Genomic DNA, 72,089 nt, shown 5'->3' on the forward strand with positions numbered 1-72,089 from the left:
TTGATCTAAACAGTTAACGGCAATAAAAACTTTCGCGCGCATTTCACTTTCGCGAATCTTGGTTACTCGCGAAATTTGCGAAAGTTTCATGCACGCGAATTTTTCTGTTTATACAGTAAGGATCCGAGTATGTCTCTAAAATTTTTCCATATACATTGCCGGGCATTATGGATTGACATTGTTTTCTTTTTTTTTTCTTTGGTATTTTCATTCATTCTTTGAATCCATTGATTTAAAATGTACACGCGATTGATACAGAGTGTACGAGGTCTGACATGTAACAAATGTGACACACACGGAAATTAATTGAGTTATGAAGTTTATACAGCTCCACTCAATGTCGAAGTGGACTTAGAACTAAAGTTTGAAAACTAGACTTCTTAGGAATTACAACAAGCAGAAACAAGTAACGCTACAGCTGCGAGGGATTTCATGTTTGTTTGGGGTTTTTTCTGCCTGCTTATCGTTTCATTTTTTTTTTCAATACTCCCGACGCTCCAGAAGTCCCAGGGTATTTGGAGGCACATGCTGGGTATACATCGTATGCTTCATTATACGAACGGATGCTGAGTCAATCCGTGATCACTCTTCTGAACACGATACATTGCTTCGATCCACGGTGTGCCCGAAACGAATCAATCAATGACGACATCGTGTACGCTTGGTTGATCCCTTTCGAGTCCTCCCTCATGGGATTGATACAAACTTAATGATGATGAAAGGAATGCGAAACGCATCAGCGTTGCAGACTGTACATCTTTTTAGACAGCCTTCGTGAGTATCATTTCGACGCGTTACGACGGCGGTCGCACCTTTTGGGGTACAAAATTATGTCACAAAGTACAAGGCCTTCTGTCTTTCTTTCCCTGTCTTCTTCCTCTCTCTTTCTCTCTCTCTCTCTACTCAGAAGGGACATCGGGTACATTAGTGGAACTCGCCCCTTTCGTTGACATCACGTTGAAATTCTCGTTCGCGGCGTCGTCTGCCAACCCGGCGCGCTTTGACTTGCAGTCGTCTGCTAACATTGAAAGACTCCTCGCCGAGATGCTCGTTCCCGCCAAAAACTTCGCCACGGTGTCCGTGACGAAGGTGGGGGCGTGGCTTGTCAGCAGTCCCAGCACGAATGACGTCTTGTCGCAAGCGTAGTGTTCGTGGGGGTTCTTCGCTAACAGCGCGTGCTCGACGGCCCTGCACGGCGCTGATTGGTCGGGGCTGAAATCCGTGCCGTCCTCCCGCTCTACCGTTGCCAAGGCATCTGCGAAATATTGCTCCCCGTAGTCACGTGCCACGAGGTTGTTCAACTCATACTTCATCTGTAGAAATGCCTTCTTCAATCTTCCCTCCTTGTTAAAAGCTGCTGAAAGAAAGATAAAGCACAAGAAAGAGTCACCGTGTATCACAACAATCAATGAAATAACTGTACAGGTTACTATACCGGCACACCTGAAAACATAGTACGTCCTGTGCTTATGAAGTTTATTGTCAATGTTTGACATTTTCTCAGAGAGAAATAATTTTAACCGGGCACATCATTAAAAACGAGTGAGAGCTTTCCCTTACTTCAATGTCATTTTTCCAACGACATTGTTCCAAATCATTTTTTTTTTCTTATTCGTTTTATTTCAGTTTGTCAAGTGTTTGTGAAGAAGAAAATCCTTTGATAAAGCGTTACCTCTGTGGACTCAATGGCTCTAAACTATCAGGTCATTCGTTGTATTGTCTACTCACACGCCCGGTACTCCGATGGTTCAATCACCGAAACGCGGACGGCCCACTTAACGAGCTCCAGCCGCAGCACATCGCTGTACATCAGCAGCGCCGCCTTGGTTGCACAGAACGCGGAGAAACCCGGAGCCGGAAGTCGATCTGTTGGGGGTCGTCGAAATCAAACGAGAGATTCTCGTTATCATAGATGGTTAAAACAATATTAGGCATAAAGTGTGAAGTAATGCTGCGTTGAAGTGTGGTATAAGGTGTGAAAGTCATATACGGAGCTAGACTCATTGACCCTTTAATGGACATTGATCATGAGCCGGAAGAAGGAGAATGTGAGAATAATTATTTCATTTACAAGTGAATAGGAAACCTTGCATCTGTCTATACTAACATCAAGTGCCATGCGAAAAGGACAAGCATACATACAACCTTTTAGTCCTGAAGGAAGAAAAGAGAAGAGTATTGGTGGCTATATCAAGGTGAATTTGTGGAGTTGTTCTGGTCTGCTGGGCTGTACAATATTGTGCTTTCGGTAGTATAATAAGTTCACGTTTTTTAGCCATTTCATAACTATCTGAAATGTGTTACTGAGCAAGATTATACTCTCTCCCCAATGCCTATCACTAACACGGTGCGCATGCGCTCCTGGTGTGAAGTTGAAGGATACATTGTTCTCGTCAACAAGTGTGCACCAAACGAAGAATAAAAAAGTAATGAGCCAGGTTGCTTAAAGTGGTAAACACATTGCAAACAGACCTAAATGTTTTGTCCTGCAGCTATAAATGTTCATGAGTGCCGAAACGAAATCATAATCAAAGGGTATTAATTTCTTAAACTCAAATAGTCCGTTATATCGATCAACCGAATGATTTTCAAGGAAATTTCACTGATTTATTACACCAACTATCTCATTGACCTCAAGTTCATGAGAGTTTCTTTTGCTAAATATACACATTTCACAGAAGCGTTCTGACTAGGAGATGGAGTGACCTTGTTCATATATATTGTATATTTCCCTCTATTCGGGGAGAAATATCTTTGAGGTTATTACAAACCTCTCATTTACCTGCATGGCATCGTGATTCAACCGATTCTTACAGATTTCGTAAGACGCGACAATTCTATCAGGCTGACAGGAAGAGTGATTAAAAATGCAAAATATTAATAGCTTTCATTTTCCTTGTCAGCCAAACAATGTATACAAGCAAGGCTTTTCATACCCAATTAAAGGGATGGTACAGTATTGGTGGAGATGAGAATTGGGCTTTTAACTTTTTGCAAGATACCAAGAAAACACTTATGATATAGTACAGAGCATACCATTTTAAGAGGAATTCAAAGTTTATTTGATGAAAATCGGGTTTGGAATGACTGAAACATTCAAAAACAAAGTAAAACAAAGCGATCGCAATAAAATGTGGGTCCCACACTTTAGAAGAATCGCTCATTTTTGGATATCTCAGCCATTCCAAAACCAATTTTCATCAAATAAACATTGAATTCCTCAGAGAATTACATGCTCCTTCACATTTCATAAGAGGTTTCTCATTGTCTCACCAAATGTTAGAAACCTGAAATTAGGTCTAAACCAAAACTATACAATCCCTTTAAGGCATTGAAAATGACCTTTCACCAGTATCGGAAGAAAAACGCAGGTGCAAAGTTTTTAACCATCTACACTCACCTGATATACCAGTGATGTTCACGATGCGACCACGTGACCTCCGAATGAGCGGAAGTAATGCGCGGGTCACGCGTATTTGACCTTCGACATTGACAGTCCATAATTTCCGGTAGAGGTCAGGCGACATGATTTCCGATTCTGCGTAGTAACAGACCGACACTCCGTTCACTAGACCCCATAGTTCTGCAAGCAAGCAGATGATGAATAAGATGTGATTCCTCACGTTCACATACGCACATCAACACAAACGTTTGAAGGGGATGGCTAGTACTGAGTAACTGATCAGTGGGAATCAGTGGGAATGTTGGGGGATGATTTTTCCCATCCTTGTGGGATTCATTTAAGAGTATATAATATATCTATTGTGTGAAAATCATTTGCTTCAGAATGGTCTCATAATTATTCAAGGAATGTGCCGTTTAATGTTTCCCGATCGCCCCGTCACTGTATAGGCGTGCTAATGGATTCTCAATGATCAGTTACTAGCCATCCCCTTTAACTGTATACACGCTTAAATGAACGAAGAAACAAGAAAGTGATACAGAGAGGGAGAAAAAAACTAAAGGACAGAAAACAAAAGAGACCATAGAATAAATCAATTCAATCAAAATGCGCACGCTGCCTTGTCACAGATGCACTGTGGGATTCCTCGAGAGCATTGTCGCTTCTGGTTGGTTTGCGCGTGTCTCTTAAAACAGTTCCCATGCGATTCAATGCAATCTTCTTTTGCTTTTCTTTCGTTGCTACTTTTTCTTCGGTTAGAATTCAGCTAAAACTAGAGTTTGAAACTTCAACAATTTTTCTGATTTGCGGTCACTATTCCAGAGTCATGGTTCACTACTGCAAGGCTTCAATGTGCCTGCATGGTGACATGATCGAAAGCAAAGAAATCTTCGACAAAAAAAAAAAAAAAAAAATACCCCTGGATGAAGACGGAACGTGACCTGAGTGCATTATGCAGCCCAAACCGGGTGCAAGTTTGTCCCCTGAGCTATTCCATAATGCATCTTAAGCGATGCTCGCCGCAAGGTACCGCTCCAGGTATTGGCGATACAGAGAATTAATACATAATATATTAGCATCTCGAACAACGCATTTAGGACCTACTGTATAAGCATCCAAGCTGTATCGATCGGATGATAAGCTTCCTAACTTGTCCATTGTACGTATAGCCTCTGCTATACATTCAAGTTTTCTTGTCTTTCTTAACCATACAATGTGACCCACACCGTAACTTAAAAGAAACGGAAACTGCCAATGACGTCACAATCCGCAACACGTATTGATAAAGCTCTTTTATGGATGTGATAATCACCTTTCCCATTGAGTCTTTCTCTCAATTCTTCTACGGTACTGGTGACGCGATTGTCGTCGCTCGGGTCCAGAGAAAGGGTCACCAGTCTGTCGGAGCAAGCTTGGGCGAGTTCCTTCTCGGCTTTGGCGTCTTCTGTGAGGAAAGCCGCATAGACGTGGAACCCCAGTGAATCAAGGTGGCGGGCTGCGGCGTGGGCCAAGCCATGTTCACAACCTACACAGCAGCGAGTAGAAATTTAGAAAGGAGAATAATTATGTATAATCGTATCATTCATTACATTTAAATTCATTTCAGGTTACTTTCATAAATTGAGTAAAACTAATTCTAACAAAGCATGAAAGGCATACAAAGTCCAAGACATATGCAATATAACACAAAAATATGCAATACGTACAAAAATCTTGACATTATAGACTGAAAGTGTGGAAGAAGAAGCAAGGGCATATAAGGGTAGAAGAAGCAAATTAAAGCATATTCAGCAACATGTTCCAGATGAATTCCTCATTCCACTCATATCCCACCCGGGAACGCTACGATTTTCGTAAACCTTTGACTTATTCATCTCTAAGATTGCAATCCATACGTTTTACAGGTGTCAAGGAATGGAATTCTGTTGATGGTGACCTTAAACTTAGCACTACATTTTCTAGGTTTAAAGTTCTAAACAGAGTGTATTTAGACAGAAGGTATCCATGACTGACTAGACTTCCTTTCTTCCTCTACCTTTCTTTCTCTCGTCTTTTACTCTCTGTACACTTATGTGTGCGTGTGTGTGTGCGTGTGTGTGCGTGTGTGTTTGTGTGTGTGTGTGTGTGCGTGTCTACCAACAAATTAAGCTAAGGTATGTCCTTGTTTTGATAACAGATGATTTAAGTACATATTATGTGTTATTTCAATTTGGACTACTAAGTAATCTTCTGTTGATGTCACAACAATTGTTGGTTGACTGTGATGTATTCTACCTTTTTTTGTTTGAGGGCTCCAGCCACAAGAACATAACTGACATGCATTTGTTTCTATGTAATGACCTGTAAGTTGTATATTGTTTTATATTTTGCAAAATAAATGAAAGAATGAATGAAAGAATGAAAGGGTCATTGACCTGGTAATGTCAGGGCTGCTCTCGGAAAATAAAAGGAATTGTTTTATGACTGGAAGTGACAAAGAACAAAAAGCAAACAATGCATTGGAATAAATGCACGGAGCTAAATCTACAGATCATTTTCGCAAAGAAAAAATACATATATACATGTGTACATTTATCTATTCACTCTGCAGTTCAATTCTTACTGGCACATTATTTTGACTTTTTAAAGGGTCTGAAGGGAATCTTACGGACCCATTGCAGGAGGGAAAATTATTTGACATTATTTTCATGTCTGAAATATCAAATCCGACGTAATGTTTGTAAAAACAATACGAAAAGCAACAAAGTTACTATTATACAAAACAACTGATGCGCACAGCAAAATTTTCACTGGCAACATTTCCATTTTATCTTCTAATCATCACGACTTCTCGGTCGCGTCTTATCACACTATTTTCAAATGTAAGGAACATATTTTTGCGAAAATACACATCCCACTGTAAGAATCAGTAAAAGAGAATATTTTGAAGAGGTGAAACCTTGTGTGTGTGTGTGTGTGTGTGTGTGTGTGTGTGTGTGTGTGTGTGTGTGTGTGTGTGTGTGTGTGCTATAGAAGATCACTCTGAGGGTATTAACTTGTTTCGTTTTTTGTTTTTGTTGTGTTTTGTGTGTCTTATTAGTTGTATATCATGGACATATAATATGGAATTGGCGGTAGAAACAACAGTAAAAGGGGAAAGGGGAAAACGACAAGAGCGGAAAACACTCTGTATTGTAAAGTCCAAACTTGACGTCATTATTTTGTCATCGCCGTCCTGCTTCGCGCACCTTTGCCCTTCGCTTTTCGTCTCAAAATGGAAATCTGTCCACTAAACTACGTCACAGATGGCGTCATCCCTGTCGAATCTACCGTCCGGGATGGCGATGCGATGTCTATTCTCGTAACGGCGTTAAAACCCTGTCCTACGCAAACTATACCGAGGCATCGCTAATTGGCACCGGGGGGGGGGGGGGGGCAAAAGTGCCGCTGTGTTACATATTATTATGAGGAGAATACACGAAGTGGTAGAGGAGTGTAGAAGGGTAACGGTGTATAACAGACGGTTCTTCTCAGCTACCGGGCTAGCACATGCTGGGACAAAATCGGGAGGGGGCGGTCAGGTTTGCAGACATTGAAAGAAAACGGGTCAAATAATGTAGGACAAACAAAGTGTGCCAAGAGAGTTGACTTTTAGACAGATAGATAGATAGATAGATAGATAGATAAATAAATAAATAAATAAATAAATAAATAGATAGATAGATAGATAGATAGATAGATAGATAGATAGATGGAAAGGTAGATAGATATATACAGTTGAACAAGCAGACAATGCAATTAGACCGATTATAATGATAATTATCTCCACACTATAGTGAAAATCAAGAGAACAATTAAGATAACAGGATGGTGGTGAAAGTGAATGTTACCATCGTTACTGTCCGGATTGTGATGGCAAAAAGCTCACATATGAGGACAACATTAATAACAGTTATAAATAGGAGGGGGATGATGATAATGATGATGACTATAATGAGAACGGTATACCGATTATTACGAGCGCATTGGCGGTGATGACGGCGACGATTTTTTTTTTACTTGTTTGTTTGTCCTTTGTTGTTACTGCATGTTCTTTGTATCTGTACTATTTTATTTTGTTTTGTTTTGTCTTTAACGCTGTGTTGTTCGGCAAAACTTCTATTTGGCTTTGCCGATTATGATTACGAGAACGCAGACATCATACCGAATGTTGTCGAAGTGATGGCAGCGAAGGCAAACATTGTATCATACCGAGCAAACAGGATAAATGCAGAGAAAGGGGGAAAGGCGAGGGAGCATTGACTATGGTAATGTACACGGGAGCCTTCTCCGTTTCGCTCCAGCGAATGCACGAGAAACCCTACGCCGTCGAAGAGTGGCTGATACGGCCGAAAAGCCGGTCGACAAGGGAACTGATTCCCCGTCGGCCCTCGACTGATGGTGTGACTGCAGCCTGAAAATTACAGTCTGCGACTCCCAAAGAAAACAACTTCTTGCAAAAAAAAAAAAAAAAAAAAAAATGACTGCACTACCAGGAATAAAATTGCGTGGTTATATTGTGCAACATTATCCAATTAAATTCCACGAAATGTTTTTTTTTATTTGTGTATAACAAAGACATTCAATTTGGTATTGCGTATATGTTATAACAATATCGCTCATAGATCGCTCACATGTTGAGAGCTCTACATAGCTTTCGTTCAACTTTTATAGCTTTCATTGCTAGTTGTAGGTAGGCATTAATTTTTCAATTCAATTCAATCATAGTTTATTTCCAATCAACGAAAATCAAAAACATAGTACAATGTATACATGTCATTAACTGATATTGTTCAAACGCTTGCAAAAGATTCATGTAATATACGAGACAAATTATAGAACAACATATATGTACAATAATAAAGAGGAACACTGTACAAATACTACGTGGGCGAGCGGAAAGTAAATTCGATCATGGAAAATAGTGATCCACTAAAAAGCAAAGCTTGTCGGACGTGGATCGCTAGATAAATAATGAGTGAATGATATACTATTCTATAACAATATACATGTAGTTATTTTGAGATACACAGGTCGGGAAAAAAAATATAGAATACCAATGCTATAGTGCCCGGACACTGTTCATTGAACCACATGTACCGGGAAAATAAGACAAGGACAATACATTCGTACACACATTCAATTACCCACACGCATATACACTGTTGGACGCGAGACAGTACCGAGAGGAGAGAAGACGGTAACAATACAAGTCTACGAAGAACAATAGACAGGAAAGGAAAAGGAGAGAAGAAAGAAGAGAGGTCTGCACACAGAACACGCCAAGTGCTGCGACATCAGGACAGGTGAAAGCTCAAGCATAAATTATAGCAATTTAAATTATCTAAGATTATAAGTAGAAAGTAAATGTTTTCTGAGTTTATATTTAAATGTGACAAATTTGGGGGAATCTTTTAAACTATTATCTAAATTATTCCAAAGTCTGGGTCCAGTATAAAGAAATGTATTTTGGGCATGTGCGGTTCTCATTAACGGAAGATGGAATTCGTCGGATCGTCGCGTGGGATAGTTATGAACATGACTGTTTCGATGAAATAAATCGTGGAATATTTTAGGTAAAAAGGTACTGTTGTAATTAAACATAAACTGACCAAGTTGAAACACATACAAATCATTTACTTTTAATATTTTATGGTCAGAAAACAAAGCATCTGTATGTTCTCGGGTATGTAAATTAAAAACAATTCTAAGCGCTTTCTTTTGCAATAAAAGAAGTTTATCAAGTAACATCTGGTATGTATTACCCCAAGCAAGAATCCCGTAGTTTAAATAAGGGAGTATCAAACTAGAATAAAGAGTTAATAATGCAGATGAAGGAAGATAATATTTTAATCTATTCATTACGCCAATGTTACGTGAAATAATTTTACATATGTTATCAATATGATTCCTCCATGAAAGCTTGTTATCAACGCAAACACCAAGAAATTTAAAAGAAGAAACTTCTTCTAAGGGAGTAGTATCAAATGTTATATTGCCTGGGAGGCTATCTAAAGAATTACTAAAAAGCATAACTTTTGTTTTTTGAATATTTAATGACAATTTGTTTGCGTATATCCATTGTATGACCTTTATCAATTCTTCATTGACTGTTCTTATTAAGATATTTGGGTCAGGGTGGGAAAAAAAAGATTAGAGTCATCCGCGAATAATATGAATGATAGTTTCTCCGAGGATCTATGAAAATCATTAATATAAATAATGAATAGCAATGGGCCTAATAAACTCCCTTGTGGAACACCACATGCAATTGTTTTACTTTGAGAGTCAAAGCCGTTGACATGTACAAATTGGGATCTTTCTGATAGGTAACTCGTGAACCACTCCAAGGCCTTTCCACGTATTCCATAATGAGACAGTTTGGCGAGAAGTATTCCGTGGTTAATCGTGTCAAAGGCCTTGGAGAAGTCCAAGAAGATACCTATTGTGTGTGAACGTGTGTCGAGTGCGTGTGTGACTTTGTCGATGAGGGCAAGTAGTGCGTGTGTTGTGCTGTGATTTTCCCTGAATCCAAATTGAAAGTTTGAAAATATGTCGCAGGTTTTAAGAAAACGTACTGTCCTGGTGTAGACTATTCTTTCAAGAATCTTAGAAATAGAAGATAATAAAGATATGGGTCTATAGTTATTGACATCATCCTTCTCCCCTTTCTTATAAATAGGAATTACTTTCGCAATTTTCATGCTATTTGGCACATGGCCAGTTGCAAGCGATGAGTTGATAATATGTACTAAGGGATCCACTATTTGAGGAATTATGTTTTTTATCAAATAGTTGTCAATTCCGTCGTGGCCAGGACTTTTACCTTCTTTCAAATTGGCAACAATCTTTATTATTTCTTCTTTATATGTTGGGTCAAGAAATATAGTTTTAGAGTTAGGTGTATCTAAAAAATCACTAAAAGATTTACTAGAAAGAGGAATATTTTGAGAAAGATTTTTTCCAATTGAAGAAAAGAAGTCATTAAAAATTTCAGCCATGCCAGCGGGAGTGTTGCTGGAGGCATTGCCCCACCGAACTTCAGAAATATTAGATGAATTGTTAGGTGTATTCATAGCATTCTTTAATGTTTTCCATGTGTTTTTAATGTCATTTTTATATTTGCTTATCTGATTAACATAAAAAAATTTCTTCTGCGTACGCAATAATTTGATGAGTGTGTTTTTGTATGAAACATATTTTTTCTTATTTTTTTCAGTGGGATTACATCTATATTTATAAAACAAATTATTTTTCCTATTTATAGATCGTAATATAGACTGGGTTATCCACGGGAGTCTTGGAATTTGCTTATATCTATTTTTTATGTTACGCAGGGGAATATGGTTATCGATTTCGGAGGTAAGAGTAGATATGAAATAATCATAAGACAAATTGACATCGGTAGTGTTGTATACAGAAGACCAATCGAGTTCTTTTAAACTGTTTTGGAGACTTGTAAGATTATCTGCAGTAATCTTACGACGCTTATGATAATTATTTTGTTTATTCAGTTTAATTGGAACCTGAGCAAATATAGGAAAATGGTCAGTGATGTCTGAGAGGACGATACCAGACTCAGGAAGTGGAAGAACATTACAAAAAATGTTATCTATGAGGGTAGCCGATTGGCTGGTGACACGGGTAGGCTTGGAAATTAATGGTAAAAACGAAGCAGACATTAATGTTTCTATAAATTCTTTTGAACTGTTTTGGGAGTTACATTTCATGAGATCGATATTAAAATCGCCCATCAGAAATGTATCTTTAATAGATATCATGGGATTTTGTACTAAATCCTGCAAAACTGTCAAAAAATCATTCAAATTCGACCGAGGGGGCCTGTAAATTACACCAATCATAATGTTTTTTCCATGTGGATTTATCAATTCAATAAAAAGGGATTCGAGTACATCGCTCATAACACTAATCTCCTCATGTATAATATATTTAAATTTTTTCGAGATGTACAAACCAACTCCTCCACCAACTCTCTCATTTCTATTTCTAAATACAAATTCGAATCCAGGTAAAGAAAATAAATGACTGATATTAGAGTTCAACCATGTTTCTGTTAGCCCTATGATGGAGCAAGATTTATGATCTGGGTTTTCTAAGAGTAAGCGCAACTTATCAAAATTTTTATTGATACTGCGTATGTTAAAGTGAGCTAACAAAAATGTTTCATCAACTGTATTCGTGATCCGATTTTTATACTGATTTTCGGTCAAATAAACACACGATGGACTCTGGACTGGATCATTTGAGTCAGAGTTATATTCAAATTCTTGTGCTGAGGTATTGTATTTATCGGATATGTAATCTTCATATAAACTGGAGATCATATTTGCATGATCAGATTCAAAGTGCCTTACTGTGTTATAGAATTCATCATTATTCAAGGAATTAAAAGCAAAATTTATTGTGTCAGCCATGGGTTAGAATATAAAACATTCGGGAATTAATAACTGGCCTCCCGCCTGGTCCTAACTCAGCAGCTACGTGGGGATATGCAGACCTAAAAGAAGAAAGGAAACCGAAATGCGTACAGAGAAACATGAAACACAGACAAAACAAGGAAACGAACATGAACACAGATGACACAGAATCAACATCGCTGCGGATGGTACACAAGGCCATGCATGGGCTCGTATACAATACCTAACATAAACTTATTTAACAAACAAAGACGTGTGCTACACGTACTAGGCAGCGTCCACGAGCATATTAAACTTCTCGACCACTTAATGACAAAATAAGGAACCAGTTATTGTTGTGGGTTTTTTTGGTAGTCGGATCGCCTATCCAAAATAACTAATTCTTATACCATTGGGATTTATAATCAGTACGAACAATTATATCAAAGTAATGCAAAAACACATACACACAAAAATGCAATTCCATTGTTATTGTTAAAATTTTCATCAAACTGGTATGCAAATACAAACAAAATTGCCCAAAATACGAGTACACAATGTGTAAATACATAAAATAATAGATAGCCCAATCTGTCTCACTGAGTGAGTACCCTTGATAAAAGAGCGAGGGAGGGAGGGAGAGAGAGAGAGAGAGAGAGAAAGAAAAAAGTGAGTGAGAGGGGGAATGAAAAGAGAATCTAGACAACAAATCTTGACGAACTGAACAAAACGGCTATGCAATTAACTTATAACATTCGTGGGTATACATGTGTCTACAGGTGTGTGTGTGCATAAGAAGGGAAAAGCAAAGCCGAGAATAGATGAAAAAATAAAGGCGTGTTGTCACCTGGGAAAAATGTTTGCACAATTATTACGTCATTACACTCTTGCATAAAAATAACGTTCTGACAACAGAACGCCTCCCAATCTCCAGTTATTTTAAATATGTTATAACTTTGAATTTTAAATAACTAATACATTAAGACAACCAACGGCAGTCAAGGGGCCAACATCACCTGATATGATACAATAAATTGCCATAACTATCCATGAGTATAAACAGCACCTATAAACAAGCCCAAGTAGTACAGCAACGAAGGTTGCTGGGCGACGGTGTCCCAAAACAGGTGATCCGTGTCCCTCCCCCCCCCCCCCCCCTCCAGCTACCGCAAGTTCATAATAACAACATTCCAGAATTATAACAAATTTTGTCAAACATTACTTCTTTAGAGTTAGACGGATGAATATTTTCCGGCGGTGTACAAGTAACAAACACAACATAGGACAAATTACTGAGACAGCTTCGTGTAGCACAGCTTTAAATCAATCTTATCGTATTACATTATACTAACAAACATTTTATCTTTGTTAAGTATAATTATATATAAGAATGATTATATGAGTTAACTTTCCCCGGAACTGTTACCAAAAACAAAACATAAAATGATAATTCTGATTACCGAGAAACTATTACAAATACAAACATGTATTTAAACCTGGTTGGTACTGGAAAAGGGGGGCTCGTACAACAATTACATATATATCTTAATTTGTGATCAACTTTATCCATTACACAATCAAACAAATGGGGTTTATGTAGATCGTTTTCCTATTCCCTTTCTTCCTTATCATCTGATTATTTTTTTGTCAATACTGGGTTTGATCTGAAGGTCATACATGAGAATCAGCATTCCACACAAAAAATAAAGAACTTGATGTCAACATGGACATACATTGTGGAATAGATATTATGAATAAATGCGTACTGTATGTATTACTTTGTCTTGACTAGAAAATGGAAATGAAAAGGGAAAAAGAAAAAAAACTTCATATTATGCATATTATGCTTGGAGAATTTTCACACACATACGAAAACAAAATGTATTAAACTTTGAAGTCAGCTTTAACACAGGTTTCAGTCATTTTAACAAATAAAAGGATTTTTCTTTCTTCATTCTCCTCTTCCTTGTTTATTACAAAATCGAAATAATTCAAAGAAGAAAAGGTGTGAAATGATGTCACGCAGCAAATAACCTGCTTTAAGTTTACTTTCACTATAGACCTATTTCATGATACAATTGTAAGTATAACAGGTAAGGTAAAAGCTAAATCCAATTTACCTTCATCTCCTCCTTCTCCTCATTGCTTCTTTTTTTTTTTTTTTTGGTGCAATTAAGAGTGGGTCTGTGAAGGCTTAACTTATCTAATCAATGAAGAAAGGATATACACGGAGAAGTATAAAGTCATTGCTGTGTATAGACAGCACTGATATACAATATTCACAATCAGTATAAAAGGTTAGTATATACAAATATTTTTTGTTCTTCTTTCTTTTTCATTACTAAATGGAAATGAGGAGAAAATAAAACAAATAATCAAATTTTCTATCATATCACCGTATTTTGTACTAGGGAAAACGACAACAAAAAACCTTAAAAAGCAACAGAATACCAACATTCATTTCTTCAACCTTTTACTTTCATTATACCCTTCTCCTCATCCTCCTCCTCTCTCTCCTCATTGTCTTCTTGTGAAAATAAAATAGGAAAGTGAAGGCTTTACTTGTTCAATCAGTGAGGAAATAATGTACAAGAAGAAATGGTCACTACTGTGTATAAGCAGCATTGATCTGCAATTCATTGTCATTATAAGAGGTAAGTATGAATACATTTTTTCCATGCTGCTTTCTTCTTTTTTTTTTATTCAAAGATGGAGATGAGGAGAACAATAAAAAAGAAAACCAGAGCTTCCTTTATATGTATGCATTGGAGCAAAATTAGCTGAAAACATACAAACTTGTAACAAATAGCCCTATTTATGGTCAGCCGTGGCATACACTTCGTAAAAATCGGTCTAACAGGTAAGAACTCATTATATTTTCATCGTGTTCTTACAAAATTGTCCTTTGTGCCAGAAAAGGAAAAGAAAAGAAAAAAAAACACTATTTAGGACAAAATTTAGTGAACAATGTTTGTTCTATATTACTTCAAACTGTCTAGTTTGACAATTTGTTTCAATTTTCAAAATTGTATTGGTAATATTATAGCATGTTTCATTATCAATGTCAGTATTACTTTGAAAGATATAGATAGAAGAGTGTTACCTGGAGCAGATGGCATGTCACAAGCCGAAAAACACCGTTGATCTGATATGATATGGAAATGAAGTAAGAACAGAATGAAGTGCAGCTATTCCTTATAAGCTTGCCAGGCGGTGGTATTTTTCGCTTTGCTGAACAAGACCACTTTAGTTCCAACAAGGGTTATTTTTGTGGAGAGGTTCTCGTCCTTCCTCATCTTGTACGCCTTGGCTGCAAGTACGCTTCGCTTGGCCTTCAGGGCGGGGGGTAGATCGGTGCGGACAGAAATCCTTGGACCTCGCGTTTGAGCTCCATCGTCGGGTGTTCCGCGACGAGTAGTTCTTCCTTCGTAGGTAGCAAGAACGCGATTTCGCTCATACATGTACACAAATTTTGCAATTATGGGCTGGGGTGAACTGGTAGCTGCGTTCCTCTGGGGAAGGCGATGGGCATTAACAAGTGCGATAGACGCAGACTCCTCTTGCGACAGACCAAGGGTTACAAAAGCACCACGTAGAACTGCATATACATCCTCGTTGGGGGCTTGATGAAGGCCGTAGAAAAGGAGATTTCCTTTACGCTGGTATATTTCAGACAGCGTAAGCTTCTCCTTCAGAGCGTCGATTTCCTCCTTTAACTTAGCTTCTATTTCCGGCAATTTCCCTTTCTCCAGATCAAGTACCCGGGCCGAGTTGTCAGCGACAGCTGACTCTAGGTCTAGCATTCGCTTCTTCATACTCGCCAAATCTGTGTGAATATCTTCCAGTTTAGCGCAAACCTTACTTGAGAAGGCGTTCAATGACTTCTGAAGATCAGCGAGTGTGGGTTGGGGGTCCCCGCCAGAGGTTCCCGCGTGTGATGAGGCATCATCCGGTAAATCAGGGCGTTGGGTGGAACTTGCACTGGCGCCGCGTTGCGTAGGTCCGGGCATGGTTTTCTTCCTTAATTCATAGGTGTTAGGCATGGAGAAATGATACACGACGTCGATATTCCAAGAGACAAGTTATTCAAGTCAATATCCAGAAGATCCTGCAGCTTGTCAGGTTGTTCCAAAATGAAAATTTTGTGTAAGTTTGGTAGTGGTATCGAGAGTTTAAAAATGGCGCCTCACTCCATCCGCCGCGTCACTTGTATGTTAAGTCTTAATGCAACGAAGAGTCGCACTACCACTGTACCAAATTGTGTAACTCCAGCGGACATAACTTGTCATTATTTTTCTTCGAAACCCTACAGAAGTGTCTTGAGGCAAGAATCACATCATAGTGTGATACAAAAACGGACGTGATGCAAATCAAAGTCTCTTAACTTTGAATTAGCACGTAAATATCATACAAAACAAGCATACCTATAAATATTTTTCAAGTTGATCGAAATGTAGCGACTTTCTTCGGTGCTTCTTATAATTTGTTTGTATCAATAATCCATTGAATCAGCCTACACGTCTCATGCAACCTGTACCCTGAGGACACGGAAGACACTAAGGTCATTGTTGTTTCAAAGCTCCGTGCCTTCACATCATTATGCCGATTGTATTTGCTTGGCCGACGAGCGTTCCGGCTCATGCAAGTCGTGCATTTGCAAAAAGGTGAACGTCGGCCCAGCCAAAGAGCTGTGTAAGTAGAAAGAAGTCAGGGATGACTTTCACGCCGTATGGCATGAATAATGTGGACCCGCCAGTTCGGCGCACGAAGAGAACGGTGTACGCCGCGCGTGAAATGTCAAACGGCCAACTACTGTACATCGCTCGCATAATCACGACAAGAGAATGAGAGTAATAAGCAAGGAACGCGGGAGAAGGGGCAAAGACGTGACAAATATCTAGTCTTGAAAGACAGCCGTGATCATGAATGAAAAATGTTCTTCATAATTAGATCATAGACTAGTAAGCACGCGAGTAGTCTAATTTAACTACGTACGATACGCGAACTCTAATCATGGACCATGCTCTAATGGACTTGCAGAAGTCAGTAAATTGAAGTCAAGTGTTGGGAGAGCAATACAGATCTGTCTGAGGTAACGAAATGGAAGCAACTCTTTATGAAACAACGTTAAAGATCATCTTGGAAAACAGTGGAACAAAGATTCGAAATAACCGCGTACGATTATAGCAGACAGCAAAACGTGTATGGAGTATCCCTACATATCCCTACATGGGATTACAAGAATCGTGCTCGAACATTATTTTTAGCGGCGCCGTGATGACAATGGAATTTTATTGTAATTGGGCTTCAAATGGTAAATGTTGTGAATTGAACTATGCCCGCATGGTGATGTGTTCATGTTACTGTCTCGTCGCGGCTTTGCATAATCTCATGGAGCTTATACAATTAGTCTTTTTCCAGGCACTCCTTTATTTGACGTTGGATTTGGTAATCCCTTGAACATTCAACTTATCGCCTATATTGACAAGGTCATATTGACAGTGGCATGTTCATGTGCTGACGTAATTTCAGTCTCGTCCTGGCTTTGCATATAACAGTACGATGCTGTAAATGTTAGTGTGTTTTCCAGCCCGTAAATAGTAGTTACCATGGCGATGCGCGGTAACGGCGCCACTGGCAGACATTAAAATTCGCGGGATCCAGATAACCTGACACCAGACATTATCATGTAATGACAATTGTATTTAGGTGATCCGAGTATCCTCTCGGATCACCTATTGTATCTGTACGGATTCTTTCTTCTTCTTCTTTAGGTGATCCGAGTATCCTCTCGGATCACCTTCTGTATCTGTACGGATTCTTTGTTTTTCTTCTTCTTCTTTATTTCTCCTCAAAAGTTGTGCAGAGGTTAGCTCACAAAGTGCATTGCCTCTCAATGTCAGACTTATACCATATATGTATCATGTCGCAAAGACGACAGCGCAAGTAAAATCATAGTGATCAGTCGACCGTGACGTCACTATGACGTCATTATATGAAAACACATTCTCAATCATATCTCATTAATGGAATGAAATTTTTCAATGAAATTTACGTCACATATATTTCAAGTTATGCGCATTCTACTCATGTTCTGAAAATTCATTTTTTATCTCAAAACGCGCGCGTACGCGCGCGTTGAAATATTTGTATGCTCAAATCGAGCTCAAATTTTTTTTGCACACGTTTCAGACCATTTGGAGCATTTTTTGAAAAATTGAAAAAATTGGACGGACGCGTACGCGCGCGCACATATTCGCACGCACAGCTAATATGAAATAGAAATTTTCAATTTTTTTACACGGATCGGATGTCCAAAATGTCAAGGAATATTTCTACCAAGTTTCAAGTCGATCCGACTCAATATGACGTCATACGGGCCCGTCAAATTCAAAATTCCGCGCGTGCGTCAATGAGGATACACAGTGCAACTATGCTAAAAAACCGCCAATTTTAAATCGGATTTTACTCGTCAGGATGGACGGTGACCCCCCATTTTCTTTACATATTCTGAAAGTTGATGAGTTGTAAATGTCATTTCATGGGCTGGCAAAGCTAACAAAATGATTAAAAGATATCAAATTTCTTAATAAAGAAAAAAAAGTAAATTTTCAAAATGACGTCATCAAATTTCAAGTTTACTCGAGCGTATCTCACTTATCCTTTCCCAATTTTCACCCAAATTTCAATATGTTGTAGGTTATGGAATACTCTTTCATTTATGTAATTACATAATTTTGATTCGATGACGACATTACCTCGAAAAAATGGATTGAAAGTAACCTTGTCAAATTCGACCAGTTTACGTGTAATCTCTATGGGAGTGCAATTTTTATGGAAATGAAAATTGACATGACTATCTTTATCGAGCACTAGCTCACTTATGCTTCGGTGAATTTCTCTAAGATTTTAATATGTTGTAGCTGAGACGTAGGGCTATCGTAAGTCTGCCCATTGTTTTTTCATACATTGTCGGGATCACGTGAAAAAACTTGGTTGAAATTAAAGTTTATCTTCGATGTATTGAAATATTTCTTTCTTTTTGCAACTTTATGTGCAATAAATCAAGAAAAACATACCCTATCACCACCATATTTTGCACATCTTTAGTTCATGTCACGAACATTATTTCATAAAATAACAAGTACTTGATCAGACGCCATCTTGGGTATGTAAATTAGGGTCAAAGGTCATAGATGTTTCATCCTGTATCTTGGTGAATACAGGTCGTATGTTTCCCATATTTTGCACACGTAAAGACCATGTTACAGGGATCATTTCATAAAATAACCACTTTTTGCTCAGATGCCATCTTGTCTGTGCAAATTGAGGTCAAAGGTCATATGTACTTCTTTTTCTATGTTCGCTATGACGTGTTATCTCTATGGGAGGGAATTTTTTAGATGTGAAAATTGACATGACTCTCTTTATCGAGCACTATCTTACTTATGCTGCAGTGAATTTCTCTCAGATTTTAATATGTTGTAGCTGAGACTTTGCAGTATCAGGACTCGAATCACTGACTAAAAAAAAATCGGATCACCTTAATTTGTCAGTGATGACAAATTACAATCTCTAGTCTTCTTCTTCTTCTTCTTTCTTTATTTCTCCCCAAAAGTTGTGCAGAGGTTAGCTCAGAAAGTACTATGCCTATCAAGTTCAAACTTATACCATGTATGTATCGTGTCCCAAAGACGGCAATCGAACTAAAATCAAAGTGATCAGTCGACCGTGACGTCACTATGACGTCATTATATGAAAACACATTCTCAATCATATCTCATTAATGAAATGAAGTTTTTCAATGAAATTCACCTCACATTTATTTCAAGTTATGCGCATTCTACTCATATTCTCAAAATTCACATTTTCTCTTTTTACGTGCGCGTACGCGCGCGTTGAAATATTTGTATGCTCAAATCGAGCTCAAATTTTTTTTGCACACGTTTCAGACCATTTGGAGCATTTTTTGAAAAATTGAAAAAATCGGACGGACGCGTACGCGCGCGCGCATATACGCACGCACAGCTCATATGCAATAGAAATTTTCAGTTTTTTCACACGGATCGGATGTCCACAATGTCAAGGAATATTTATATCAAGTTTCAAGTCGATCCGACTCAATATGACATCATACGGGCCCGTCAAATTCAAAATTCCGCGCGTGCGTCAATGGGGATACACTGTGCAACTATGCCAAAAAACCGCCAATTTTAAATCGGATTTTACTCGTCAGGATGGACGATGACCCCCCATTTTCTTGACATATTCTAAAAGCTGATGAGTTGTACATGTCATTTCATGGGTTGGCGATACTGAAAAAATGATTAAAAGATATCAAATTTCTTAATAAAGTAAACAAAGTAAATTTTCCAAATGACGTCATCAAATTTCAAATTCACTCGAGCGTATCTCACTTAAATTTCGCCAATTTTCACCCAGATTTCAGTATGTTGTAGCTTATGAAATGTTCTTTCATCAATGTGATAACAACATTTTGATTGGATAACGTCATCACCTCGTAAAAATGGATTGAAAGTATCCTTGTAAAATTTCACCAGTTTACGTGTTATCTCTATGGGAGTGCAGTTTTTCTGGCAGTGAAAATTGACATGACTCTCTTTTTCGAGCACTAGCTCACTTATGCTTCGGTGAATTTCTCCCAGATTTTAGTATGTTGTAGCTGAGACTTTGGGCTATCGTAATTGTGCCCTCCATTTTTTCATACAACGTTGGTATCACATCGAAAAACTTGGTTGAAAAATTGCATGTGGCTTCGATGCAGCGTCATTTTGCTTAATACACAGGGCCTATGGAGCATGAAATAGGTCATTGCATAGCGCATCCGACTCGTAATCCTAAGGTCCCTGGTTCGATGCTCACCCCTGCCAGTTTTTTTTTTTTTTGAACACTTTTTTCCTTTTTTTTCTTTAGTTAGTCTTAATCTCCTTTCCTAACTTTATCTTTTTCTGATTTTTTCATGCTTCTCCTTCAAATTTCTATAAAAATAACATAATTTTTTCTTTATTTTTCTTTCTTTCTACTACTTTCTGTGCAATAGATGAACAACAACAATGGCTATTAATTCCATATTTTGCACATGTTTTGTTCATGTCACGTACATTATTTCATAAAATAACAATTACTTGATCGGACACCATCTTGGGTATGTAAATTAGGGTCAAAGGTTATAAATGTTTTATCCTGTATCTTGGTGAATACATGTCCTATCTCTCCCATATTTTGCACACACAAAGACCATGTTACAAGAATCATTTCACAAAATAACCACTTTTTGCTCAGATGCCATCATGTCTGTGCAAAGTGGGGTCAAAGGTCATATATTCTTTCTGTATCTTCATTATGACGTGTTATCTCTATGGGAGTGCAGTTTTTCTGCGAATGAAGCTATGACAATCTTTTTCGAGCAATAGCTCACTTATGCTTCGGTGAATTTCTCCCAGATCTTAATATGTTGTAGCTGAGACTTTGGGCTATTGTATTTTACCCTTCGTTTTTTCATACGATGTCGGGATCACGTTAAAAAACGTGGTTGAATTTAAAGCTTATCTTCAATGTATTGAGATGTTTCTTTTCTTTCTGCAACTTTCTTTGCAATAACTCAAGAAAAACAGCATCTATCACCCTCAAATTTTGCACATGTTTAGTTCATGTCACGTACATTATTTCATAAAATAACAACTTCTTGATCAGACACCATCTTGGGTATGTAAATTAGGGTCAAAGGTCATAAATGTTTCATTCTGTATCTTAGTGAATACATGTCCTGTCTCTTCCATATTTTGCACACGCAAAGACCATGTTACAAGAATCATTTTACAAAATAACCACATTTTGCTTAGATGCCATCCTGGCTGTGCAAAGTGAGGTCAGTGGTCAAATATACTTCATTCTGTCTCTTTATTATGACGTGTTATACGGAATATGGTACCAAAGATGGCAGATCTGACTCGCTTTTCTAAATGAGATTCCGAATATCACACGGCGAATGTCCCTAAACACAGATGAAACCTGTATGGTCATGCCTAAATTATATATTTGTTGCTGTATCTTCGTTATCTAGTGTATACAGAATTTGGAACCAAAGATGACAGATCTGACTCCCTTTTCTAAATGAGAATCCAAACATCACACAACCAATGTCTCTAAACACAGATGAAACCTGTATGGTGTTGCCTATTGCGATCAGAACTCGAATCATTGATTAAAAAAAAATCGGATCACCTTTCTTCTTCTTCTTTATTTCTCCTCAAAAGTTGTGCAGAGGTTAGCTCAGAAAGTCCGCTGCCTGTCAATTTCAAAATTATATCATGTATGCATCATGTCCCAAAGACGGCAAATCTAATGTATCATTGTGATCAGTCGACCGTGACGTCACTATGACGTCATTATATGAAAACACATTCTCAATCATATCTCATTAATGAAATGGAATTTTTCAATGAAATTTACGTCACATATATTTAAAGTTATGCGCATTCTACTCATGTTCTCAAAATTCATATTTTCTCTTAAAACGTGCGCGTACGCGCGCGTTGAAATATTTGTATGCTCCAATCGAGCTCAAAATTTTTTTGCACACGTTTCAGACCATTTGGAGCATTTTTTGAAAAATTGAAAAAATCGGACGGACGCGTACGCGCGCGCGCATATACGCACGCACAGCTCATATGCAATTGAAATTTCCAGTTTTTTCACTTTGATCGCATGTCTGAAATGTCAAGGAATATTTATACCACGTTTCAAGTCAATCCGACTCAATATGACGTCATACGGGGCCGTCAAAGTTGAAATTCCGCGCGCGCGTCAATGGCGATATACAGTGCAACTATGCCAAAAAACTGCCAATTTTAAATCCGATTTTACTCGTCAGGATGGACGGTGACCCCCCATTTTCTTTACATATATTGAAAGCTGATGAGTTGTACATGTCATTTCATGGGTAGGCAATGCTGACAAAATGATTAAAAGATAGCAAATTTCTTAATAAAGTAAAAAAAGTAAATTTTCAAAATGACGTCATCAAATTACAAGTTTACTCGAGCGTATCTCACTTATCCTCTGCCAATTTTCTCCCATATTTCAGTATGTTGTAGCTTATGAAATGTTCTTTCATTAATATAAAAACAACATTTTGATTGGATGACGTCATCGCCTCGTAAAAATGGATTGAATGTATCCTTGTAGAATTTGACCAGTTTACGTGTTATCTCTATGGGAGAGCAGTTTTTCTGGCAGTGAAAATTGACATGACTCTCTTTTTCGAGCACTAGCTCACTTTTGCTTCGGTGAATTTTTCCCAGATTTTAGTATGTTGTAGCTGAGACTTTGGGCTATCGTAAGTGTGCCCTTCATTTTTTCATACGACGTCGGCATCACGTCGAAAAACTTGGTTGAAAATGGCACGTGGCTTCGATGCAGCGTCATTTTGCTTAATACACAAGGCCTATGGAGCATGAAATAGGTCATTGCATAGCGCATCCGACTCGTAATCCTAAGGTCCCTGGTTCGAGGCTCACCCCTGCCAATATTTTTTTTTTTCATTTTTTTAAACACTTTTTTTCTTCTTTTTCTTTAGTTAGTCTTAATCTCCCTTCCTAACTTTATCTTTTTCTGATTATTTTATGCTTCTCCTTCAAATTTCTATAAAATAACATATTTTTTTCTTTATTTTTCTTTCTTTCTACTACTTTCTGTGCAATAGATGAACAACAACAATGGCTATCAATCCCATATTTTGCACATGTTTAGTTCATGTCACGTACATTATTTCATAAAATAACAACTACTTGATCAGACACCATCTTGGGTATGTAAATTAGGGTCAAAGGTCATAAATGTTTCATCCTGTATCTTGGTGAATACATGTCCTATCTTTCCCATATTTTGCACACACAAAGACCATGTAACAAGGATAATTTCACAAAATAACCACTTTTTGCTCAGACGCCATCTTGGGTGTGCAAAGTGAGGTCAAAGGTCATATGTACTTCTTTCTGTATTTTCGTTATGACGTGTTATCTCTATGGGAGGGATTTTTTTTTAATGTGAAAATCGACATGCTTTTCTTTATCGAGCACTAGCTCTCACTTACCCTTCGGTGAATTTCTCCCAGATTTTATGTTGTACCTAAGACTTTGCATTTTGCATCTTGGTGAATACCTGTCCTATCTTTGCCATATTTTGCACACGAATATAGACGATGTCGCAAGAATCATTTCACAAAATAACCACTTTTTCCTCAGATGCCATCTTGGGAGTGTAAAGGTGGGTCAAAGGTCATATGTACTTCTTTCTGTATTTTCGTTATGACGTGTTATCTCTATGGGAGGGATTTTTTTTTAATGTGAAAATCGACATGCTTTTCTTTATCGAGCACTAGCTCTCACTTACCCTTCGGTGAATTTCTCCCAGATTTTATGTTGTACCTAAGACTTTGCATTTTGCATCTTGGTGAATACCTGTCCTATCTTTGCCATATTTTGCACACGAATATAGACGATGTCGCAAGAATCATTTCACAAAATAACCACTTTTTCCTCAGATGCCATCTTGGGAGTGTAAAGGTGGGTCAAAGGTCATATGTATTCGTTGCTGTATCTTCGTTATTCAGTGTATACAGAATTGGTACCAAAGATGGCAGATATGACTCCCTTTTCTAAATGAGAATCCAAACCTCACACGGCCAATGTCTCTAAACACAGATGAAACTTGTATTGTCATGCCTATTACGATCAGGACTCGAATCATTGATTAAAAAAAAAAATCGGATCACCTTAATTTGTCAGTGATGACAAATTACAATCTCTAGTTGATTTTTGCTTCTTTCTCATTTTCCGCTTTCCTTATAATCTCAAGCGGTCTTCTTTTTTTTTCTTTGCATTACGAACATTATGCAAAATAATGATCACATGTTTTGCTCTATTCTAGTTAAAAATCACTCACCGTTTTTACAACGCTGTTGTCTTCACTAGTCAATATAAACGATGGTCAGAGTTAATAATAAATGTTTGAAAAGGCGTAGAAGGAAGACTAATTATTCATGGTGTCGTGCTGTACTTGTAATGAAGATTCGACTGCCGAGCCTGCAGTCTGGTCGAATGTACACATGCCTGGTCAATGGAGACGCAACCTTTTCTCAATGAGATCTGAAGCATCGTAATGATATTGACGGAAGACACACAGCTGTCGGGCGTCACTAACAAGGCCAATTCTAACAACGGTCGACAATTAGAGGTGACGATAGCCTTTTTACAAGCTTTGGTCGGTGACGAGTTCCTCTTTAGGTTCGTTAATTTCTTTTTTATTCCAACATCGAGCACCAAATTCATTAGAGACTTATACAGAATGTGATGTAGTTCGCGAAAGTGAGAACTGCGGGTCACAGTAACTCACTCACACACACACACACACACACACACACACACACACACACACACACACAACACCATGATCATCACCATCATCTGCATGTACATCAAATACACATAGGTGAATGGGCGGCGCAGCCCGGACCCGGAAAAAAAATCGCAACACCCCGGACGTCGGTCAATCAAGAAAGTAATAGGCGAGCTCACCTGGCCTTGTAGGCCCTACCTCCTTGTCGGGGAAAATTTGCGCATACTCGATGGGAAACCGCAGTACTAGATACCAAACTCGGACACTCTGGGCCTTGTCGAAAGGCTAAGACGAAGGGGCTACGTGTGTTACGGTCTTAAGACCTTAACATACGTGAGCATGAACCTTCCGGACGATGATCCTTCGGATGAGCTGCTAATTCAACATGGCCATGTTCTAATCACACGCCTCAAGGAAACTACAGGATTGCCCAACACGTCGAACGAGTCACTCTCTCGGTATATCATGCCTGCAGGCATGCCTGAACAGCTACACACAGAAGCCACAAACATACACACGGAACAGCTCAATAGCACCAACAGACACGTATACTTGCACACATTCACACACTCACTCGCATATCAATTTTTACTATCATAATAATTATGGTCCATGACCTTTACGCATACTCTAAACGTCATTATTTCGATGCACGAAGGTAAGAAATAAAACATCGTACATAATGAGATGAGAACATGACGTCAAGTACATTAACATTTTGAAATTCATATTCAAACGTGGAATTCGTTTTGGTGGCTTTGTCGGAGCCGAGTGCGGGCCTTTAAAGACAAATTAAGCCCCGATCGAGCCACATAGAGTATATCATGAACGGGTGCACTGGCTCAGTGAACAATCAATCATCAATGAAATCGGTTGTTATACAGGACATGCGCATCAGCGACCATAATGTATGTGAACGGTCTTCAAGTCGATTACTGAATGTTCACTAGAAGGTCAGAAACACAGGCACACACACACACACACACACACACACACACACACACACACACACACACACATATACACGATGACAATTCCAGGAATTTGCAATTGCTAATGAAACACTGGCCGTGACCCATTTTATTTTTTTTTCGCGTTTTCGCAAAGCATTAATAAGTATAAGAGTCGCCTTTCCATGTCATATAAATTTCGAAATTCATCAGATAATTGATTTCATCACATCGGGTGGCAAGCTATATGCTCGGTTGGTCGTGTGTCTGCCATGCATTGCAATTGACACGATAGAAGGGTCCCAGGTTTGAGTCTCAGAGAGTAAGATGTGAGTGATATCGTGCATACTCCCATCACCTCATCTGTTTAGAGCCAAAAATGCAGTGTACGCATCCCCTGCATTTAGACACAATTACATACGACAAGCCAGTTCAAATTGTTCTACTCAAATTTTCCCGACGATGGGAGAAAAGCGATAGCGACATATCCACATTGTATAGTTCACGGCAGCCCTTGTTCAGCTGAGCAGAAGAGTGTAACGGTATACCACGTGTAAACTGCTTTTCACATTTCGAAGGCTATCAGCAGCTAAAATGTGCAGAGTAATGAGAAATACAATGTATTCGTTATAAAGCGTTTGACGGCAAAATGGGTAAAGCCTTATTCTAAAACATGATGGAGTGAGTCCACCATCACATATAGAGCAAAATGAAATCTTTCCGCTAATACGTTACGTGGTAAAATAAAGAAGATGTGATTACAACTATTCAATATTCACTTATTTCTTGTTTTTCGGAGGTTTAATCGCAAATATCTCAAATTGACAAGAGTGGAGTTAGCTCGTTTTGCCATTAAACCCTTCATATCATACTCAACCTGTTTTACTTTCGGCTGTCCTACACAAAGTCTCACAAGAACAAACAAAATACATCAACCACCTGCGTACCACATAATTACCTTTCCATAAAGGCATCTATGTCAAATTTGTGCACATTTTGACTTATTGGCACAGATGGGGTTAAAACAATGACCAGGATTCCATTACGTCAATATCACTATAGTCTTGTTTAACGTGTTATAACTGGCAGTGCGACCTATTACCATTAATACCCTTTTCCACCTGAAGGCGAATAGCTATACGCCGTCCTTAATTAAAGGGACGATGTAGTTTTAGTTCAGATGGGGATTTAGGTCTTAACCTTTTGAAAAATGATACATTAGAAACCATTTATGAAATGTTAATGAACATACAATTCTAAGATGAATTAAATGTTTATTGGATGAAACTCTGTTTTGAAATGGCTGAGATGTCAAAAACAAACAGGCCTTAATAAAAGGTGGGACCCACCTCACATAAGGACTACTTTGTTTTGCTTTGTTTTTGGATATCTATGCTATTTCAAAGCCGATTTTTATCAAGTATATAATTATATATATATATATATATATATATATATATATATATAGATAGATAGATAGAGAGAGAGAGAGAGAGAGAGAGAGAGAGATTATAACATATTACATACACTTTCTTATTTCACATGAGTGGTTCAGATTATTTTTTGCAAAAATTTTACATCTGATTCCCCATCTCAACCAAATCAACTAAATCACCCCTTTAATCAAACACATACACACACACACACACACACACACACACACACACACACACACACACACACACGTATCATTGGTGTCATATCCTGCACCATCACATGTGTAATAACATCGGTACCGCTGACTAAGTCTATCGAGAAGTTTCTGTTTCGACTTTATCCATAATACCATCTGGATGAGTTATCTTAATTTCGACTATCTGTTTACTGCACTTACGTAGAAATAACAGTATCATTCTTTATGTTCCTTGATATTACATAATTATGTTCTGTGATTTCTCCGCCGTCAAAATACGGCAGAGTTGATTTGGCCGATTTAAAGTCACATGATTCATAAACAAAATATTTATGATAATATTATGGAGTAAATACGAATGGTCTGTCGAATCAATCTTCTTCCTCCCCCCCCCCTTTTTTTATGAACTTATGAATTACTGGACTGATGTCAAGGCTGAATATTAAGTACGGCAGTGTACATGTAGTTTGCAACACACGTCTATATGATGTTATCATTATGAATATCTACTGGCAGAAGGTTGATGCATTACAATAGCGACGGGGGAGGGGGCAAAATAGGATGCTCCCAATCGTATATTTGAGGAGGCGGGTCTATCATACAATCATTTTTTTTTCTTTTTCCCATTAACGTATTACATGATTAAAGACGCCGCTGCATGCAGGAGACGGCATACTGAGTATAACCTACTATAATAGTATATCTATTATCACACCCTAACACTCTATATCATTTTATGTAATAGTGCATATAAGCTTGCACAAAGCTTTGACACTTCAAATGCAAACCGTCCTACATGCTGGTCTATCTGTAAGGTAGAAGTACACTGTAAAAACATCGGTGTTAGATTTAACACCACGGGTGTTAAATCTAACACCGATCAAACTTCAATAAAGGACCACACCCACAGGTGTTAAAAAATGCACTGTGATGGTGTTGAAAAGTGTTCACCTGACACTTCGTGATGGTGTTAATTTGACAACACTGGTGTTAATTCAAAAATGACACCACATGGTGTTGATTTGGTGATTTTGTTGGTGTTAATATCAATGGTTTACCACCCGTCCAGCTTCAATAAGAGACCACACCAGCTGGTATTACTTTGGCGTAAATTTATTTTCACATTTTTTCAAAATCTAGTATTTTAATGTAAAATTCTTGATCGTCTTGTTTAAATTAAAAATCAACAAAAAGTGCAGTTACGAAGAAACTCTTCAAAAAACAGTTTAAAATTTGGAAGTGACACCCGGAGGTGTTAATTTAACACCATAAATGAGCACCGAAAATTTAACACCAGCTCGGTGTTCACTATTTAACACCGGACTTTTTGCAGTGTATGCATGGAATATCCCTTCTATAAAAGCTCCTCTCAGTAACCATGCACATTTCGTCCGTTCCGAATTGGCATTTGAGAGTGACAATATCCGCAATATCATCGAATAGGAAATATATTACGGGAAGGTATAAACGAACTTATCTGATAGAGTTCGTGCTCCAATCTTGTTGCAGATAATTCTTGTGGATTGATTCAAGGCTTATCGAAGAGCACCTTACAGATCATCCTTCGGGGAATTCCAGAAAAGAATATTAATTGTGAGCGCCGCAAGAACCCGAAATTGCGTAATTTAACGTGTTATGTGAAAGTAAAACACCTCCAGTCACCGTTCGCGACATTTCGTATTGGTGTTAGCAAGATATTTATCAGCACGGTTTCAGAAGCAATATGCAGTAGAACTATATGTCCTACCGCTTGCTGAAGGATATAAAGCGAACATTTCAATGTGTACTTTGCCAAACACTTGACTTCATGTCAGTTCGACTCACGTGCATATTTAACTATATGGAATTTTACTTTGTACTCTGTTCACGGCACATTCGAGGCACGGTGCATTTTGTGGGGGGTTTGTGTGTGGGTGTGTGTGTGTGTGTGTGTGTGTTTGTTTGTTTGTTTCTTTTTTGTTTGTTGTTTGTTTGTTGGTTTCGTGGGTTTGTTTTTTGTTTTTTTTTTGGGGGGGGGTAGATCTATACACTATAAAAAGCGCCAAATGTCACCCAAGTAGTGTATGGTATGAGAGAATGAAAAAGGGGGGTAACCAGAACATAATCAAGAGCATGCTGGCCATATACAGGATAGCTGCTGGGGGACAATAGAACTCCATTAAATGGATTCTTGAGGCATTACTAGCATGCAGAGCGATGCGAATAACATCGAATCACGTGACTTCATTCAGGAGGCGACTCGTTGAGGTGGTCGAAATAAAAAGGGCAGCATTCTATTATAGGCGCAGACAATAACAGCGAGAGGTTTATTGCTACATTAAAACTTAAATAGAAATAATCAGATTTACAGCAGCATTGAAGCTTGCAATCCCGTCACGTTTGGAACCTGCTCGATGGTGAATATTGTCGTTGTTGCTGCTGCTGTTGTTGCTGCTGTTGCTGCTGTATTGCAGTGCGTGGTTGTTGTTGCTGTGTGTGTGTATGTGTGTTGTTTGTTTGTTTGGGTGTTTTCCGTATGACCGGACCTATAATTCGAGTAAACATGTGGGTGTTTAAATGGGAGTGAAACCCACATATTATTTTGCTTAGATTGACTGAATTCAAAGTTATAACGGCATTAAAGTATGAGAAAATTCCACCAATCTGTTCAAAAGTTATGAATCCTTACATTTCTGTACTGCCAACCCTGGATATAAGAATACAAAAATTCGTGATGACATAGTTACTGTAGGACAAAGATTACACAAGCAGAATTCAAAATGATTTAATTTTCCAGCATAATGAAGAAGGACTTGGCTGTCAACCACAACTACAACAATATTGCAGACGCTTCTGGAGGGTTAATGAAAGCAGGGTCTTCAACGGTATTGGTACCGCATTTCATATATCATCAAGGAAAATTCTTCAGGTATAATTGTGTCAGTAACTATCCATAAGATCCCCGTGTTGTATGGCGAAAATGTGTATAGAAATAAAAAAACATTAAAAAAGAGAAATAACATGGTGGCATTTTGCAGAGAAGGGTTTAATGCTCAGGAATCAAAGATGCATAATATTTCCCGACCTTATAAGGCATTAAATGTCAACGTGAAAACGGGAAGACAAACACACGCACACGCACACACGAACACACACACAAACGCACACACACACACACACACACACACACACACAAGGATATCAACATAAAGATGAATACAGATGAATCTATACGGATCTATAGTTGGCATCCCATTACCGGACTTCTGAATTGGTGGCTGAGTGCATTCAAGTATATGTCTTCAAGGAATGACTGGTTAATCCATTTGTGAGATGACTTATCGTGTGGACAATGACTAATACTAAAAGCATGCATGCGGGTTGTATTGCAGGCCTATATGAAAACCTATACAAACACCAACATTAATGCTAAACAAGACAGCGACTGACTCCCTTTACATCAGATACGCATTCCTTTACACACAAGTCATCGAGGACCCATGGCTGTATTATAATCAAGGAAAAAGAAAGAGTGAATAAATTCAGAGCAATAAGGGTTGACGAAAATAGCACCGCTGGGACTATGGAGAAGTTCTCATGACCCCTAACACACTTTAACGCTACCCTGCACTAAATGTTTAGGAAGTGACAATTGAATTAAGGGTGATCGTTTTCCCTAAGATCAACTCTATAAATCGAGCGTAAATTGATCAAAAGGCGAAATTGCCACGCGCCGGTGTAGTACAAAAGCTCGGAGCAGTATTAGCTCTCAGCTTACCATGAACCACGGCGATACGTCATGGAGAAGCCTTTGTTCATAAGCTACCAAAGCCAGGCTGTCAGAATGATATCGAGTACTAGTATACCACTAGCCTATTTTTATGTGCACACACACACAGACACACAGACACACACATGCACGCCTTCCCGAGATTCCGAGCTTTCGTTTTCATTTGCTGTTATGCTTGTTGGGGGGGGGGGGGGGGGGGAGGGGGTCTCCATTGAACTGTAAGGCGGATGTAAAGAGCACCGTCATATCTTTTGAAATGAAGTCCCGTCTTTCTATCTATGTGCGGCTACCTATTCATTCAATGCTTTTCAATATGTTTCACTGATGTAAATGAAATTATAATTACTATAAGTGGGGTTGACAGGTCAACAAAAAGCAAACGACCTAGAATCATATCAATTTACATCACGTCATGCAATTTGGTTACTATAACGAATTTGATGGCGATGTAAAACTATAGAAATCCTTTTCTTTGTCTCAAATTGTCTTCAGCGATCGACTGACTGATTTACAGCGCTTTGCTTAGGCAGTTTTCATCCCTATTGCATTATAAGAAAATGATGCAATTGCTATGTCTGTTATAACAGTTTTAAAAAGATAACAAATGATAAGCAATATGAAGATGATTTGTCTCGTCGCAGATGTCGTTTGTAATTTCCCCAGTCAAGATAGGGGAGAATTTCGGAGTTGGTTTACAAATCGGTACATTAAATTCAGAAAATATATACCGATATATCAATTTTATGTTCATATTGTATATAATATAAGCCTCTATATGCAACATAATGTAATATGACGCAAATATATGCGTACATATCATGTATGTTTCGTTCATAAATTTCCTTTTCACATATGAAATCCAATTGTATATGCAGGCATATATATTGTGTATAAAGACATAATTATGTGTTTGTTCGCTCTACCAGCAGATCAGAGACATTTACTCTATGGACGGAGCTCTGATTGACGAATGCCAACTCAAAAATACAGTGCAAAATATTTGCAGGTAGGACAAACCCTGTAAGATCACTAGTAAATACAACTCGGGAAAGAAAGAAAGAAAGAAAGAAAGAAAGAAAGAGGAGACCACAAAACGCACTCAACACAGTATCTACATTGTATTATGATAAAGCTTACAGCATAACACATTGCGATAACTATCAAAATTAATAGCATCATATAACAAAACTTCATGAAAGGGGATAATTATGATTCTTTTAAACGAAGACTAGTGTCCCAATCAAGAGGAAGTGACATAGAAATCGACAAAGGGAGTTCTTTTACTGAGACATAGTAGGAGTGGGGTTTTTTTTTCAGTTTTAAACAAATACGGATGATATTTCCCGCAATACGATGTCCCTTTTCATTAATTTGGATGTGACTTGAACGAACTACTTCAAGGAATACTTTAATATCTTATTGAAACAATTATTTCATAGCAAATGTCAGATTTCCTTACCATCAAATAACCAAGGTATAATAGCTGATAACATTTTCAGGAACATAAAAGCCCAAATTTACCCGCTGTATCGGTATATTAATTTTGATGGGCGCAGGGTTATGCCGGATACCCATATCAATGATATAACTTGAACCTTGTTCCCCACTACTGCGGTGAATGACAGAAGGGCGGTTGATGAGTGCAGCATCTGCTATATAGCTGCTCCAGGTCGCAAATCTGAAACGGCATGCATGTGAGACCCTATTCATGCACGTTTTATGCTTTCAGTCTTTTTGCAACTTGAAATCATTGGCTTGTTCATATCTCGATTAACGCCTCGCCTAATTCCTGTGTGAAATCCTCACTTCCTTAACCACTGCACCTAGCGTTGTAGAGATGCATTGACAATCAATGAAACCATGTCTTCGACGTAGGAAGGTTTTCTTCTTTCTTTTTCTTCTTTTCTCTGTGAAGCTCGCACAATGCGAAGCATCATGAACTAATATACTGCACGTATTATATATTGAGTGTATTAGCCGAACTACCAGTGTCCATGTTTGTTGAGGCATATCAAATGCATTCCAGCTCCCCAGCTGGGTGTATTGGCCACACACACGTATATGGCTTCAACTTGCCTATACTCCATATCTATCTAGTGCAGTCACCGATGAATTCGCGGCCACTGACTTACCTGTAATGAATACCACCTTGCCTCTGGCTTCTAGACACTGCTGAGGCAAGTTCCTGTATAAGTAGTAGCACGCGATGGCAAAAACAGTGACCCCGCAAAATCCGCCCAAAAACAGTTGGCAGAGCGGCTGGGCGATTGTGGGCAGCAGAATAAAGAACGTGTATGGGAACGCCAGCATTAGCTCCTCCCGCAAGTAGCGGCGTAGGACGGCGCCGTTGAAGCATAGCGTTATGGCTGAGTAGCAGAACAGTTTCATTGGAATCATCTTGTATTGCTCTGTACTGGCATCCAAAATACTTCAAAAGAAAAGATAGGCACACTGCAGATACAGGGTGTATTGCGTTCAATATATTTGCACGCGGTCAATATTCCTCGATGTGCGCTCAATCGCGGAAACTTCCGCAAAACCATGCACTAGCTCCGGTAGTACAGAGTTTGTTTTCCTCCTGAAGGCAGACCGGCTGCCACTTCAACCTACTACCAACAGCGTAAAGTGTCCGAGACAGATATCTATACACGACGTGTAAGGCGACATCCCCCGCATGCGAGTCAGTGCATAATGCGTAGACGGCTTCCCTCGCTCCACAAGGTTGGATGTATTCTGGGGTCGTCACCGTGTGCTAAACAAAACACGAGGGCGAAAGCACTGTGACATTAGCATTTCTTATCCCCGCAATATTATCCCCAGTCTGTTTTCTTGAAGCGATACAGGATATACGCTGGCGGGCGACGGATGGTAATAACCTAGACTCCAGCGTCTTTTCTTCTTTTCTTGACTTTCTCCCACGTCGCTCCAGGCGCAGGGGATTTAAACTGCGCCGTCACGCACTCCGTGCCACGTTCTTTGCAGACGATCGTTCAGGCGGAATTACATTTTCTCGAAAAAGGAATCGTCAGTCGTGCGGAGATAGAATATGCCGATGTAACACGCGGCGATAAGCGCGCGCCGTCCTATACGTGTGTGAAGAATCTAGTGAGTCGACTGAGAGCGTGCAAGGTTACGATCGTCAGAACACAATGAACTTCAGACGTCTGCGCGTATAGACGAACAGATCAGATCCGAGGTAGGCTCGTAAACCTAGACCCCCAAATTACCAATCATTCATTCATGCCGACATTGGGGGGGGGGGGTAGTGTTTGTGTTGGACCCCCCCCCCCCCACACACACACACACACACACATAAACAACACACACATTATACATTCCTTCGACTGGACGGATGTTGGGCGGAACCATCAGCAAGTCATGGTTATTTTTTTTTTGGGGGGGTCGTTTTATTTGTTGTTGGGGTTTTTTTTTTGTCCTTTTTCTTTGTTTTTTGCTGTTTGTTTGTTTGTTGTTTGCTTTTTTTGTGTTTTTTTTTTTTGCCGTAAGTGCTGGGGCTGACAATCCTGTAGCTCCTTTTACTATTTTCTAGTTACTATGTGTATAATGTGCATGTTTGTTTGATTTTAATGACGCGTGTTCAAACGAAATATCAAATTCAATTCTGTATAGCGTCATGGACAATACATTGCAATAACGATACCATAATAACAGTTGTTTCACAGCGCGTCACTTCAGCCATCGTAATTCTACACGCACCGCTGCTCCGTAATTTTGTATAGGATCCCTATGCTCTTTTTCTAGTTAATTTCTTTTTAAGTTGTATATACAAAAAAAAAAACTATTTTGATTCTAAAGCAGGAAACAACGTGTCAATGTTCATACACGAGTTCTTATAAGATCACTTTGACATGAGAAATGGGAAAATCTGGCGCAAATACAACAAAAAAGAAAACAGAGCCTCTGTATACCAAACAGAGTGACTACGCTACAGGTTTGATGATGAAGGTTTGTGTGAGCTAACCGCAAATTTCTGACGGGCAAGTTAAAGTTACTTCCGGAAGTGGATTGTGTTTGAGGCAACGCCAATCGCCATTCATCTAAGTATGTGACAAATTGACCGTTTGATACCTGGTATTCAATGGAAAAATAGACAAACTTAGCGATCAATGAGAAAACACTATTGGGATGTGATAGTATCTTGGCGCCAAACAATTTCAGTACAATACTGTATTGTGCTATCTTCTTCCGGTGGGGTACGCCTACTTCTGGGTACAGTGACGCCACGGTGACACACACACGTATGAGCACATAAACCACACACACACACGCACACACACACACACACACACACACACACACACACACACACACACACACACACACAGGGCGCTATTTCAGAACACGCTGTGTGACATCTAGGCCTCACGCTCCTTTTCCGGGCTCCCATAGAAACCTGTGTTAAATGCAGTATATTCCATAAATCATAAAAAATCAATCGAATCATAGAATTTTTTTTTATTGAAGTAGATGAAGGAAAATTTTCTCTGCTTTCAAGCAAGCAACATATTTTGGGATGTTTTCCAACTCTAAAAAAAAGTTAAGAGCCTCCATACGAGACTAGTCATCCAGTCACTCTCAAAAACTATAAAAATAGCAAATTACCTCATATATCAATAAAAATTCATTAAAAATACAAAACCCCTGATTCATTCAAAATTCTTCATAGCCTGCAGAAGCTCATGTCCTCAAGCAATGTCAAACACCACCACAGGTGGCAAGTTTCCACTTGACTGATTTTTAATGACTTTTTTTTTGTAGAAAATAACATTACCTCATCTTTGTACTGCCTTCCCTGTAGGCAATGCGCGAGTTGAATTAGGAGCGTGAGGCCTCTATATATATATGGATGATGTGTGTAGATGGCCCTGACACAATGATTTTCATTAGATTATATAGAAAATAATATAGTGCTCCAGCCTATATCAGTAGGCCTATAGTTAAAAAGAAAACTAAACGCTTAAACCTCTTATTATAATAGATAGATAACAGGTATATGATCATGACTTTACACTTCATACTCTCGTATAATTAAAAAGTGAAGCCTTTATAGATAAGATGACTTTCATTTTAAAACAACCCTAATGTCGGTGACCCTTCCGTTGTCTTTTACAGCTACGTAACAAATTGATTGAAATCTCTTTCTAATTTTTGTTGTGATTTTAGAAGGCCTTTTTATTGATACATTGTTAGAATTTTACACCCGAAAAAATCGAAATCACTTGAAGTTTTACCATGATGCTGCTAAGTTTCGTGTTTGTGGGGGGAAAAGGCGTTGAAATAAGGAAAACTTCGTAGAAAAAAGATACAAAAAATGATAAAAATCATGTAAAAGGAATATTGTGGTGATTACAAAGCGCGAATCAAAACTCCACGCTGATTACTTCGAGTAGTTTAAAACAGCTTACTGAGAGGAAAACAACAAGTTTTAAAATGGGACCAACGCTGGACATTTCTCCTTCGCTCGATCACTAAGTGACGAAAGGCATGATTGACTGACTGGCGTATAAATAAATATGGGTGAAATCCCCGGAGAAATCAGGTGTATAGAAGAGCCACAAACTAGGATGATTTCTAAATTCAACAAGTTGATACACGTGAGCATGCATCTCACTGAAGGGCTTTCAGTCAGTGGCTATGATTATAATACGGTGAGAAGAAAAATCCAGCATGGACCAGACGCCAGGGTTGAGTGCCGCTGACCTATTGTCTCATTAACTAGCGCAATTACGCTCCCTTTGTGTCTGCCGAGTGAAATCGATCGGTCGATCGGTCAATCGATCACGCTAGATGTATGTTTTTGTTTTGTTTTGTTATTTTTTTTTTTCACCGGCGGCTCGCTCGCTTCACCATCACGGCGACCCCCTATAGTCCAGTCAATCTAGCGCTTTTTAGGGGGTAACCCACCACTAATTGCAACAGTAGGAATTTCACTGCAGTGCAAGTCGTTGAGGCCTCCTGAACACCATACTAAAAGTCCCAAAAAATCCAGTGGGGCAAAATAGTAAAATTTGCATAATATGCAAATTAGCACCTGTAATGAGAGAAAATTGACAGATCTTAGCTTCCCGTTATCCAATTTTAAAGATTTAAATGTGTAAACTTATATTTTGTAGGTCAATGAACACGATGGATGCCTTTTCGAATTGGTCATACAAAAATAATTTACATAAAATGCAAATTAGCGGTAGCTGTAAGAGTACATTCATAACAACAGTACTCACGTTGGCATAACGCGCGTTTTGCATATGGGGACGCGGGGTTGAGGGGGTAACTTAGGGCGCCTCACAAGGGGCCGCTTTTAATGTGCACCCCTTTTTACTATGTAAGTACTGTAAAGCAATGTATCCTGCATTGATTACATTGCATTTCTTGGAAACAAAAGTACCCTTGCTATAAGGCACGATCGAATTTTGATAGCATGTACGTTTGGAACATATATATTTGCGCTATATGATATTATATGTTTTCTATATTGCCAAGTGAATAAAGGGCACTTTGGGGGCACACGCCACAGGATTGCCCTTCAATAAGCACCCTCTTTATTGCGTACATCTTATAAAGCAAATCTTCTTCTATCATTTTCGTGACTTTTCATTTATATAAGAGTGTATTTTCTGCATTGCCGGACCTACTTTTAAAACCGCTCACGCTAGAACAAATGTATTTGGGTTGCTAATATCTGTATTTCGTAATAAAGGGGTGTGCGTAGGCGTGCATTTAGACACCTCCCCAGAGATTACCTTTGATTGTTCACCTCTTTGACAATGTAGTTATTGTAGAGCAATTTTTCCTCTATTTATTAGTTGCATTTTTTGGAAACAAAAGTGCCTTTGCTATAAGGCATTTCGAATTTCGAAAACATGTACGTTTGGAACATATTATTCGCATTATTATGATATTATATGTTTTCTATATTGCTGTGAGGGTGGGTTGTTTTTTGGCACATCCCACAGGGTTGCCGTTTAATGCGCACCCTCTTCACTGTATAGATCTTGTAAAGTTAAGTCTCTTCTATCATTTCCATTACTTGTCATCGATGAAAATTGTATTTGCTGTATTGCCGGGACTACTTTTACAACCATTCACGCTAGAACAACAGTATACGCGTTGCTAATATCTGTGTTTTGCACTAAGGGGACGTGAGCGTAGGTGTAAATTTGGACACTTCCCAATGGATTACTTTTGAATGTTCATCCTCTTGACAATAAAGTTATTGTAGAGTAATGTCTTCTCTATTAATTAGTTGCATTTCTTGGAAACAAAAGTGCCTTCGATATACGGCACGATGGAATTTTAGAAACATGTAAGTTTGGAACATATATATATTCCCGTTGTTATGACAATAAGTTTTCTATATTGCCGTGATGGTGGAATATTATTTGACACATCCACAGGGTTGTCGTCTAATGTGCATCCTCTTCTCTCTATGGATCTTGTAAAGTTAAGCCTCTTCTATCATTTCCATGAATTTTCATTGATAAAAAGTGCATTTGCTGTATTGCCGGGACTACTTTTAAAACCATACATGCTTTATAGAACAATGGTGTTTGCGTTGCTAATATCTGTGTTTTGTCTTAAGGGGGCATGAGCGTAGATGTAACTTTGGACCATTCCCAAGGGATTGTCTTTTGATGTTCACCCTTTTAACAATATGGATATTGTAGAGCGATGTCTCCTCTATTAACTAAAACATATTTTTGAAAACAAAAGTGCCCTTAATGTACGGCGCGATCGAAATTTGAAAACATGTACGTTTGGTACACATAGTATTCGCGTTAATGATATTCAATGTTTTCTATATTGCCACGAGGGTGGTGTACTTTGGGGCACATCCCACAGGATTGACATTTAATGTGCATCCTCTCACTGCATAGATATTGTGAAGCAATGCTTTTTCTATCATTTCCACGACAGTCACTGACATAAAAGTGTGTAACTGTAACAGTATTGCCGGAACTACTTCATGCACGAAAGAACGTCGGTATTTGCGTTCATAGTATCCTTGCGTTGTAATTACGAGGCTTGAGCGGAGGTGCAATGTTGGAACACTTCTTAAGGGATTGCTTTGGATAATTGTTCACCCTTTTGACAATAATAGTTAATGTAGAGCAATTTTTCTTCTTGTAATTAAATTGCATTTCTTGAAAACAAAAGGGCAATTGCTGTACAACCGTAACGACTATATGAAGGCATGGTATATTGGAACATATTCGTGCTATGTGGTAGTGCATGTTTCCTATATTGCCCTGGGGGTTAAATGACTTTTAACACATCCCACTCTGTTGCCTTTGAATGTGCATCCCTTTGACTATATGATTATTGTAAAGCAGTGTCTCTACCATTCAAAAATCATGAAAAGTAAAGTGTCTTATTTACCACCCGGCAAAACGACTTTCTATATGCATGTTCAACTGAGTTTGATTTGGCATATAATGCATGTTTTGTTAACCTGTTTTGGGACCACGACGGTCAGGGTAGGAGTATCTGGGCACTTCCCAAGGGCTTGCGTTTGAATGTCCACCTTTTTGACAAAATAGATATTGTACAGCAACGTCCCCTATTACCTTAATTGCATTTTAACGAAAATAAAAGCGTATGTGCTATACAGGCGGAAGAACTTTTCAGAGGCATGTACCCATGGAACATTTTTCGCGGTTGAATATTGTACCACGTTTTTCACTGCCTTTAGGATGCACGGGGTTACTTTGAGCACCTCCCACAAGGTGGTCTCTGCAAGTGAACCCTTTGTACTGTATAGATATTGTAGATCAATGTTGTTATTTTATCTTTACCCCGGCAATTTTTATAGAAATAAAAGTGTCTTGATATGGCAGGAATTAAATTCAATACAATAAATTATTCAATTCAATTTTTATTTCATTTTTCGACAATAGACATCACTTTTTTTGGAACAGAAAATGAGGTGCGTAAAACTATGTAGGATGAAAAGAATGTACAATGATTGTATAGCACCTTATAAATATTTATACATAGTCATAAAACTCAAGTGATAGTCATAAAACTTTTTGAGACATGCACTTTTTGAACGACTGTAATTGCGTTGGTATTTGCGTTATAAGGTCATGTATAGAGGCAATTAATGTGGGCACTTCCCATATAGGAGGCTCCCTTCGAATGGTCACCACTTTAACTATGCCAGTGTAAGTCAAAATTGCAGAGCAATATATCTTCTGTTAACCTCATTGAATTTCATTAAATAAAAGTTTCTTTGCTAGAGGACCAGAAGGACTGTTGAAAGGCATGTACTTTTAGAACATAATTATGTATTTGCGTCGGTACATGATCATTGCATGTCTTAGACTGCCTTCGGAAGGGGTAACTTTGGGTACCCTCCACGTGGTTGCCCTCGTATGTGAACTATTTTTACCTTATAGATATTGTGAAACAATAATTCTTCTATAACTTTCACTGAATTTTAATGGATAAATGAAACAAAAAGGACGTTATAGAGTTTTTTTCGCTTCAAACAGCTGTATTCACGTGCGTATGATTATGTTTTGTACCGGGCCGTGAGGGTATAGGGATAAATTTGGGTACCTCCCTGCGAGTCGCTTTGACTGTGCACCACCTTTTATTCAAAAAGATATACACATTGTAGAAAAATATCTCCGCTGTCAGTGCCAATTCTATTTCATGGAAATAAAAGAGTCTTTGCTAGACGGCCGAACGACTTTAAAAAAAAAATGTACGCTTAGAACAACCGAAATCGCGTTGGTTGATGCATGTTCTGTAATTGGTCGTGTCGATAATTATCGATAGGGGTAACTTTGGGCACTACCCACAGGGTTTCCCAAAGTTGACTGGCCATCTTCAATATCTCAAAACCCTCAAGGATGCAAGAGCTGAATCATCAAGATTCGAATAAATCACCCTCCAAATAGAGTTCATTCATTACAAAATTGGAGTTATAGATGTTGACACTTGTTTAATTTCGTACTTTGATTCTACGTTATTGATGGATTAGCTATCATTATCTGTCTGATGACAAAATTGTAATTTGCGTAATATTATTCATGCTAGGTTACTAATGCTGTAGAGTTTATTTTTGGTGAAGAGAAACTGAAATATCACATTTGAACACTCTTAATATGCTCATATCGGGCGCTTTGAAGCATTTGAATAGTCCGTTGGCTCGGTACCCTTTCCATATCATGCAAACGAGGCCCAGATTATGTACATGGAAATATTTGCAGCGCACTAACTGACATTGTAAACATAGGTTTCAACACTTTCGGTGTTCCAATCTGAAACCTAGAAGCGTAGTTTTCATGAAAACACTGTATTTTTATCATTATGGGAGCTAATTTGCATATTATGCAAATGAGGTCCAGATTATGTACATGGAAATGTTTGCATCGCACTAACTGAGGTTTCGACACTTTTGGTGTTCCAATCTGAAACCTAGTAGCATAGTTTTCTTGGAAACACTATTTTAATCGTTATGGGAGCTAATTTGCATATTATGCAAATGAGGGTCTGATTGTGTACATGGAAATGTTTGCATCGCACTAACTGACATTGTAAACATAGGTTCCAACACTTTCGGTGTTCCAATCTGAAATCTAGAAGCATAGTTTTCATGGAAACACTGTATTTTTATCATTTTGGGAGCTAATTTGCATATTATGCAAATGAAGCCCAGACTATGTACATAGAAATGTTTGCATCGCACTAACTGACATTGTTAACATAGGTTTCAACACTTTCCGTGTTCCAATCTGAAACCTAGAAGCCTAATTTCCATGGAAACATTGTATTTTTTATCGTTATGGGAGCTAATTTGCATATTATGCAAATGAGGTCCAGACAATGTGCATGGAAATGTTTGCATCACACTAACTGACATTACAAACATAGGTTTCAACACTTTCGGTGTTCCAATCTGAATCCTAAAAGCCTAGTTTTCATGGAAACACTGCATCTTTATAACTATGTGAGCTAATTTGCATATTATGCAAATTTAGCCGATTTGCCCCACTGGATTTCTTGGGACTTTTAGTATGGTGTTTCGGAGCCCATAACAAGATGCACTGCAGTGGAATTCCTACTGTTGCAATTAGTGGTGGGTGAAACCCTATTTTGACTGGACTACTAGTTCGTGGCGATCATCGTACAAAATAGCACAGTGTGTTCTTCAGCCGTAATTCCGAAGTAAAGGGAGATTTCTCTATTTTAGTGTTGCAGTGTTTCCTATGGAGGAGCTTGAGGAAAATTTGATGCAGCAAATGTTTTGTCTGTCTGTTTGTTTGTTTGTTTGTTTGTTTGTGTGTTTGTTTGTTTGTTTGTTTGTTTGTTTGGGGTTTTTTTTCTAATGGGAGTCCGGACGTTTTAACTGTAATATTTTGTTTTACATTATGTGTGATTGCTTGAAAAGTGAAGCCCTTTGATCACATGACTGAACACCCATGTTGTGTGGTTGGACGTCAACACAATATTCTGTGATATTATTCTTTTTTTTTTTCCTTTCACCATCAAAATGAACACACAATATCAATGTGGTATCAAAAATGTTTTGATATAAACGTTTAAACTAAAACAGAATTGGTAAATGATATGAAGTCTAGGACAACCTGATGCCAAGAATATATATGAAATTTTATTTCTCGAATTATTTGAAGTAGCCTAAGCCATTTTAGTGACAATCAATAGAGTTGATAAGTTTATTTTTAAGCCTTGAACAATCTAATACCAAACATTTTCTCGCTGGATTCATTTGAAGTGGGTTATTTCAGTGAATATTTCTAGGAATGGTAAATAATTTAAGTCTGAATAATTTTGATATACCAAGGATGAAGCTCTTTTTGCTGAATCCATTTGAAGCGGGTCATTTTTATGGTGAAGAATTATGCGCAAAGTGGTTGTGGCAGAGTCATAAAACAGTTGTTTAATATGTCTTTAACCTGCTTGTATTCTTTTTTAGTCAAATAGTTAAGCTTCCGCTAGTTTGTGTAACCAGCCCTATACTCTTTTTGTTTACAGTCGATCTTGGGCACGTGATTTTCACCTTCATAGTGATAAGTTTAGATTGAATATTACGGAATGATGCTTGTTTAAATTGTGAGCTGAAACTTATAATATGTTTTCCATCGTATTGTTGCTAAAGTCAAAGGGGTGACAGAGACATTGATATACATATAGCCATAGTTTAGGCACGACGTCTCCAAACACAATATTCTTGGTTATAGCTAGTAGTTAATTGTAAGGGTGGGACTATTTTCGAGATGTTGTTTTCGTAGATCTTTGCCTTTATCTATTGGATATATACATACATACATTTCTTAATCATATATGTGTGTATAATATACATATAGACGTATACTTCATAGGCTATGTAGGTAATATAGGTATATATATACATGTATATGTATATTATATATATATGTATATATATATATATATATATATATATATATATATATATATATATATAGCTTATTTTGGCACACAAACTTTCGAGCGATTCGCTTTTTCTCAAGTGTTCTTGATGTTAGTACATGTATTACACCAACATGTGGACAACTATATACATGTATACATACATATATATATATATATATATATATATATATATATATAGCTTATTTTGGCACACAAACTTTCGAGCGATTCGCTTTTTCTCAAGTGTTCTTGATGTTAGTACATGTATTACACCAACATGTGGACAACTATATACATGTATACATACATATATATATATATATATAGTTGTCCCTCATGGGTGGTGGTGGTCCTCCCCCTTCGCACTGTCATCCCTGAGGAAGGGGGAGGACCCACGAAAATTCGGATTTTTAATTAAAATCAAGATTGGCATTTAATGCATTCCTCTATTGTGACATTATTATTGCTATTTCTAGAACTGCCAATACGCGGAGCAAGTACAATATATATATATATATATATATATATATATATATATATATATATATATATATATATATATACGGGTGGTGGAGAGGGACATCATGGGTACAGAAAAGGATGTTAACATTTAGCAGGCTTTGAATTCGGGACCTCTGTTTGAGAGTTGCATCCACTAATACTGCAGCTACCCCCATAGTTTATTGACGGGGATGTCACCAGTATAGCTGCATGTTTGGAGCGATTATTGACAAAGACTAAAATAGGCATAATTTTCAGTCCTATATTCGAGCTTGCGCGAAGTAGTGGGGCGGTAATAAGAGCTTGAGTATAATATTGTGAGCATCTTTTTGCATTAAGAAGTCCTGATTGAGAGCGGTAAATCTTAACCAACGTAATGATTGTTATTTTTTTTTTTATAATTATGTCCATGTATAATAGAAAGCAAATCTTATGACAGGCCTTATCAACCATCGTTTGGGGGCACCCTATACAATCATCGCCTTTTTTTTAGCATTCCTCCCCTCCATAATTACACTCAAAATGTTTTGCCAACTTGTAAACTGGTCTATTTTGAACGACTTTTGGACTTTGCAATCAGGAGGGGTTTGAAATAAAGAAATGCAAACAATGCAACAAAATACTGCACACGTTTGCAGCAATTTAAAGGGCTATGGTTTAAATTGTGGAACGTTAGTTTAGTGGCTGGTATATTCGTATTTGTCTACAGTTTTACTGTACAACAGTCAAAAGTTGGAGTAACTTCAACGAGAATTTGAATCAAGACAAAATTGTTCATTTTATTTTGAATTTCCTCACATTCAAATGGCACATACAAAGTGTCCATACACATCGAGAAAAGATGAATCATACCCACCCAGAAAAGATGAAAATTGTTCACATGATTAACTCTGTTCAAACACGAACCCGCGTTGCAGAGATTCCCACAGTGACAATTGAAGGATAGACGCAGTCATTGAAGTTCGCGAATACACATGCCTAATACTGTACTGGGAATATGAGATATCAAACGGGAAAAAAAATCGCCTTCCTTATTTTTTTTTTTCAATTCAATGTGTTACGTTGGTTCCATGACAATTGCTCCTTCGACTATTGCTCCCATGAAATATCTGCATGATATGAAGCAAGCATGAATTCTACCCACAAACATAAAACACTGATCTTGACTGACCCTAATCGTGATCCTGGCATCAAACTTAACCTATAAGAACCCTATCACAATCCTAACCCCACATAACCCTTAAGTTCTTGGAGAAAATAAGACCCGAGCAATATACCGTTTAGATTCTTCAATAATTTTGTTACAATTAATAAATGCTTCTTTTCCAAAACCCGAGTAATGAAGAATTTCAGTGACCTGCTCCCTTCCGTTAAAGGTCTTGTTTACCTTTGGGAACGGTGATTTAAAATATGTTCAAGATATCACATTATGCATAATGCGTAGGTCTGTTGTATCACAAACGTCCTACCATATAAAATTTTCGCCAAAAAAAAAACCTAAAATATAAAGAGATATCAGTATTTTCCTCATTAAACCATAACTGTAGACGGTTTAGTCTGGCAACATTTATATTATGACATTATTGTTCACATTTTATGTATTTAACGATGCTTAACATCGATTATACGGATTCAAATTTATTTTGGTATAGTTTCTATTCCTAACTCACAATCTAGAACTTAAAAGCACTAACGCTGGGTTTTTTGTTTCTTCTGCAAATGGTAAACCATGCCTTTAAGTTCCATTTAGGCAAGATTTCGCTTAGTTGTTGCGGGCAGGGCAAGCCCCTGTGACAAGCTTTGGCAACTTTTGTGAATAAAGCATTCACAGAATCTAGAATAAATACATAGCGGATCCGGTCTGTAATTGTCGCAGGAGCAGGAGCAATGGTGTGTCTCCTTTACGCTGTTCTCGTACAACAAGGTCGGCTATAACGTAATAACTGCAATAAAATCTCGAAACATCCAACCAATGAAAACATAGCTAATTCCACCTGTTTACGCGAATTTTCAAATTATGAAGTTCTGGGAGCATTTCATGAAGCGTTTTGTCAGATACTTGTTTTCTGACAAACTGTTATAAGCTACTGAAATCCTATACAATAGATTGAATCTGATTGGCAGAGAGCAAATCTGACAGAAATAAAGAAATATGACCAAACTCTTGATGAAATGCCCTCCTTGCAGTTTGGGGAGCAGCCATTGCTGGATGTGAAGACTACAATACTTTGTGACGTCACGTATTGATAACGATATTAAGAAATATAAAGGAAATTAAATGTCATTCATTTTTCTGGCACAATGAAGAGCTCTTGACCAAACTCTATAAGAAAGCAGGGAGAATATCATATTGCCTTTATATCAGTATCAAGAGGAGGAAATGTGTACTTTTCATTAACCAAACTCTTGATGAAATGCCCTCCTTGCAGTTTGGGGAGCAGCCATTGCTGGATGTGAAGACTACAATACTTTGTGACGTCACGTATTGATAACGATATTAAGAAATATAAAGGAAATTAAATGTCATTCATTTTTCTGGCACAATGAAGAGCTCTTGACCAAACTCTATAAGAAAGCAGGGAGAATATCATATTGCCTTTATATCAGTATCAAGAGGAGGAAATGTGTACTTTTCATTAAAAAAGAAGAAGAAATTTTGTGGAATTTGCTTTATAGTTTGATCAAGTCCGAATTCTGGGCAGTTCTTCTTTACTAGTTAGCTCATCAGTGTCCTCTTCAGTCAATTCTGCTTCCGATTTTCTTTAAGATTCCTCCATTTTAAACAATTAATTGAAAAAAATGCAGAAATTTCAGCCACTGTTGCATGGAAGACTAGTACACTCTATGCAAAAGTATGTCGTATGACGTCACATGGCACTGCGCAATTGGACTTAGTTCAAGTGTTTTTTGTTTTATTTTCTGAGGCTTTTCGAATGTTCAGTTTGGATATTCGATCTCAGAATGATAATTTTTGTCCCAAAATATTCATTGTCCCATTCTGGATTTTCATGGAAAAACAAAAGTTGTTGAGGAAAAATTGTTACATTCATTTTTCAGCTTGTTTTGATCACGCACACACACATACACACCAACACATATACACATTCAGGCTTTTATGCTCGTGGAATACTCTAGTCATTATTAACACTGCATCACACCCAAACATACAAGTACACTACAACTTAGACAAGTCTTCTTCTTTTTTCTACATTTACGAAGCAACACTACAAACAGGGATAATAATTTGCAGTTTCAGCACTGACATTATGCTATACATACAATTCCATACATACAGAATTAGTGTATTTTTTTTTAAAACTAAGTGTGTATTTTGTGCGCGGTAACCTATAGATACATCGGCTAGTAACAAGGAAAGTGGCTAACAGTTTTCCCCGTTAACCACAAAGTTCAAGATAATTTTTTATTTCATGAAAGACCTTGTTGACACAAAAGACGTGAAAAGTACACGAGAGAAGCAAATAAGTCTAGAAAAAAAAAACACAAAATAAGTAACCTTTCTGACAGAATGTACGGCGTGGAAGACAAAAAAAAAAATAAGGTAAAGGGAAAAATCTCTGAACTATTTCGTGAAAGTACTGAACATGCATTTATCATTAAAATGATACAATGATGACAATGCTACGTAAAAATCGGTTAGTGGGACTGAAAGACGTGTGTATTGAACAATACCCTGCGGCACAGCGTTGACATTCTTGACGATTGTAGAAATCACATTGAATGCTCGCACTAAATCAGTTTGGTCATCTCTAAATGCACCAGAGATTTACGATTTTTATCAGGAAAGGCACAGAAAGCACTTGACTCGAGTGTCTGAGGTTATTTCAAATCTCTGGATGGCAGGTAGAAAGGAAAAGAAAATAATATTTTGATGGCTGCATCTGAAAATCCTTACATCCCCTGAATAGAAGCTTTGATAACATCATTTTAATGACATTTTAATTTGATCATGCTGTTATTTCTTATATCTTGGCATAAAACCAATGCACTTCTGACTTTGAAATAAACGCGCTTCAGCCATTAGAGTTTACTCTGGACAATAATATCAAAATATACTCTCTTTTTTTCATTCTAGCTACAATCCAATGACAAAAATTCCATTGGCCTATGCCTGAAATGGAGCCAACAAGGAAGGAAAAAACAAATAAAAGACGAAATCCCAAAATCATAGCAGTCACGTACCTTAATATCACATAGATTACATAAGGACATTGAAATAATGTCCTGGCCGGCGGAACCGTGGGGCCGTCAGCTTTTTGTGCACCATACAAAGGAATACATAAGGTGTCATCACTTTGGGCCCCCACACTTTTTTTAATCCGGAAGTACGTAAGTGGCACTTAGAAATAGAGATCTTGAAGTGTGAGCGTACCGACCCAAGGTTGTTTTTCCACTGAAGACCTTTATTTTGTTTTTTGTTTTTTTACTTGTGAGCTGAAAACCCGGAAATGGAAGGGGAGAGATGAGCTGAGGACCTTTTTTTAAACCCGGAAGTGGGCCCCCACACTTTTGAAAACGCTCCACCGGCCCTGAATGTAACGAATCTGAATGTTTGAGCACATCTGAATCATAGTTTGATTACTCTCAATCTGTATCTTCCGATTAGATATTGGTGCGCTTCATTTGAAGAAAGAAAAAAAAGAAAATGTGAAATGAATTTCAATATTTTGAACGAAGATGGCACCAGAGGCATTTTAGTGGATACCACCTAACACCAATTAAGCCATGCACATGCAAGCTATTCAAAAAAAAAAAAGCCTTATGTAAATATGAACATATTCACATATTTCAGAAAAAGAAAATGAGCGCATGTTGAAAATCATATGGCGTGTATGGAATCCTAACACTTAATTGGACCCTAAACTGATTTAAAAAAACGCCATAGTCCAACAATTACTTAAGTTCACCTTCTCTTTCAAGAATACGTATAATAACGTTGTCTTTGGACACGGACAGAGCTTTAGATATTACTGTAAAAGTGGATATTTTTGCACGGGTAATTTTTCGCGCTCAGCCGGTTGAGATGAATTTTGCGTGTTTTAATTCCACGGAATCTAGACATCATTTAGGATAAGTAAGGCAAGCAAACATATTCGCATGCTTTTATTTTTGCGTTAGTCTCTGGTTGTGCGAAATGCGCGAAACTTTCCACACAGCAAAAAGTGTCCCCTTTTACAGTAATGAACTCGACTTCTTTTAAAAAAAAAAAAAATCACTGATGATATTCCTACGGAGTGTCCCTCTCCATTATGTGAGATGATTGCAGTTTTCGTCATAAAGATTGGAGCATTATTGAGGAAGCCTTGCAGTGAGGTCATCGATGTCCTCGACTGACCCTTGACCTCTGACACGTGACCTCCGACAGCAACTTCTCAAGTGCTTTCTTTTAATTGTTGTTGTTGTTTTTTAATAGATCCACCTTCAGCTTCCTGGACATCGTGTCCAGCGATTATTCCACGGCAAGCGGGGAATATTCACAGAAATGTTCGTGTACAAAGGGTTGAGTGTTATAACCGGCGGCTGGTACGCGAGATTACTTAGCCCGTCTGATGTGGCCCTCTCGTGTTGATGTTTTAAAAGACAAAATCTAGGGATTGTGGGGGAAAGGGAAAGGGGTGGAAAGAAAACTGAACGATCATTAAAAATTCCATCATGTCATCAAGCAAGACAAAACTCCATGCGATCAAAGTATTCTATAGACTGATTTTTATAACGAAAACACAAGAGAAAATATACGAATGAATAACAAAGCGTGACGAATTTATCACTTTCATTTCAGGGTGTGGTTAGATCTGACTAAAGCATTGTTAACTAGCCGAATCATGGTTGTTGCTGTCACAGTTTCTTTTACCCTTTTTGTTCAGTTATCTTGCGGCAAAAAAAAATTCGAATTCGAAAAGCTCCCATTGGGTGGTTTTAATTAAAAATTTTGTGTAAGTTTAAGTGAAAGGAAATACATGAAAATACTGAATACGTACTAGACGTATTAAACAGCTATTTACAATAACGACATATCAACAATCCATGGCCATGCAAAATCCTCCATGACTTCATTAGTGCAGTTCTTGGACATTGTATCAATGTATTTTTTCTTCGTGTGATATAAATAGAAACTGATGGTATAAGGTTTTGCGTATTCACGCGCCCTGATATTCACTCCCTCAGAAGACAGGGTTAATGCCATAAACCTTGCTGAACGCTATGTGTAACACATGGACTTCTTGCCTAAAGGTATATGTGCACAATTTGTGCATATTTGACTCATTAAATCGCCTGGTCTAATTTTCTATCGGTTCTCCGTTTCTTTTTCACACACACTGATTACTCGGGGCTTATACAGCCAGACAAACTGCTTGCTTTCAAGTAGGTCCCGTCATACTTCTCTTTGTTCAACTCCATTTCAATTTCGATCAGTTATCATTACAATTGCTGTGTTATTACCATGTATATTGTTTGTTTTTGCACATTGTAAGATGAAAAACTTGTATTATTATATCTGATGTAATATTCAAATATGAGAAGTATGAAAATAAATGAAAGATATTGAATTGAATTGAATTGAATTGAATTAAATTGAAATGAATTGAAATGAATTGAATTTGCACAGATAAGGTTAACCCGTTACCTTGCTACGTTGGCATTGGTCCCACTCACACTGCGATGGTTGATTGTGTCGAAATAGCCGATTTCGCCCGTCGGACGCGTCCTGTGAAAGTTGTGAGATTTCACCCGCTGGGCGAATTCGTCGTCTTCTCCACCCCATCCCCAGTAGACGTTCGGCAAGCCGTTGATGGCGCGCATCTGTTTTGTCGTCAGTCCGGTAACACCGCCAAACAGCGCTTCGTATAATATTCTAGCATTGAAGTGGTAATAGAAAAAAAAAATGATAATCCGTAAACTCATTGGAATGAGACTATTCACATCATGGACAAGTCTACTTAACGGTGTGTGCAAGTTTACGCTAGAGAATGGATTTTGATGGTTTTGTTTTTTAACCATGGGTGGTGTAACGAAGATTGCCACTACTTCGGCATTATTATGAAGCCATTATACATTCATAATCTTATTTGAAACAGTTCGACGTGTGCTGTTTGTGTGTGAGGCAAACAGAATGTAAATGCAGAAAGCACATACAATTCTAATGGCGTTATTATTGACATAATCGACTTATACTACACGATACAGTATGATGTGTGAGGAAAAATTTCCTGCATATTGATTACAATAAACATTGCATGGGTTTGTTCAAACATCAATCAACAATGGGTGATCACGTGTTATGTTCTCAAACACGAATATGTATAACAATCAGGTTCCGGCTTTCTGGTCGGGAAAATCATGTATCATTCTAAAACCCCAAATCTGATGGATTTAGAAGACCCGTTTAAACGGATGTTGTTCGGCAGACTCATTTGCGGCGATGCGTTACTTATAGATGAATAATTAACATAAATCATTACTCTGTAATCATTTGACATTGAAATACTCACTTGTAACCCCACATTGCTTCCCCAGATATAAAATGCCTCGGCATGTCATCACAGCCTAGATAGTTGTTGGCGTTGAGGGCGATATGATCGACGTCATGAAATATTACGCAGTCGTAGGCAGTGAAGTTGAGCGCCTCGACAAACCCCACGTTCATCAACATCGCACGATTAAAGCGGAGGTTGTTATTCTGCATGCAGACAGAACAGAAAAAAAAATCATCATTTTGAGTCATAGCATCTTGATTGCTTTTGGATAGTTTTTCCCTGAACGTATTTTGCTTCGTATCTGAGGTTTTAGTTCATGAAAAGGCTTACGCCATGCCAAACAGTACAAAGGGAAGACTTTGCCACTATTGTTATCATTATCATCATCATTATAGTCATTAGTAAACTAGTGTGTATAGTCTTGTAGGGGTGGTAGCATCACTATTAATTTCATTTGAATCAGAATAATTTTTAAACTGCCTATGGCCTTATTACTGTTATCATTAGTTACACCATCTCCATTTTCACTTTTCCTGATACTCTTGCCGCACTTTCTTCTTCTCCTTCTTCTTCTTCTTCTTCTTCTTCTTCTTCTTTGTATGGTGCACAATATGCCTGGTTGATACTGTTTGCTGACTATTTCTTGACATCATCCGGGACGAATCCCGAGGGGTCGGCATCGTTCCTCTGTTTTTCTTGTGTAGGTGGGTAGGAGGACCACTTCACTGAGTTAGCACCCGTGCTGCTCTTTTCGATGAATGAAGTGCGATCTTTGATTTGCACGTGTCATGATTCCCTCATACATGGGATATATCCGAGGGATAGAGTGTTTTATTACAGAGTGGACGTTGTTCAGACTAGACTCGTGAATAGAACCCAGGTCATTTAGAACCCGGGTCATTTAGAACCCGGGTCATTTAGAACCCGGGTCATTTAGAACCCGGGTCATTGAGACTGGGAGGCGGACGCGCTACCGACCACACAAAGCCATGTCACTGCCCTGCAAACAATAACTCTTAGGCCCGATAGCAAATCATTGCCATCGTTATTACATACTGATAATTTATATCTATCATCACAGCTTCGCTATCGTTACCACATTACTATACAGTGTACTTACTTGCTCCGTCACAAAAATGGAGAATTCTAGCTGCTGTCGTTGTAAGAGAGGAACTATGTGTCGCAGAAAAATTGGTAGATGCTGAAACCGATCTCGGAACGGGATGATAATGGCTACCTGCAATAAGAATGATTGATTGTAATATGAACTTACTGATACATAGAGAGAAAGTTATATGGTGTTAATTGATTAAAAGATAGAAATAGATGACTAAATAGAGAGATATGATAATATCAAGCACGCGTACTATCTAAGCACGCATCCATTTCTTATGCATGTATTCATCCTTTGAGTACTTATAAATACACACTTATGTATTATTTAGGTGATGAGATATATGCGTGTGCAGAGAGTGAAAAACAATTCTTTTGTTTTTTTTATTTGAATTATCTTCATGTTTTGTTTTCACATTTTTCAGCTACACATGTCTGCGAAAAAAAGAGAGAAGTCCTACAATAGTGCTTTTTCGTTGAGGGAAGGATAGAAATATTTACTCTCATTAATCAACATCATGAAATTCTTCCGTCGAGATGTCTTCATCGCAACTGATTGACAAAAATAATTGCCCTGCATCGACGTAAATAAGCACTGAATTGATCAGTGTTTTAGTAGTAGCCATGATATTTTTTTAAATAGGATCAGGGGCGTAGGTACTCGAGCAGGATTCGAACCTACGACCTCCTGATCTCCGGACAGGCGTCATCTCTACTAGACCATCGAGCTTCCGCCCGACAGCAAAGTGTTGGTTCTAATCCAGCGGGTACTGCGTAATTATTCAAATTTATGAAATTAAGTCGATGTAGGGCAATTTGTCAATCAGTTGCAATGAAAACATTTCGACGGAAGAATTTCATGAATTTGATTAATTACGCAGTACCCGCTGCACGCTATATGATTAGAACCAACACTTGTTGTCGGGCGGAATCTCGGTGGTCTATAGTGGAGATGACGCCTGTCTGGAGATCAGGAGGTCGCAGGTTCGAATCCTGCTCAAGTACGTGCGCTCATGATTATTTTATCACATGGCTACTACTAAAATACTCTCATTAAGTTCCAAATTCAGGCACCACGTTGCATTCTCTTCTCTTTGATGGCGAATGGAAGGGAAAACTACAAAGCAAAGTGTATGAGAAGAAAACAGTTGAAATGTATAATGATAGGTCTACAATGCACAGAAATACTTTTGTGTAGTATTCTACAGCTTCTCCAAATCTAAGCATCACGTTATCTGTGTTCTTCGACAGGGTGTGAAATGGAAAATGATACTCTTTTTACGTGAAAACAAACACTCTAAAAACATCCCGGTCAGTTTGACCCGGTAAGGGTCTGTTGGGACCACACTACGTTCCGGGTCAGAAATGACAAGGAATGGAGTCAGATATGACCCCATTCAGAGTCATGAATTGGGTCAGGGTGACCCCATTCCGGGTCTTCATGACAAAACTCTAAGTCACTTTTGACCTGGAACGGAGTGTGACCCCAACGGACCCTTTTCCGGGTCAGTTCTGACCCGGATGTTTTTCACGTGAAGAAATCAGTGTTGATGCATTTTACTCTCATCAGCTCTATAGTAACTATTGGACATGAATGGATCTACAACTGAGTCATGATCTATTGTCTCTTGGTATATCATACAGGCGCTCGTTCACTAACCACGGCAATGGTGGATCCAGAGGGGGCCGCAAGAGGTGCACGCCCCTTTTATTTATCCTTAAAACCAAAAAAAATAAAAAGGAAAAAATGAAATGAAACCCGGAAGTGGAACCAGAAATATTAGTTGCGCCCCCACCCCCCCCCCCCCCTTTTACAGAACTCGTGGATCCCACCTTCCTGATCCGCCCCTGTCCGGGGAGTACCTCGGAGGAGAACCCACCTTCCAGCGTGCCTGACACGAGGTTGGGATCCAGTGGCCTCCTGGCAAGTATTTGTAACCTTCCCTGACGTCAAGCGAGAGCTGTAGATCCGTCAGCAAGCCGTCGATGGTCTGGGCCTCTTCCGTCATCGTGCGCCGCTTCGTGAGGATGGTGGGGAGCTGCTCGTTCGCTATAGCGACGGACTTCTGCACCCTGTCGCTCAGTGACCCTAACAGCTCTGCCCGGACCTTTGATAATGATATTGGTTCCTTTCTGGGTTGTATTACCGCTTCTGCAAAATGAATGAATGAATCATGAACTCATTTATTTATTCACCCATTCATTCATTCATCCATTCATTCATTCATTCATTCATTCATTCATTCATTCATTCATTCATTCATTCATTCATTTACTCATTCACTCACTCACTCACTCCATTCATTCATTCATTCATTCACTCATTCATTCATTCATTCATTCATTCATTCATTCATTCATTCATTCATTCATTCATTCGTTTACTCATTCACTCACTCACTCCATTTATTCATTCATTCATTCATTCAATCACTCACTCATTCACTCACTCACTCCATTCATTCATTCATTCATTCATTCATTCATTCATTCATTTATTCATTCATTCATTCATTTATATTTTGTAATAATTGTGCGTTTCGCAAATGAGAGCAAACATTCTTTTATTTTCATTTTCATTTCCAAGCACTACATCTGTGTATTACAAATTGCAAATCAATAATGTTAGTAAAAAAAAAAAAAAGTTTCAGTTTCACACGGTAGAATTACACCCGACGTACAGGGATGAACAAAATCAAGACTTTTATACAAATAATTTGAAATGTCAAAAGATATTAGATGAAGAATATTCAATGCTCAACCTCTTCCTATCCATAACATTTTTTAGAAAAAAAAATTGTGATCAAAAATTGCACATATTAGACTACAAGACAAAAACGCGCGCGTGTATAATGTTGCAAGCAATATCATTCTATGGCAAACATCCAACTATCGTCATCGTAACAATGATTAACTGTAATGGCCCAGAAACAACACACACACACACACACACACACACACACACACACACACACTAGTCACACACACGTCTGAAAGAAAAATTTCTTCGAAAGTAGTGTTTGACCTACGCAAATGCAATAAAAACAACAACGACCTAGCTTACCATTATGGGGAAGACTTGACGATTTTTGGCACTTTTCTTTGGGATGAGACACTTGGTTTGGTTTGGTCGAAATATTACCTGCTAAAAAAAAGAAAAGAAAAAAAAGATAGTCGACATATTTAAACATAATGAATATATCGAGAAGACTCGTCCAGTGTTTGATGATTCGTACAAAGTAGAAGCGTGAGCGTAATGTCAATCTGTAACTGTAAAGTCCCTATTTATATGGGTGAAATGTTCGTCGGAAATTTCACTAGCGAACAGGCAGCACCAGGTACACATATATGAGCTCCATCGTGGAGACCTAATTAGCTCCTTTGTGGAGACAATATGAGCTCCCCCGTGGAGACTTAATGAGCTCCTTTGTGGAGACAATATGAGCTCCCTCGTGGAGACGATATGAGCTCCCTCGTGGAGACTTGGTACATTAATAATGTGTATATTTTTCTAAGATTTATAATGTCTGTTTATGTTAAGTGCTGTCTGGGGCAAATTATTTGTATAGGGCCCCATTTTCTCTCTCTTCTTTCTTTCTATAAAACAACAACAACACATTGCTAAGCTGCTGCCGTCTGCTCAGGCTACACAATGCAATATTCACACATCTTGGTTCCAATAAAATCGTTTTGATAATGCGGCTGCAGTTCTTTTGTCATTCCTGCTGAAAGCTCAAGAGAATGGGATAACGCAAATTCAACAAAAAAAAATAGTTTACCGTGACACCTCTCCATAATGATTTTCCGACAAGTATACCAGTCACTTATTAATATCTTCAGTTTGTCTCAGTCCGTTCGACGTGTATAAATATCAAAGCCGAGTAATGAACACTGTAGTCATCATTCTTGTCATACCACTTGGTGTGACCGGAAAAAAAAAAACAAAACAAAAAAACCTCTCTTAATCATACAGTGATACGTACAAATTGTAATATATGTTACGACAGGTGAAATGTATCATTATTTTGACGGTTGCAATATTTACATGTTGTTTGGAAATGGAGATAGAAAAGAATCAGCGTAATGATGGAATGGTATCCACTTATCGGGGAATTTATGATGACCAGCATTGCTTTCTCTGTCCGGGCTATTTTTTGTTGCTATTATCATAAGCTCAGATGAACTATTAAAATCACTGCTGGAGTTATATCTGACGCAATCATCACAACCTGAGCCTTAATATATTCTAAAAGTTACCATGATTCCCTGTTACTTCGGAGACTGTAGGAGTGTCGGGGCTTGAAGAGTTACCACTCTTTGTCGCAGATGGTGTCGAGGTCTGATTCGATGTGGTATTGCGCCCTCTGTCGTCGCCTGACTGTCGCAGCTTTTCACCTGATTTGCCGCGACGTGGTCCACGTCCTCCAAAGATCAACTGCATAGAGCTAGGTTTGGAGGCTGCAAATGAGAAAACGACATGATTGTGTGTAAAGATTGATAATGTTCCATTTCGTAGTTCTGCTTTGCGCATGAGCAGAAAAAAAAAAGGTCGTTCCCATATCAGACACGTTTGCTTTTGAATTCCCTGATTAAAGCATCTGCGATGTAATGATTATTAATATTGTGCAAGCTTTAAAAATAGCATGCTTGTCAGCACTTGCACCTGACAGCAACATCAAATTAACAATGTAATTTAATAGAAATATTTTTTTTCACCGTATTCACGGATGCTTCCCCACGTGTTGATTGAGGGGCTTCTCTGGTCCACTGATCTGCCCAAATTCATTTTTCGTTTGAACAGGAATCCCATTCAATGCTACGTCAGGCAAACTTATACATAATGCAGGCGTCACACTGTCCCGAAATTGAGGAAAGATTGGAGGACACACGCTATTATTCAAATTCGGCAGTCTGACCGTATTAACTTTTGGCATTGGCAAGGACATCGTATGACCACCAGTCACAGTGTTTCTCAGGCTCCAGCAGCAACTTCGTGAGCGGCGGCAAAATCTTAGGTAAGCCCCCCAAAGGCACGAAGACCTTACAATGACAATAGTCCACATTATAATACAGATTTACATCTTCGTGTAGCCTCCTGCAATCTTATGTGTTCATTTCATTTGTTTCGGCAGCTGTTGATGAGTGGCTTTTAAGCAAGTTCGGGACCAACTTCCCGTGAAACTGACTTCGTATGGCCATCTCATTGTGTACATTTCTGGACAATTTGACGACACCTTGATGGCTAACCAATTGGGGGAAAAGTTATTTTTCCCCAAATGTATATTAGCTGATTGCAAAAAGGAATTGGGGTAAAAAGTTATTTTTTCCAAAATGTACATATTAGCTGATTGCAAAAAGGACTTTGTTGTTGTTGTTCTTGTTCTTTGTTCTTTCTTTGTTTCAATAATTGTTTTTTTTTTCAATTCAATTCAATTTATTGAAAACCAAACATAGGGCCTAGTCACAGTAATGAAAGAACATGAGGCAAAGTAATGGATATGAGTCCCCAAGAAGCAGAGCTTGTGAGTGGGACCCATTATGAATGGACTTCTCGATTGCTTTTTTTTTTCGTAATGTCCGATTAGTGAAAACATTATCAATTATAATGTAAAGCAAAACAACATATAAAATGTTTAGCAAAATGAAGTGGGCCTACAATAGGCCTCGTTATAGGTGCCAATCTAAATCAGCGGAGTAGAACTTTCATTGAAAGAACTGTAGACATAATCAAAGCATGATGGTGCGCTTACATAAATGACGGTAAATACATTGTTAGCACATTATTGATTCTTCACCGGTATTTCGTTTTCAACATTATCACCACAAGGCTTGCAACGCTGTCCTTGATCACTGGACCCCACAACGGAAGGCAAATTCCCGTAGCGCGTGATGGATATAATTGCCACTATCACTGCATTTCAGTAAGTGCATTATAGTTAACATTACACATGGTATACAGTATCATATTGTGTATGCTATCTACAATACCAGTATAGCCTACCCGCACAACAAACGACTTTGTCGTCAGAATGCTGTAATACCCCTATAACCGTGCTTTGAGTCCAATTCTCCTGGTACTAAGTATAGCGTCGGTGCGTTTTCTTCACAGGTCATGTATAGTCTGACACAGTACTCATGAATGCTTTCTTGGTAAGGGCATTCCAGACGATTTATTGAGTTTCACACCATCAAGTATACATAAATCGATAGTGCCACGTGGGCCCTATAGATTTGTGGGATTTATTTTGGTTCTTTGGCAGATACGCCAAAACTCTGAAGAGCCCAAACCATACGTGTACACTGAACAATGATGATGACTCGAAGAGGCTTAGGGATATTCCAGTAATGTATAGCAATGTAATTCTATTACAGTATCACTTGCGTAACAATTTCATCTGTGTAGAATATATCGTCTGTTGAGAATGAGAAGGGCTTTAAGTCTTCTCGAACACTATGGGTTTTGTGGTCACTTAACGCCCTTATCATTCTCAACCGACGATATGCACACTTTTTTTCTTTTTTTCTGCGTCCTCGAGCACCGAATCAACTATTCTTATGTGAAGCTGTATGTCATCACCCTCGTTCACGGTAATTTTGGAAGCATGCCCGTCCTTATCCCAATTGCTAAAAAAATCTGAAAGTCTAAATACCCAGTATAACCAAATGAGTATATGAATATAAGAACGACCCAAGTCCAATTTTTGGCCAAATTCAGTTTGACATGGTTTACGAGTTATTTATTGCAATGGTTTACGAGTTATTTATCTGACAGATTTCAATATTTACATGTGAACAGTTTTGATTCTTCTATGAAGAAAATAGAATGTGGTGTTCCGCAAGGAAGTTTGTTAGGCCCACTGTTATTTATAGTTTACATTAATGATTTTTATAGATCTTCAGATAAACTCTCTTTCATATTATTCGCGGATGATTCCAATCTTTTTTATTCCCACCCTGACCCTAATACTTTGATTAGTACAGTGAATGATGAATTGAAGAATGTCTCACAATGGATATATGCAAATAAATTGTCATTGAATATTGAGAAGACAAAGTATATGTTTTACAGTAATTCTTTAGATAGATTACCAGGTAATGTTATATTTGACACTACTCCCCTAGAAGAGGTTTCGTCTATTAAATTCTTAGGTGTTTGTGTTGATAATAAGTTATCATGGAAGTGTCACATAAACAATATTTGTAAAGTAATTGCACGTAACATAGGCATAATGAATAGATTGAAATATTATCTTCCTTCTTCGGCTTTGATTACGCTTTATTCAAGTTTGGTATTGCCGTACTTGAATTACGGAATTCTTGCTTGGGGGAATACATATTCGACATTGTTAGATAAACTTTTTCTTCTGCAAAAGATGGCGCTCAGAATCGTTTTTAACCTTCATATCCGAGCACATACTGACAAGCTTTTCCTTGAGCACAAAATTCTGAAAATAAAAGAGTTGTATTTGTTTCAACTTGGTCAATTTATGTTTAATTACAACTGCAATCATCTACCCAAAATATTTTATTCTTTATTTCACCGTAACAGCCACGTACATAACTATCCCACTAGACAATCTAAAGAATTTCATCTTCCCTTAGTTAGAACTGTACACACTCAAAATACATTTGTTTATACCGGACCCAGATTTTGGAATAGCTTAGATAATGATCTAAAAGAATCTGTGAAGTTAATTACATTTAAGTATAAACTCAAAAAATATTTGCTTTCTAAATATACCAGTTAATTCTGTTCAATGAAAAAACCCGTCATGTTTCACTTTTCCCTGAGATTTTGTAGTGTGTCCACAGACCTTTTCCATCCCTCTCCTTTTCCTTCTTTATTCTTCCCTGCTCCTTTTTCCTCGTTCTTCGTTGTCCAGTATCTGTCTGAGTGCATTTCCTCAAATTCTGTTGTTTCTGTGTATTGTGTTATTGTTGTTGTTGTTGTCGTCGTAATGTTTTTTTTTTTTTTTTGTGGCCGATTGCATATCTTCCTTTCCGTTCAATTTTCCTGGCACACCTGGCCCCATAGTGTCTGTGCCACAAATGTGATATGTTATATAGTTTATACGTTTGCATCCTAAAATCCTAGTAAGTATTGTTCATAGTATCAACATCATTATATCAATGAGTAAAATGTACAATAGTATATAGAAGAATTTAAAATGAATATGTCTTATTGGTATAACAAATTGGTGCTGTTGTTGTTTTGTTCCAGTGTTCCACGTTTTACAAGCGTGGCTTTTTTAGTGGAACACTGTTTTCCATCATTATGATTATTTACTATTTTTGTTGCCATGACAAAGTGCATTGTTTCTTTTTTACGACATCATTCGTGTATAATTTATATTGTATTGAAAAAAATCCTTTATCGGACGAGTGTAAGAGAAATGAAAAAAAAAATTGTATCACTTTGGATTATGTCAACTTTTTCTTTTCTTTTCTTTGTGATGATGGAAATAAATAAACTATTGAACTATTGAACTATTGAACTATTGAACTATTGACATGGGAAATTGTAGCTTATGCATATACTCATCTTGTGTATAAATGATAAATCCTAATTACCCCGGGAAGTGCCTGAAATAAATGAGTTAAATCTTATATGAATGTAAGAATGAAGGACTTGGGTCATTCTTACATTCATATTATAGTGCCCTCTCTCGTCCTTCTCTCATCTCTATATCAGAATTTCATGTATATGAATCAAAGAACGACCCAAGTCCATATGAATCAAAAAACGACCCAAGTCCATCACACAAAATGGATTGTCATAATGATTATGTTCTAATTTGTATATACAATGTTGCCTTCCCATCACAGTTAAATAGAGTATTATTGGACAAACAAAAAAGATATGAAGTTTTTTTTCAGTTTACTCGAAATGGTCTTCCATGGACTTGGGTCGTTCTTATATTCATATACTCAAATGTTTACAGATGTTCAACTGCGAAAGTCTGAAAATTTTGTGCATTGTTGTGTATAGCTTGTCTGAAAATAACCTTATACCGTTATGAATAATGATCCCATATAAAACAGGCATATATGCATTCATTCTATATTATTCATTTTTGTGGTATAATGAAAATGCAATCATTAGGCCCCTATGTACTTTTTATCGAGTATGAGTGTGTGCGTGCGTGTTGGTGTGGCTGTTTCTGTTTGTGAATGATATAAAGTTCGAGACACAATTGTCCTATTTTGACTTGTGCGTAAGATGTGTGATATGCAATTTATCACAACAGCTTTTCTTATATAATCGTAAAGTGGAACCGCACACATGGCAGACCTGTAAATGAACTATACAATGCCCCTTAATGCAGCGCAGTTCTAAAAGGGCAAGTTTAACGCGTCATAATGTCTATGTGTTGTGAACGCTGAGTATGTGGAGCACAGAGGAAGTTATTCATAAAGCATCGGGCTCTTCTGGTCTGCGTGTTTACAACAGAAAAAAAAGAAAGTGATAGTAGGTATAAGCCATTTCCCGGAGGCGTTTGAATACATGCTTAAGGCCCGAATTCAAGAAGTTGGTACGATTGAAACCATGGTTCATGGACAAAGACCGTAGTATTGTCATGGGGCGCCAAGTGTCGCATGGCCTATTTCGCTACGAAATCAGTCATTTCGTCGACGAAATGTTCAGAGTATATTTATTATGGTGTATAACACTGAATCTTATATTTGTTTGTTTGTTTGTTTGGTTTATTTCTGCATTTTCTTTCTCCGAATACAATTGCAAATGAAAACAAAATGATACAGATGCATACAAATCAATACAAAAAAAAAATCATTTGCGTAACAACATTCAGTCTGAAGTGGCATAATTATGAATCAAAATAACATATTAAGGCTTACTGTATCTAATAACAAAGGAGAAATCAATACAGGGGACCGTCATCATAAGCAGAGCTTGACGTGGATGAGGCCCTATCTGAATATGTGATACCAATGTAATACAACACCAATTATATATGTACTCATAAAACTCTTAATCTTAATACACAAAACACATTTTGCTACAGAAAAAAAAACAGAAAAGAAAAATGGTGACTTGGCGCTTTAGAACAAGAAAAAAAAAACAGCACGCAGCACCATTGACTGCTGCATGGTATAGTAGACAATAAAAGTGTAGGTGTGTGTTGAGTGCAAGTGCAGGTGTCTGTGTGTGCATGTGCGCTGAGCGTGCGTGCGTGTGCATTCATCTTGAGTGTATGTGATAAAGAGTGAAGCGTCTAAATTATTTACTTGAAACTAGAGTCACCGTATACAGAACTAGAAAAATATACAATGTCTGGAATATGCGGGAAGAATTAATGGGTAAAAAAAAAACCTACAACAGTATTTGGCAGTCTGCCAGGGGTACCAAAATGGGTAATTATATACAGCAAATATTATCTTAATAAGCACTTTTTATATATTTACGAGAAAAAAAAAAACCCAAAGTGATGCGAAGAGAATCACGATACATACGAGTCTCATTGAACCCAGAGTGATTGAGCAAGAAGATGACAGGAGCAGTGACATTGGTGTATTGACCAAAATTTTTAAAAAAAAAATCCAGCTGGTATAACAATCTCAGCTCTGGAGAGGTACAAAAAAATGGAATTTAGCAGTAAATAGCCTTGTGTGAAGTACTGAAATTATTGTGAGCTATTACGAAACCAAAGGAGCTAACAGTATACAACTTAATACGGTTAATGAACTTAGAGAAACTTGGTGGGCTTAAAGTCATTGGACAAGGGTCGTCGTACTGGACTAAAATTCCCGTGCATATTTTTTATTATCTTTCAAAAAAAAAATTATCAAATTTATGGCAGTTAAACCAAATCGGTGTTTGCAACACCAGGGATAAAATAAACGCACTGACATATTCATGCAGAAACATGCTGTCTTTAAACACTGTGAAAGTGCTAGTTGTTTCATTACCCTCTTTTAATAGAGGGTCACACACACAAAAAAAAAGAAATGGAACAGAACCTGGCTGCACATACAGATGTATATTCGTATATAATGTGGAATGACGATCTAGTTGTCGCCTCAGGATTGGAATATTGCTATGTGGCATTGAACAACGTACTGAGTTGAATTCTCCAGGAAAACCCGGAAGACCAAGAGTCATTAACCGTAGGCTGGAAAATAATATAACACCTGACATGTTCGCATTACTTTGTGGTTCAACATTTGGCTAAATGGATGTTTGTGAATAGGTCTACCAGGATGGAATAGAATAGTAAGACACTCTCGTTCAAATGTCTTGACAATCTGAGCCTGGATAAGCTTAATTGTAATGGAATTATAATGATTGATACGAAATAGGGACAGCCACAATGGGCAGTGCATACTGTGAAAATCCGAGTTGTCTCAATACTTTGTCATTTAGAGGGGCTCACGAGAACAATGAAACCATGCCGCATGCACTGGCGGGCGGTTTTGTGCAAAATGGGAATGACAAACGAGTTCTTGTCTGATGAATTGAAATAATAGAAGTATAGATGACTTAGTTGAATGCAAAACCTGGTCGAGCCAGTCATTGACCGTGGGCCAATAATAGAAGTACACACAGTATCTTGTCGGTCAGTGAAAAAAAAAATCTCTCAGATTAAATTCAGTTTATCTAAATAGATGTTTACCAAATACCATAGATGGAACAGAACACTGAACATTCTAACTGATGCATACTGTATCCAAGTCTTAAACATCTTGTCTTCACACGTTGTAAAGGCACTAGTTGTTTCATTACACTCTCTTTAGAGGGACACATAAAAGAAGTGGAATGGAACCTGGCTACACATAACATCGTATATAATGTGGAATGACGATCGATTTGTCGCCTTAGGATCGGAATGTTGCTAGTTGGCATTAAACAACGTACTGAGTTGAATTCTCCTGGAAAACGTGGAGGACCGAGAGTCATTAACCGCGGGCCAGAAAAAAGATAATATAACACCTGACATGTTCACATTACTTTGTGGTTCAACATTTGGCTAAATGGATGTTTGTAAATACCAAGATGGAATAGAACACTAAAACACTCTCTTGTCAATCTGAGCCTGCATGGATGAACTTAATTGTAATGGAATTATAATGATTGATACGAAATAGGGACAGCCACAATGGGAGGTGCATACTGTGAAAACTCGAATTGTCTCAATACTTTGTCATTTAGAAGGGCTCATGAGAAGAATGAAACCTTGCCGCATGTATCGGCAGGCGGTTTCGTGTATAGAACACTAAGACACTCTCTTGACAATCTGAGCCTGCATGGATGAACTTAATTGTAATGGAATTATAATGATTGATACGAAATAGGGACAGCCACAATGGGAGGTGCATACTGTGAAAACTCGAATTGTCTCAATACTTTGTCATTTAGAAGGGCTCATGAGAAGAATGAAACCTTGCCGCATGTATTGGCAGGCGGTTTCGTGTATAATGGGGAATGACAATCGAGTTTTTATCTGATGAATCGAAATAATAGAAGTAGATGACTTTCTGAGTTGAATGTACCTGCAAAGCCTGGTCGAGCCAGTCCATTAATCGTGGGCTAATAATAGAATAATATATAAATAATATATAAATAATATATAAATGATATAGCTACGTTGATTTTAAATGCATCATGTTTGCCTTTCATTTTCATAGAGGCAATCACCAAGAAAAGACCATAACAAACATTATGCGAGAGTAAGATTTAGACTAGTAGGTATATTGCTGTTATTTTTACATTGACTCCACCAAAATATAGACTTAGAGATCAGAGAGATACGCTTATAATACGTTCATAATGATGCGTTCATGATGATTAACGTGGATATACGGCCTGCATAGGACCTATACATACATACATATCACATAGGCCTACATACATACATAATCGTACATACATAAACACAAAGCTATAAACTGTATAGATGCACAGACACGGACACACTGACAGAGCTACCAAGTCTCACGCATTCTGTGTGAGACTCAAGCATTCTGCGTGAGACTCAAGCATTTAGGGGCCATCTCACGATCTCACGCATGGCACCCATTTTTTTTTTTCACGCATCAAGCGAAGTCTGCAACTTGGGCCTACCGGTATAATAATGAGCATAGCTCAAAAGATTAAAGTGATAGTTGCAAATGAAGGTATGTTTCCCTTTTGTCTTTCAAAATAAGTTAAAAATAATCACTTTAAGTATAGCTGCACCTGATCGCACCATTAGGAGCTAAAAATTGAAAAAGCTCCCTACCGTGGGAGGCCACAGGGGGGAAAACCCCCTCCCACACCCTCGCTCGCGCGCACATTAGCATGCCGAGATGCGAGTCATATGAAAATCTCACTCATAATTTTTTTTTTGAACTTAGCATCCCTGCACACACACAGACACAATGTCATATACATAAGCATACACGCGTGAAGGTCGTCAGTTAAAAGCTGACCTATATACACTATCTTTCGTATCTCCCGCCCCTTACCTGTCTAATACTTAGGGCATGTAGGGGGTGATGCCTGCGTTGCAAAGAGCCTGTAAGTGCTGCTAGGTATCTGAAACATTGTCCAGAACTACCATACTGTCATTTTATGGCAATGTATCGAGGTTGTTGAAGTCATGTCCTGTTTTCGTACTACAGTATCCTGTCGTGGAACACAATGAGCAAGGAAGTAACACTTTGAAAATCTACGGCCTTGATTTGACAGTTGATGTGTGGACAGCATGCTAAACATTCACTTTGTTTAATTAGTTGATATCGTCACTGCTCTTTTTTTTTAGTTACGCAAAGCGAAACTAGTTCATTGATCGGTATTGTCACCCTGATTATTTTGATGTGTGTAGGCGTCTCTTTTTTTTTTGGGGGGGGGGGGGGGGAGGATGGGGAGGTGTGCGGGACGTTGGGGCTATTTGTTATATCGAATTGCCAGTACGAATATTTTTTCTATAATATCAGCAGATTTAATTCATGAATTCGCCCCTTTCTTTCCAAACGAATGTTTACATACGTTCTTTGAATTTCAGCACACAATATTCGCAATGAGGTGGTAACTGGGTTGCCTTCATCGATGATGGTGGCCGGCGTACAGCAACAACGGCAACATGGAACTTTCAGAATGGTGTTAAAGGGATCGTATAGTTTTAGTTGAGACCTAACTTCAGGTTTCTAACATGTTTTTTTTTTTTGTGAGATAATGAGAAACCTCTTATGAAATATGAAAGAGCATGTAATTACATGAGGAATTCAACGTTTATTTGATAAGAATTGGTTTTGAAATGGCTGAGATATCCAAAACAGAGCTATCCTAATAAAATGTGCGTCCCAACTTTTATCACAATCGCTTTGTTTTACGTTGTTTTTTTTTTATATTTCAGCCATTCCAGACCCGATTTTCATCAAACAAACTTTGAGTTCGTCTTAAAATGGTATGCTCTGTTCTATTTCATAAGTGTTTTCTTGATATATCTTGCAAAAAGGTTAAAAGCCCAATTCTCATCTCCACTAATATTGTTCCATCCCTTTAATTCTTCGGTGAATGGCACAGCGATTTGACGTAGTCAACCATATAAATTTCATTTATATATTGTGGCGCACGAGCAATGGGAAAAGGGAATTTAACGTAACAGCCACACTGAATTGGTTATCCATTATGGCAGTATTGTGGCCATGTGATATAGTCGTAATGATGGCAATAATGAGAATAACTACTATATTTGACAGCTACAGTTATCATATCTCCATCGTCAAGTTATAATAATATGAATTATCATGATTCTTATTCATGAATACAATAATGATAGTGACAATAATAGCACAATAGTGATTAAGATAAAAACAAATATGATCAACAGTGATGATGAAGCCATTGCACAATTACTTTGATCACCAGCCTGTTGATTGTATCATTTTCACGAAGTATTATCATTATCGATGAATAATGATAGCATGAGAGCTGTAAAAAAAAATAATAACATATTGCATGAATAATAGCAAACACAATTAGAAATAAAATACAATTGCTATTCCGAATCACAATATCTAGCAAATATTATCGTCTTTCCAACTGAGGCGTTTTAGTGGTTCCCAAAATTCTCATGCATTTCTAAATAGGCCCACTGTTATAAAAATGTGCGCGTAGTTAGTAGTAGTAGTAACAGTAGTAATAGTAATGGTATAGTAGTAGTATAGTATGTAGGGAGTGGTAGTAGTAGTCGTAGTAATACAGTAATAGTAGTAGCAATTATTATTAGTAGTAGAAGTAGTGTATAGTAGTAGTAGTAGTAGTAGTAGTAGTAGTAGTAGCAGCAGCAGCAGTATAGTAGTGGCAGTATATTAGTCACACAACTGCAACATGATTTCATTTCTCTATCTACTTATTGACCGTCGGCTGTAAAATGAAATTGAAATGCCTGGATTACATAAACCGTCCTAATTGGTAATCAGGGCAACTTGACTGGAAAACCAAACTGCGGAAGCTCTATAGCTTCATTCGAGCTGCCCTTGATGAACAGATGACCTAGGGGCCCGAATTCACGAAGGTGGTACAAATGAAACCATGGTTTAAACCATGGACAAAAACCATGGAGCGCCAAGTGTCCCACGGAATATTTCGTTACGAAATTGGTCATTTCGTAGACAAAATGACCGTTTTGCTAACAAAATCATCATTTTGGAATTCCTGGACGAAATGTTTATTTAGTTACAAAATGTTTTCATTTCGTTACAAAATAATCATTATTTTCATCGACAAAAAGACTGATTTCGTAACGAAATATTCCATGCGACACTCGGCGCTCCATGGTTTTTGTCCACGGTTTAAACCATGGTTTCATTTGTACCACCTTCGTGAATTCGGGCCATAGTGACAATGAAAAATGTTGGTCGACGTGTTGGACACGTTCCATATCATCTACCAAAGTTTGCTGACTAGCTGTAGATAATGACCGATGTACATGACGAGATAATCTATCAAACTTCTGAAGTTTAACCCGACATATTTGCATCATATTTATGACTTTATTTGTGTGCGTGTGAATGTGTGGGTGTGTGTTATGTGTGTGTTGAGCATCTGTTAATACAGTCTGTATACTTACAGGCAGGGAATATTGTAATGATTTATTGATTTATGAGTCATCTGTCTCATAAACAAATATGCACAGAAGGTATCATAAATCATTGTAGATAAGGAATGGTGTTTTCTAATCGTGCATGCACGTCCTGGTACGTCGTATATTGCATTAAAAAGAAAGAAACAAACAAACGAATGGTTCAGTTCAGTTCAGTTTCTGTCTGCAGAACAAAAGAACTCACGAATTTTATGATTGTCCCTTTGCGTCAATGAACACTATGGGGTATCTTGAAGGAAACAGAAGAGGAACATATGAAGCAATGTTAAATTGAAGGGTACATGGTGAGAGGGATCGCTTCAAATAAAGTTTTAGAGAGAGAAAACAAAAAGATACAGTGGAAATGAAGGGACCATCTTCATGGAAGATAGCCCCAGGTAAGCTTATATACGTCATAAAGTAAAGCAGCATAAACTGCATCATAAAAAGTCCACCAGGACGTCCTCCAGCCCGCTGGGGAGATCAAATCGAAAAATGACTTGGATGTTCCCCTGAAAGAGCCTGACTATCAAGCCCAAGGAAGACCAAACTGGGGAAGGATCTCGCGTAAGGAGCAGAAAGAGACAGACCCTCTCATGCAAGGAGGTCAAATAAGTAAAGTTTTTATCACTATTATTAATAAGTATTTTCAGCATTATTCTTACCAATTATACTATCACTTTTGCAACTGCTGTGCAAGTTACTCAAGTAGTCATCTGTGTTATGCGTCGTGTTATTAGTTATGGATGCATGCATGTAACAGCTCGAGGCCTACACGACGTGTAGATAGGAGCCCACAATAACCTTATTCGAATATTGGGAATTTTTTCTTTATTTTGAGCATTAATAATGACCAGTGATGGATGCCGCACACTTGGGCTATGCATAACCATAAGTCTAATTTCAGCAGAATCAAATGAAAAACTGACAGGGAAAAAAAGACACTCGAATTGGGAAAACTACCAACAATATGTTTCGTCTTTTTTATTATGAATCTGCCAATATAATGTAGTCAAATTTTATATATTTGTCGACTATTCTTATCTGCCTGGATGACAGGTTGCAGTTTGTTAACTAGATGTGAAGTGAGACCATAAAGGTTAATCAAATACTGTTTATATTGCGTTTTACAGAGAAAATGAACGCTGCAAGGGGGAAATGTCCCCAACATAGCGTAACTGTTTCTTCGTTAACGTGATATATCTAACACGAATGACGTCATGAATGAGAAGAAATCATTTTGAACGAATCATTCTGAACGAAACGTTACTGTCATAAACTTTTTTTTCTTCACCTCATTGCGTTACTTGAAATGTATTTTGGAAGACATTATTTCTGGTACCTTCCGCAACGGGTCATTTTTCGTTATCGTCATGATGTTTTTTTCAGGGTCAAATGTCAGCATCTTTTGCAAGTTTATTCTATTCCTCGTTAGCAGGTATGAAAATGATAATCAACGATGATAGGCCTAATCTTACCCTTTTTCATATACTTCATGGTGAAGGTCTCTTACACACACTTAACATTTTAACAAAAAAGAACTTGTTTGAGCAATATGATTAGGCGAGGATATTTCTTAAAACTATGTAAAGTCTTAATCTAACAGACCATTTTGTCCAGGATACACATTTTCTAAGTGTTTGAATGTAAATCCAATAAATCCCTGATAAGTCTGGGATACTTATACCATGGACCCTATGCTTATACATTTCAAAGTGTCTTACATAGTCACTTACATATTAGGCGTCCCTACATTTCTACAAGTGTTTAACACCCCCCATCTATTTTATCTATTTTAAAATGTATTGTGAAGGAAGACACTATTGCACGTTTTCTAATGGTTTGTCGGTATGTGGTAGGACTTTGGTTTGATTTACATGTTCAGACTACAAGCCCTAACCTCGAGGTTAGGAAACCTTGAGGTTAAGCTCTTGCCCCCAAACTTCGACGTGTGTCCACACGACGAATCTTAACCTCGAGGTTACGAAACCTCAAGGTTAAATTCCTGCCCCTTTGAATGCGTTGATTTTTGTGTCCACACGGTGCTTAACTACGAGTGGGGACCCCCTGCGGTTCGTGGTTAAAGCGCTAACCATAAGATTTCTCGTGGCTCTTAACATCGAGCTAACCTCGAGGTTAGCTAACTACGAGTGCGTCTTCACTGGCCCTAACTACAAGCTCTAACCTCGACGTTTCCTAACCTTGAACGTTACGTTCACACGACAACTTCCAGGCGCTGTTTGCTTTCCGGAGTTATTTGACCCCCTCAATTCCCTCCCACCCCCCCCCCCCAAGATTATCGCATATTTTGTTCTGATTGATTGTTGGTCCCACCTTTTATCAGGTATAGTGCTCTGTTGGGATATCTCGGCTATTTCAAAACCAGTTTTGATCAAATAGACGTTGAATTCCTATTGGAATTACATATTCTTTCATATTTCCTAACACTTTATTTTAATAATCTCACCGAAAAAAAAAATGTTAGAAAAGAGAAATTAGGTCTCAACCAAAACTATACGAACCCTTTAACCAAACTTCAAAATTTATATTTCGAACCAAATGAAAAAATACAAACATAAATGTCTTTAAATGCAACCCTTCGATGGAATTGCGCTTTGCTTTCTGGAATGCTTTCTGGAAGAAAAAAACAACAACAAATGCTACTATTACTACGTCTACTACTACTACCACCACTAATAATAATGAGAATAATAATAGTAATAAATAAATTAATCAATCAATCAAAATCAAATGATTATCCCATGTTACTTATTTAGGTCCGTCATCGTGCCCTTACATTTTGGCTGATCATGTAGACGTTGTGATCCAAACAAGCACTTTAGGCAGGGAGGTCTCTTCACACCTCCC

The 72,089-nt window shown here is 37.9% G+C and overlaps 3 protein-coding genes across 3 annotated transcripts; all 3 read right to left on the minus strand.

Annotated features, from left to right (window-relative positions):
* Positions 1-899: 899 nt before the first annotated feature.
* Positions 900-34,006, minus strand: LOC139710886 (retinol dehydrogenase 16-like). Its single transcript, XM_071622812.1, has 5 exons — positions 33,742-34,006; positions 4,716-4,928; positions 3,401-3,583; positions 1,729-1,866; positions 900-1,354 (listed from the first exon to the last, which is right to left on the minus strand). Exons 1-5 carry the CDS (start codon positions 34,004-34,006, stop codon positions 900-902), a joined length of 1,254 nt encoding a protein of 417 aa, XP_071478913.1.
* LOC139710652 (uncharacterized) lies at positions 15,027-15,881 on the minus strand. Its single transcript, XM_071622576.1, has one exon. The coding sequence runs from the start codon at positions 15,879-15,881 to the stop codon at positions 15,027-15,029; it is 855 nt and encodes a 284-aa protein (XP_071478677.1).
* A 15,541-nt stretch (positions 34,007-49,547) lies between the features above and the next one.
* On the minus strand, positions 49,548-57,588 carry LOC139710661 (beta-1,4-galactosyltransferase 6-like). Its single transcript, XM_071622587.1, has 7 exons — positions 57,394-57,588; positions 56,201-56,281; positions 55,017-55,288; positions 53,144-53,260; positions 52,039-52,226; positions 51,174-51,401; positions 49,548-50,135 (listed from the first exon to the last, which is right to left on the minus strand). The coding sequence occupies exons 1-7, from the start codon at positions 57,575-57,577 to the stop codon at positions 49,970-49,972; spliced, it is 1,236 nt and encodes a 411-aa protein (XP_071478688.1). The 5' UTR covers positions 57,578-57,588; the 3' UTR covers positions 49,548-49,969.
* Between the last annotated feature and the right edge of the window lie 14,501 nt (positions 57,589-72,089).

The sequence above is a fragment of the Diadema antillarum genome, unplaced genomic scaffold (genome assembly GCF_040938485.1).
Source record: "Diadema antillarum isolate AM-2024a unplaced genomic scaffold, OU_Dant_1.0 scf00000039, whole genome shotgun sequence".
NCBI classification, from domain to species: domain Eukaryota; kingdom Metazoa; phylum Echinodermata; class Echinoidea; order Diadematoida; family Diadematidae; genus Diadema; species Diadema antillarum.

Excerpts from the sequence above, each read along its gene's own strand:
- LOC139710652 (XM_071622576.1), bottom strand. The coding sequence starts at position 15,881 with ATGCCTAACACCTATGAATTAAGGAAGAAAACCATGCCCGGACCTACG.
- LOC139710886 (XM_071622812.1), bottom strand. The coding sequence starts at position 34,006 with ATGATTCCAATGAAACTGTTCTGCTACTCAGCCATAACGCTATGCTTC. Across the intron at positions 1,867-3,400 it reads GAACATCACTGGTATATCAG|ATCGACTTCCGGCTCCGGGT; the intron begins GTGAGTGTAGAT and ends GACCCCCAACAG. Across the intron at positions 1,355-1,728 it reads ACCATCGGAGTACCGGGCGT|CTTTTAACAAGGAGGGAAGA; the intron begins GTGAGTAGACAA and ends TTCTTTCAGCAG.
- LOC139710661 (XM_071622587.1), bottom strand. The coding sequence starts at position 57,577 with ATGCAGTTGATCTTTGGAGGACGTGGACCACGTCGCGGCAAATCAGGT. Across the intron at positions 51,402-52,038 it reads GAAGCAATGTGGGGTTACAA|AATATTATACGAAGCGCTGT; the intron begins GTGAGTATTTCA and ends CTTCAATGCTAG. Across the intron at positions 50,136-51,173 it reads ACCAATGCCAACGTAGCAAG|ATTTTGTCTTTTAAAACATC; the intron begins GTAACGGGTTAA and ends CACAATCCCTAG.